Below are 72,089 nucleotides of genomic sequence, written 5' to 3' on the forward strand. Positions count from 1 at the left end.
TATTCGATGAAAAAAATCCAAGTTTTTTCTTCCTCATTATCAAGCCTCTAAACGCGCCCCTTCAAAGCAAAAGTACACACTAAAGGTGAATGCGTGCTCAATTTGCCGCCAGAAAAGGGTGAGGGGGGTAATGACACCGCAGTATGCTCAAATCGGGGACAGAGGATAATTAAGAATGAAAATGAAATGCAAACGTAAAACAGACAACAAAAAATGCAACGATGATGAATTACATTCTCAATCCTCAAAAAAAAAGTAAAAGTTCCTTGCACGAGCTACTTACAGAATTCTCCGACGGAATCAAGAAATACACACTAAGAAAAAAGTCTACAAACTACAAATGTGAACCAGGGCAGATAACAAGAGTTCTTTCGCTGTTTAGAATTGCATAACTAACCCGAGAACCGCCCAAAGTAACTGGAAAATGCAGTCAGCACCAGTGTATATAATTCCTATTATCTGTTGTTTGGGCCATGCTGTCAACAAATTTTATGTGTTCCTTTCAGGAAATCTGACATGAGATTCGAACTAATCGGCACAGATTCCATTTTACTTTAAAAGTCTGAGTTAGATGGTCGCAAAAATAACTTATGTTCGCGAAATAATTCAATGCAGAGAGATATTTTTTGAACACCAAACCATAGAGAGCCGATTTAGACGAATAAGACCTCAGCTCCTAGATAGTCAACCTCTTATATTAATGCGACAAAAATCAAGACATATCTTCCGGAACGATAAGAATCTTAAAAGACGCATGACGCATTCCTATATCTCGAGGGATATGGAGTTTTCTCGCTCTCTTTCTCCCCTCCCTCTAGCCTATCCTTTCTCTTCCCCACCCACGTGGAAAAACAAAATTCGATCACCGTGGGCTACCATAAGGTACGTGCTATAGGCAAACCAACCGGTTGAGGCGGTGACCCTTATGCAATGAAGCAAAGCGGTCCTCTGAACCAGTATGGGCATCATCTAGAATGAACTATTTCGGAGGTAAGACTGTATGCAAAAAAACGGTGGTTTGGGCGAGGAAAGGATTCAGAGGCCACAGACTCCGAGTTTGGATAGGAGGGAAAAGTTTGCATTAAAGTGTGCAAGATACCGATAAAAATGAAGGCGATAGATCTGAAGAGGGAGAGATGGGGAATATGGAGGGTAGGTAGGAAGGTAAAGGTCTTAATTTTTCGATATGAGATTGAGACTAAGAACCTCATATCATCCAAATCATATGTAAAGCAGAATAAAAATTGGGAAAAGACAATTATAGTAAGTGCCTGGGTACGTATCCTTTTAAGGAACTTTTCTTTCCTTGTTATCAAGTAAAAAGTCAATCTAGGATTGGAATTAAACACGGCATGTCGAAATGTATTCAGGCATCCTATTTGGAGAACATTCAAGCTTACATTTACACTTAAAAAAATAAATTACTGCAGAGAAGGAATTTCGCATTTATAATGGAAATGTCGAAACTGCATAACTGCTTCAGAGGAAGAAAAGTTGAAGAAAAAGTGGGAGGGGTGATTCTAGAGAGGGAAGGAGAAGGTAAGAAGAGGGAAAGGAAATGCGAGAGGCTGTGAGGAAGGTGGGAGAAAAGGCGGCGTTGAAACCGAGAGGACTTTGAGGTGTTATCCGTACGCGTATCGAGAGCATTCGGTTTGAAAAATTGTTCCCTCCCTTTTTAAAGGAATCGGGTCAGCGAAAACCTGTCCGCGAGGGAAAGGCTAACGACCCGGCTCCTCCCTTAGCGGAGCCGGCGCGAGGGCCCTCACTCCTTCCGCGGTCTCGCTGCCCGAAGGGGAGCGGTTGTGGGTCAGAGAGCGGGGCGCCGTGCGCTTTCTAACCCCACCCGCAGGACACACACTCCATCACCCCACGCAGCCCCCCTCCTCCCCCCACAGTGCCAACCCACAGCAAACACCCCCCCCTTTTGCCACAGCATCTCGCTCCAGAGAGCCCTGCTTAGAGTTGACCCAAAGAGAGATAGAGATTGTCGGAAGGAGAGGCAGTCCTATCCGCACCCCACCCTACCTTCTTTTGGTCCCACCCTTCCTCCCCCTCCACGTGTTACAACATATGCACCAGAAATCCAACCAACACCTGCAGCACCATAAAGGCCTTACAAATGCTGATTATATGTCAGCGTTCAAGTACAATACATGGGCACAACAATATATAATCATGGGTCATTTGCTGGAAATGCTACGTTCAATCTGGAAGAAATACGTTCATTCTGATGAACAAAAATCACTTAGTAAACTTCCACGCTTAATTTATTCAACTGACCATGGTCCTGGAAGAGAGAGCATTTTCAAGGCCGAAATCATGTTCGGTTGAATAAATTACGTGTGAAAGTTTACTAAGTGGTTTTAATTCTTCAGAATAATCCCAACAGTATAGATTATCACGCAATTTGAAGCACCCAGCAACAAAATATTAGCGAAAGCTAATAATCATCGACTGCACCACTGGCTGGTAACAACAGTTCCTGTCACACGCCCTACACATCGGCTTGAAAAGTAAAACGTAAATCTATGCATAGGACATTTTAGTATATTTACTGTTCATTTACTAAAATGTAAGACACATATAACAAATGTTTAGGTTATGATTCCGCGACATTTGTATCGTTCTATGCGGAGGGTCCTGACTAGATTATTTATGGACTCTCCCGGATATCTAAAGTAGTTCTTTGCTTCTTTTACTAAAGGCTGATTACTCATTTAGTTCACAAAAGTCTTTTCTCCCCCTTTTTTCGTCTTCTAAAGCACTACAGCCTTGGGCGAGCCTTAGCTCCCAGTATGATATGCCTCCATACGCCTCTAGGCAGCACTTCCTCTCCAGTTTTGCATTCCTATCCGTCTCAGGTCATCCTTAGCACTCTGCATCCATTTTTTTGTGGCTCTTCCTTTTTTGCCACATTATTTCCATTTTTCCACCATTGGCATTTGCCTTTGTAATCGTGTTCGCAATATTCTTAGAACTTGAGCCAAATCCAACTAATACTTCTTGACAAAATTCATTACTCTTTAGCCCTGAATCATATTGTTTATTTCATTATTATTTCTTGATCCACTTTCCATTCAACTGTAAAAAAAACTCATTCATTTCATCCCTCATCCTCTCTCACCTAACCCTCTCCTCTGACATGACATTCAAAATCTCATTCTCCCTCTCTCCCTTAATATCTCTCCCTCATCCACTTTTCATGCCCTTTCAGAATTAACTTCACCTCCTTCCTCTTTCCCGAAAGCCTAACCGAAGCTTCTTTCTTTGTCGTCCTCTCTGCCTACATTTTTTTCTCCATCCTCTTTTATTCCTTTTCTCGACTATTAGACACTCGTACTCCATTCTTTTCTTAAGCTCCATGCCCAAATTTCGCGAGTACTTTCCACAGGTATGTCCTGTAGGTCTACCATGGTATCTCTTTCCTCTACCCTCCTCGTTCCCATGAATTATCTTTGTTCCAAAATATTCTTCTCCTAACCCTAACCTTCTAACCCTATCATCACATTCCTAGAAATATTTCCCAAATATGTTATTTTCTCTACCGGTTCCAACGTATGCCTTTCAGCTTCAGCGTTGACTGTATCCTTCCTACTTCTTGAGAAATGCATCTCTCCTTGTACAAATTATTTATATCCGTCCCACTTGGATCCCATAAGTAGCTGTGCTGTGACTTTGGTCCCTTGAACGACATCCTTATCACTGCTTCATTGTCCACGAATCTAATGAAATTACTCCTACTGTAGTATATACTCTCCTTGAAAGTATACCGGTTTCAATCTTTTACCTACGTGTAAATTAAAAAGGTTAGTCGACATCAAAAAATGGTGTCTTAGTCTTCCTACAAATGTCCAGCTTCCTACAAATGTCCATCATTTGGTTAAAAAAACATAAGAGTTAGCATAATTTTCACTTCAAGGAAGTTAGCAGGACGTTATTTTGAGGAATTTGTAAATATTTCAATGCAGTAATAAGATAACAATCAATAGTGCCAAATTAATAACAAATAATATTCATTTAGTATATATTCTACATTAGAAAGTGTAGAGCAAAATATCCTTAAAAAATTAAATTTTCAAAATTAAAACATTCATCAGCTATCTTTAAAAATGTGCATAATATTTCGGAAACAATAATATAATAACAAACAAGAAGACTAACAAAATATTTTTATTTATCTTGCTCCTTAACCAAAAACCAACTGCTTTGTGCGATGTACATGATACATTTCATTTATTGCATTGCAGATGCCAAGGCACAAAGGAATTTGCGGAATATTTTTCTCATTCTGAAAAACATCAAATCGAGAATTCAGTCTTCAATCGATAATTTCATATGATTCATTTTAATGCCATATTCATTCAGGCGGGATTGGGATTCTGGGGGAAATATCAAAAGAATGATCGAAAGCCTCTGCACTTTGCGTCCCTCCCTTAGTATCGTGATCGTAGTTTTAAACAATAAAAATTAAATGCAATATTGTATTATTAACGATAAGGATGTATCCTGCAAGATGTTGTCGATTGGAGATGGAACTGGAGAAAAACCTGGAAAAGCATACCACAAAGAGAGAGTCTGGAGAAAATTAAGACTTTTGTCAATTTTATGAGTCTGCCAGATTTTTTTTCTGGTGGGCTAAAAAGTTGGCAAACATCGCTGGACCATGTACCCCACGACCACCGCCTTCAACGAAGATGGAGCACGTTACATTCGCCCACTTGTCCACGCAATTGCGGGCGTCTCCCGGAACGTATGTGTCGTCGGGAGACGGAAGAAAATTAAAACCCAATGCTGAGTTGAGTTCCGCAAAACTGCTAAAATTTAGATTTTTAACACGCCTCTACCATTACTAATCGAATTAACAGGCGAGGAAAATTAGTGGGGCGCAGAATAAACGATGTAAGAGTACGGAGAACTCGCCTTCGAGAATGCCGCCTTCGAATTGCCCGCAAAAGGCTTGAAGCCGCCGCCTACGCCTGCGTGTGCACTTACATGAAATAATCTGTGTTCGAAATCTTCCCACATGGTTTTCCATGTTTGTCCGCATAAAAGACCACACCCAATCATTCCAGCATACTGGAAATTTTAAAAAATGAATGTACAAATTTTATTTTTATTCTGCATTTTCGTATTCGTTTGTAGTTTTCGCGAAACGTGTGGACGGAGAATCAGCTCAAAATTACGAAACGAAACGGCGCTACACGCAATTCAAGCATGTGGCGAGTATGACAAGAATGAGAAGTGAATGCCCACGCCTATATTTTTTACTATGATCATCAAATCATCCTTGTGTGGTGTTATATTTAATTAGATACTTCATTCTCCCATTCACATTCTGAGATATGCCCCAAATTGAAAACTTCCTTCGCTTGTCATAAAAGTTTGGAATGATAAAGGAATTTTTAGTATGAGGTATTTTGGTGGTCAGGTTGGTTCGATGGCTTGTGGACTGGCCTACCGTTCTGGGGGTCCGAGTTCAAATCCCCAATTTGGCACGATTTTACAGAGGTATCTCGATCCATACTTGGGGTGTCATGTTTAGAGAGCACTTACTATAAATTGGAGTACGCCATGCATCAGATGGGACATTAAATGGCGGGAGAGTCTTTGGGGTATTTCGTTAAGAATAGGCTGATTCCAGTTCCGGGATTCCCTACACCCCTCCCATATTCCCTGAAAATTCTAACTCTGCCATATTACTCACCGTTTCCTAATGGTACAAATAGTCTCAGCCATTGGTTGCATCCCCTAATAACTAATATTACTACAATAAGACATAAGTGTGGATTTTGATAATAACATCACTAAATAAGACAGTTGATTAATAGCAATTATTTAATGCTTTGCAAAGCTATAAGTAGGTACTGACCAAACTAAGCTAAGAAATCCTTTTAGACGTTTAGGTTTGTACGTGTATTAAAGTAGGATTCCTACACTTTAAGTAAACAGTACTCAGCTGTTCAAATTTGTTAGCAGTGAAGTCGCTGTCTGATGTTTAAGCATATAAATATGCATTCATTGTTCCATCCTTTAAGCCAGGACCAATGAAAAACTGTGCAACAGGTTATTACATACAAGAGTGTTACCTTTAGCTCAGTTTTCATTGTGTTTTGTTATTATGTACCCTAAAAACACCACCAGGCACATGATTCAATATACAAAGTTGAAAATTTACAATTTTCAAATATTGCACTTTTTATAAAGACACAATGATAAAGATACATTAAAACGTTCAAAGGTTGAACTTTTTTTTACTACAGCTTCATCATTGCACTTTATATTTTTTATGTAATACTGAAGGGGTTTCATAACAGCAATAGAATCTGTTTACATATTCATAGAGGTATCACCCAAGGTTACTGTCCATTCAGGCTGTTACAATATAAAACCACTCAATATTGAACGCAACCAGTGGAAATCTGAAAAATAGTTTGACTCATACACAAAACAACATGTAGGTACTACATTGTTACATATTTTACCATATGAAGTTGGAACTTGAGTGCATTTCATGGGAAAGTGCCATTGATAGGGGTCATATTAAAGAGAAGAGTTCAGTGACAGCTAAATTCAATGACATCGTGAGTGATTATAATAAGAAAATACTTCCTCGACATAACTAGCTATACCCAAAAAAATAATTTAGGCTCAAGACTTTTAGATTAATGGAGGTGCATAATACTCTTGTATTAATACTAAATATTTGACAGATCTTAAGGTAATGCCTATTCATCAGAAAACGTGTATTTAGTTTGCATTTTTAATGCTGTACCTTATTAATTATCAAAATAATATATTCATCTGACCAAGTTATTGCCTAGATGCAAATACCTGTAAGTATTTTATGCATAACTTGCATGGAATGAAAATAATTAAGCATTCTCTAACATTTAGTAAAATTAAGGACATTACTAGTACAGTAAAGCATCACTTGGATGTGTAAGTCTAATTTTCTTATGATTTGCTAAACGTAATTCAAAAAAATTCTTCCTATTACTTACATTACCCTTAAAAGAAGTCCATCAATCCCAAAAAATTACAAATAATACATTTATATAACAAAAAATGTTTAATTGTGTATTCATTTTTTTAATACAGGAGCAGAGAACTGACTCTACATAAATATCTTCTGGAGCTGTTGAGAAGGCTGTCATCAAGGAGGGAGCATCAGTATAGTCATCCCATCATGCATATCTCATTTGGAGCAGCTAATCAATGGCTCCCCATCAAAAACATATGACTCAACTCAAAGAGGAGAGGCTCAAATGAGCTTCATTCTGTTTCTGAGAAATAACATTCTAGGGTAATATTGGTAAAGATCATTTAAAGTGTGACCAGAAATGAAACAGAATACAGAGATTCCCCTTTGAGATTTGTACAAAGTTTCATCATAGCATAAATATTTCACATAATGAGAGTAGACATACTTTCATTGACATTAAGCATAATGTATATTTTTGAGATAAGAGCAAGTTTGACATTACTATACTAAGGGTCAACATGACATTCAGCTCACAAATTGAACCATGTGTAAATAACATGTAATCAGAAATTTTCTTCCAGATGTTGTGGACAACATGGAATGTGTTCATGTGATTTTTACATTGCATGACCTATGTACATGGGATGTGTCCATGTGATGTTAATCAGTGTTATTTTTAAAAATGGACATTTTTTGCATGATCCTTTATAAGACTGATAACAGCAATTATTTTTAACAGATTTTAAGTGATTTTCTCCAATATTTTTCATTCAATTTGAAATTTTGCATTCCTAACCATTGATTTATAATATCGTGGTTTGACTTTTCTATATTAGAGAAAACCTATTTTGTAAAGAAGTGTCTATGTTGTCAGTTTAAACATTAAACTTACATATTAATAGACAAATTCTACAAAGAAAGCTTAGGACTTACAATTTAGTAAGGATTAATTTCCAATATTTATCATTTCCTGAATGTTGCATTAATGCACATTAAATAAATTAATTCCTTGGAAAACTCAGTTTTAATGAACAAATAAAAATGAAAGTTAAATAAAAAACCACAGGCTAAGAAATATGGCTGAAAAATTAGGTAATATTGATCAAATTATTTTGATGAAGTTTTCTTGGGTCTTCCACTGGGTTAGGGGTTCCATATTGGCCGACGTTTTGATGCTCGACTTATGCATTGAAAGTTGGACAATATGGAACCCATGACCCAGTGGAAGACCCTAGAAAAATTCATTAAGCAAATATGCCAGGAAAGCACCAGATCTTAGTCGATAAAATTATATTTCCAAAATGAAATTTAAGTGGCATAGGTATCTATCTACTAATCCCAAAATCTTGTATTTGTTCCCAATTTTAAAACTACTGTCAAAAATTTTAATAGCACCAGGGAATTCAATAGTTAAAATTAATTTATTTTGAGGTAGGAACCTGATATGAAACATACATAAAGGTATCACTTATCTTTGAGAGTTCCAATAGCAAAGGTACCCTACCCTGGGCCTTCACTGATTTTTAATTAGGAAAGCATGACATAAAAGGTATATGCCCAACAAATTAGTATTAAAGCATTCCACATCATAAACCAATCAGACTATCTTTCTCCCTAAATTCTTATGTGCCTTAAATTTAGCTTTAATCATTTTATAAATCAATTATAATCATTTCTATGTGAGCATGATATGACTACACGGCATATCACAACCAATTATACTATTCAATCAAATGATCAGATCTAAAAAACATATGGACAACTTATTTATCCATTACATATATTATTCCTTCAAAAGGTGTTCACTCTTAGGTTGTCATTTATTCTCAAAAAGAAATATATCTTCCTCCCATTATCAATCAGTCTTATGAAGTCTCTGTCACATTATTAATTTTTTATGTTTGTTAATTAATCCAGTCAACTCTCATTGGCAAAGATCTATCAATAATGTTTTAGTAACAAAGTAAAAGGTAAGACTTTTAGTTACTGAACACAATATATTCATCCCAATGAAATTGAGAGCTTCATCCTACAAGAAAAATGTAGAAGACAAGGCTTTGTTAAATTAGTTATTTATTTTTCCAAACTTATGAATAAAAAAATTGTATCCTTATAAAATTGTGAAATTATATTATACTATGTATTCATAATTTCTCCACATCATATTTTATTAAAGAATGTTTGAAAAAATATCTTGATTTCATTTTTTATGAAAATTGACATTCTAACTGAAGCATTTAATGCTTGTATGCTTATTCAAATTCTTAACTCTTAAAAAATAAGTGCAGGCTATGATATGTCGAAACTACTCATTCCAAAAAATATATAGTGGAAAGGTACATTGGTATTTTTACTTCAGTGATGATGGATTTCCACAAAGTTAAGCCAGAAAGCATCGGATATGCATGCATTGCATATTAACACAGATGATACTACATTTTATGCCTTTGAAAGAGAATGATAGGTACCCAGAGCATTTAAGATTTCAATTTTATATGGTGATAATTTCAATTCTTTCAGGAAGAGAGACAATTATGTGAGGTATGAAGTACTACAAGTAACTCATGAGTAAAACTATTACTGATGCACTATCATGAAGATGATGCCCTTAAACATTAAGCAATGTTTTTGTAAGTAAGTGCATGCAAAGGATTTAATGATAACTACTTCATAAAATATTTCCCATTAGAATCTTGGCCTCTGTGTTTATGGTTTATAAGTTAGCTGAACAATTATTTCATAAATCTTATGATCCATCTTTGGGAGTTTCTTATGTTATCACAAAAATATAAATTGAGGAGAATTTCCTGAAACCATATATCCATCCTAGCCTGCCCTCTCCACTAGATGCTTAGAACTAAGAAAGAATAAATTCAATTAATATAAAGGGGCATACTACATTTTGTTATACCAAAATATATGCACTTCAAATTGATGTTACCATTTCAGACCATTAAGTACATACTTGCATACAAAAATGAGAATAAGTCCGAATTTTCCATGAGAAACCAATTGCTACTATGAAAGGTAGGAAGTGTGTTTAAGGTAAATTTGATTTATAACTGTGGTGATTGGCATTTTTTATTATTGACCCCTCAACTATAACAGAAATGCGAACAAGTCCAATCACCAAATCAATTCAATGTTGTTTTAAGTTTCTTAGAAGAATAACACACGCGAAAACAAATATTTATTTGGGTGTATTATTCTTCTAAGAGGCTTAAAATGTTGAATTAATTGGACATTATTGCATTTATCATGTTCTCTCCTCTTCACCAATGTAATATACCACACATGCATAATAAATTCATTAAAATACCGTCAGAGAAATACGTTTCAAAGATTCAATGACTATGAAAGCAAGTATGAATTCAGGAATTAAGGCATGCTGATGAGTACATTGAAAAATCATGAGAATCGAATTTACTATAGGAATTGCTCTCATAAAACCATTAAATAACATTTTCCGAGTACAAACGTATGTACTCTCTAGTTGAATATATTTTAGGTGTGTATTAACATGATGTTTGGCCAAACACGAATTTAAGCCTCAAATTAACACGTTCGTACAATAATTGAATGCACGAGTGAAAGAGTAATCGATTTTCAGTTTTCAAAATGTCCGCCTTCGCAATGCGCAAGCAAGCAGCAACTTCAGCCATTGTCACTTAAGCCCGATTGACTGAAAACGGAACATGAAATATCAGACACGTTTAATTAGTCGATGTAAAAATTTTGACGCAGCAAAATGCTCCTCTCACCCATTTCTTATGGATTATCATTTGAAATGTCGTTTGGTGAAATATCGAGAAACAACAAAGTCAGACACCTGACATTCGAGCAGCCGTGATTATTAAAAATGTTTATTAGTATGATAGGAAAACCCCTTTGATTCCCAGCGATTTTTATGAACGAGGAGCTGCATAAACAGCGTGATATGGCAATGGCATTGGGTTCGCGCAGTGAGGTGTGGCATTATTTTAATAAATTGGGTTACCATGAAGCACAATGCAAAATCTGCAAGGCAGTTTTGCAAAAGAAGGGAAGCACATCCGCGCTTTGGGGTCACTTGAGAGCTCGGCATGTTTCGGTAAAAACAGCGAGCGAACTGTCTGAAGCTGAAAAATATTCTTGCTCGAACATTCGCGACAGGTAAGATTGATGTAACAGTCAACTCGGTGAAAAAACATAGGAGCCCTTTGCCTTAATTTCTGAAGCAATTACAAGGAAATTTTCTCAGGGGACCGGTATTCCCTGGCGAATTGACAAGCGAATATTATACTTGTACAATAAATAGCTCAAAAATATGGATCTTGAGTTGATCGAGTTATAAGTATCAATTATGTTAGATACCTATGCAAAATTTTAATATCTTCTCGGGATGGTTTTTGTTGTAGGCAGGAAATTCTAACTTATTAAAAAATATAAAATACCGGTCGGTAGGTTGATGAAATCTCACAATGTCGTACTTAATGTTTCAGAAATTAGCGTTATAATTTACTTGAAAAGATTTTTTTGAAATATCACATTATATCCAATTTTGTAAGTGTTGTGGGAGCTGGTTTTGCCTCTTAAACATCGGCAGTCATTCGAAAAATAGTTTGCCATCTTCGGTACTACGCGCAAGTATTTATGCTGTAAGTGAATAGCGCTCTGAAATTTGAGAGGGAAATGACAACTAAAACTTAAAAATATATCATTATAGTGATAGTCCTTTAAAATTCTGAATATTTATATTAATTTCTCTATGTGAATGTATACATGGTTTTTGCGCACTTTTCTACGACCTGTTTATTTGCTAGTGTATGCCTTTATATTTTGTTCCACTCTTTGTCATGATTAATTGCTGAAGAAATATTATTAGGGAGCCACTGACCACAGATGGCACCTGTCCAGAGACATCTGAAGCGAAAATAGAAGGTGAAGGCCGTCTGGAAGATAAAACTTGGGCAGTGGACTTCGAAGCAACCGAAGATCCTAGTCAGGAATCCTTACCGGAAAAATGTCAAGCAAAGTCAATTAGTGACCTTCAGCATATTAAAATGACTGGTAAATTTTTATTCATCGTAGTAGAATACTCTCTAGCTCTTTTGATACCATTTTTATCTCAGATTTAGTTTCTCGTAGTTAATTTTTATGCCCTGCTTTAATTCAACCACTTTCTTTACACTTTGTACATATTAACAAATTTTTCTGTTTGTAGGGGAATTAGAATTGCATATAAATACTATTGCATTGCTTTCTTCAAGAGATAAAACTGAAACAGAATTTATCTTTAACTATTATTTAGCCTTGAAACTGACAATAACATTAAAAGAAATTTTCCGGCGATTTAATTTCCCCTGTTCATCGTTGGTGTCACTTTTAGTTACCCTTAAGGGTTTACTAACGTGAACACATTGAATAACTAGTTCAAATTGAAACACTTTAGGGACTCCTCAGCTATTATCACAATTTATGAATTTTTTATGACTTAATTGCTCATGAATAAATTTTAAACGAGTTTTTATCACCGAAACAAGGACATTTTTGTATTTGCACATAATATCCATCTACTTAAGTGAAGATTGCTAATATTTGTGCACTCATTGTCAATTTGATATTAAAGAATCTGGGAAGATATCTTTCTAAGTAGCCATGTAACAGATTACAATAAATGCTCTATGTTCAATACTCTTAACACTTCTGGTAAGTGAAATTTGACAACATATCCCGAAGATATTTGTTCGAAGTAAGAGGTAATGTTTAAATAATCCTTCAATAATCTATGATACGTAGGGAGGCTGTTCTGTGGTGCATATAGGTTGCAACTTTGGTTAGGAAAACTGTTTATTTCATTTTACACTTATTTCAAGATTCATTCATTTTAGTTGCTTTTCTTAGCTAATAAGTGAATGTCTGTGAAAATTCACATTGTATAAATTATTAATGTCTTCATTAATAACATATTTCTTCATTTTGTTGGTAAACCCATATAAATTTAGGTTGCTTTTTGGTAGTTTTCTCTCCCTCGTGGGCTGTAATCTTGATTTAGGGGAAAGGCCTGCACAAACTGATGACCCCCTACAGCTGTGTTGATGGATACAATAATAATTGTTCCTGTTAAGGTCACCTAAGCCAGATATATCAACGGTTAGGACCGAGACAAATGGCACTCTACTCGGAATCTGTATCCCAGTGAGGTGGTTGAAAAGGTATTTGAACCCTGTGGAGTGACCATTTGAAATGAAAGTAGCACATTAAAAATGACAATTAGGAAGACAACAAGAAACCACCTCAGTTATTCATAATGTGCAAATATTATGGACAGAAATTCGATGATTCTTGCCAACTATGATATGAGAGAAGTCCACTGGGTTGTGTTGTCCGCAGCAGTTTGGCAGCCAAAGCCTTCACAATTGTCATTGGGCAAAATATTTGCCCAGCTGGATTGACAGCAGCAGAAGACAGAGAACTGTTACTCTTACAATAAATTTTGGATGCTAGGAAGTTGTTGAGGATAGAAAATTTAGAAATCACCAGGCCGGTAAGAGAGGGGAAAGTTACGTATTAGTTCTATGCTATGTGAGATGGAAAAACAGCAAGGACAATTGGAGAAACATAAGCAGAGTAGTGTACAGCAGGGAGGAAGAGAGCCAGCCAGGGGTGGTATTCAAAAAGTAAGAAAAAAGTCCTAGTGAGAGAGTGGGCAATAGAATAGTATTATTAGAGATAAAATCCCAACTAAGAGAATTGGTTGTTATTCAGTTTTATATGCTGACAAGCGGTTATAGAAGGGAAGAAGTAGACCGTAAATGATCAACTAATTGAAATGATTGTGAGTTTACCTGAAAGGAAACACTTGACACTGATGAAAGATGGGAATAGGGTGGGCAAAAGGAGAGATGGGAGTGTGGGAGGAGAGTACATGTATAAGTTAGGAAATAGGAATGATTGCATACAGAAAGCAATAGTTGGGCAAAGAGAATGACTAAATAAAACCTGGTTAAACACCACAATAGACATAATTACACATTGACAGCATCAAGGGATATCAGCTAGATTACTTAATGACTGGACATATATGATAGAGATCGTGTAGATTAAGGAACAGCATCATCAGATCTCATAGTTTTTGAGGTGAGGATTCAGATATTAGTAATGTTCCCAGATTTGTCAAAGTCAAAGCTATAAAAAAGGGAAGAAGTCATGCTTAAAAGACCAATATAATAAAGGTAATAGACAAGTAAGTTTAGATATAGAGTAATTACATGAAGTAGATGAGCATAGCTTAGTGCAGTATGCCCAATAGTGAGCTAGAGAAGGTATTGAAGGTAATGAAAATAAACAAGGCTGTAGTAAGACATAACATCCTTTAGAACTGACAAAGGTTTAAGGCATTTTTATAGGATTCTTCTTAGCCTTTGTGAGGGAGGAAGTTGGCATGAAGACTGTGTTACCTTAGTATCAAATCTCAGCCCAAAAAAGGATAAATCCACAGTATATATGGACTATAGGATCTTAAGCTTGATTTAATATGCAGCGTAGAACATAGGATAATAAGCAGATTAATGGAGAAGGGGACAAATGTTACTCTATTTGGGAAGATCAGTTTGATCATGTGATATACTCCAGAAACGCAAGAGTGCTTAATCCCTGGATTCTATAAAATAACCTACTTTGAATACTCTTAATTAGACATGTTTTTTACTATGAATTTCAATCCAAAATCATTAAAAAATTATTTCTGATTATGTGGCCACATCTTTGACCAAGCTCATTTCTAATGAATATATTCTTTTGTACATCACCTATTCATGATCATAGAATGGCTACAAAAATCAGCAGTAACCTTAAACTTTTAGTTTCCCTCTTTTGATTGGATAAATAACACAAATTTCCCCAAAATTTACTCTTGTCACAGTTTTATACTCTGCTCTATTATACTTTCAAGATTGCATGCTAAATCCTTTTTGGACAATTTTTTAAAATAATTTACCATTTGCATTTCTGCTTACTTGAATCTCATATTTCTCTTATTGTATTCTAAATTGTAGTCATTATTAATCTAATAATGAATGCATGTGTTTTATAACTTATTTGACCAGTCATTAGTTCATGATTGTGCTTGATAATTGCTCTCAGTTTTATGCATAGTAAGTGATAAGCTTGTTTTTATGGATCATTGTACTCATTCATCATCATTAGCTATTCATCCAAGGATTGTTTAGAGGTGGCTCCCCAATCTATATAGCTCTGTTAGTCTCTTCATTCTCTTTTTTTCTCATTGTTTCTTTCATCCTTGACCTTCAGTTAGCCATTAATATGTCTAATTAGTTATAAAAATATTTCTGATGCCATTAGTTTTTCTGCATCCAAGATTACAGGTGGTACAATTGTTCATTTCATGCCCCGAGACTAAAAAACCCAAAATTGATACATTACTCTATTATTATATATTTTATTAATATAACCATATGCACTGTTCATTAAGATGGTCTCAGAATTCTCCCAACTTCATTTGCAAATTTTGACTAAAATAATTCCTGAATGATTTGAGGACTTAATTTTAGTAGGATATGTATATAAATCAGCTGTCTTGGGTAGCATCCTGCATTCTTTTCCCATATTTGCTATTACAATCATCATCATCATCAGTATTTCAATTCTAGGATTTGTTAACTGCAGCCCTCCATTCTACTCTATTCAATGTAAATTCCCTCAATCCCTGATATCTTCCCTACTTTATGTCCTTTTTAATATGTCCTATGTATGTGTCTCTTGGTCTTCCTCTTGGAATCTTCCCTTCTAATATTCCTAATCAATCCATTGTGCCTCAATGTGTGTCCAATCCATATATTTCTTCTTTGCCACAGAGTTCTCCATATGGTCCTATCCTCTTCTGCTCTTCAATATACTTCCTCGTTCCATACTTTGTCTGTCCATTTAATCTTCAGTATTTTCCTCCAGCACCATGTTTCAAAGGCTTCTATTCTTTACTGTACCACTTTTCCAATTTTCCAAGTCTCAGAATCATAGAGCACCATGCTTCACGCGAAAGTCTTGATGAATTACTTCCTTGTTTCCAGCCTTAGGTCCTTTGAACATAGGAATTGTCTCTTCTTCATGAATGTGTTCTTAACTTGGTGCTATTTTTCACTTGATGTCGGTTAAACTTCTTCCATCTAATGTTATGCTACTGCCCAGGTAGATGAAGAATATTATAATCTATATTCCTAAGTACAAAAATTAATGTATCTTATATTATGTGTTGCTGGTGATTTTTATTTAGCATTAAAATATTTTGTTGATAGTGTAGTCCAACTTTAAGTCTCTAAAATCTTTTTTATGGGTTGGTGTGCCCTTCTGGCAAGAAATATTTCAAGCTTGACATGATTTTGGTCATTCAAATTAATGCACCTAAATTAAGAAAAAACATTCAAATGAGTACTTAATGCAAGACATTTTAAGTGATTAACAATTAATTATCTTGTTAGGTGTAGCCACTACATCATATGATGTGCAGAATTACCTTATCAAGAGGCTAAATGAAGCTGAAGCAGAAAAAAAATATACCACTATTGATGAAGATGAAAATTTCTGTCGTATTATAGGAGCAACAATGAAGAAGCTAACTCCAATGAAGAATGCAGAGGTGAAAATAAAAATTATGCAATTGCTCTTTGACGCCCAATTTGGAGAGAGCAATGATAAGAGTTAAATTGATCCACATTAGCTGTAATTTTTTCTAATTAATTTTTACGATGGTATGAAGAAGTCTCCTCTTTATGGTAAGCAAGCCTTTTAGAGAAATATTATTTATGGTGCAAACATACACCTCATCTACGATTTGTAAATGTCTCCATATGTAAATATTAGGATTAAACTTAATTTTTTCTAATTAATTTTTACGATGATATGAAGAAGTCTCCTCTTTATGGTAAGCAAACCTTTTAGAGAAATATTATTTATGGTGCAAACATACACCTCATCTACGATTTGTAAACGTCTCCATATGTAAATATTAGGATTAAACTTAATTTTTTTCTAGTATTGAAAAGACTGTTATAATTATTTGTGATATTTTACAGAGTAGTTTTATATTTATGATGCATAAATGTTATATATCTGGCTATGCTTTTTCATTCATAAACTCTGGTTTTCCTTCCTAAAGCCTTTGGTAAGATTATTATTCTTAAATCTGAAAAATGTAATGAAGCAAATATAGGGCACTATGAGGAGTGCATAGAGAGTGATTATTATTTTTATAATTATTTTAGCAAAAATGTGTATTAATGTATAATGCACATGAGATACCTATTGCATTTATTTGACTTCAGTTTTGCATCAGAGGTTTAACTCTTTTAAATTGAAACATTTTCAGTCCAGGTATGTCTGCTTCTGACGTAGAAAACCTTGAAGGTGTTTCTTTGCAATGAGAGCAGGAAAAATCACATGGGTCAGGTGTGGACTGTTTGGAGGGTTTTCAGATTACAGTTCACCGTGATTTTCATGAGGTAATTGCAATTTCACAGTGGGTTTCAAGGGACCAGCCCTCAAAGGGAGCAGCACGTCTCATGCTTTTTTTCAGTTTGCAACACTTGAGTGACACCCTTTGAAATTTTCTGGATTTCTTATAGTGCTCTTAACATTATTTAGTGATCTTTTCTCATATATGACAGAAGTGGAGCTCTGGGTCTACCTTTTGAAATTAATTGCCTTCCTTCTTTAAAATGCATTTCAATCCATCTTCAAGGTGTTCTCTAGGGAGGAACAGACTATCTGTCAGCCTCCTGTAGCATTGGATAGGCCTTGGTTGACAATTTGTTCAGGTAAAAGGAAGAGTTTCAAAGCAGCACACTGCTCTTCGCATCTTTCCTCAAATCATTGGCATGGACGAACTGAGCAAGCTTAACTTGTAATGGCTGCTGTTGAAGAAATTCTTGAGTTAAATCAATGAAACTTGTACCATGTATTCAATATACTTTAAGTTAACAATGATAAAATTGCTCAATATCTCATGAAAAAATAAATTATGACTTCTTATCATAGACTTAATAGATTAATCTAGATGATGTGCAGCAAATAAATATCAGCCTAATAATCTATCCTCCAAACCGACAGCTTGTGCAGTTTAGGGGTGGAGTGATGCAGTACTGCCCACGATATACCTATTGCTTGTACATAATGCAAGCATTCTCTATTGTTTGCATGGTAGCCATCCTTTATGTGGGTGAAGGGAGAGACAACAATGGCACTGAAGTCAAAATCTTTTATCATTTAAACCTGTGATTCAGATAGTTAGGCCATGATAGAAAGGAAAATGCTGGATAAACAACATAAAGGAAGGAAGAGAGTAGAAATTCTAGTTAGCATGAAGGCAGGCAGACGTTACAAAGAAATGAAAAAACAAATACTGTACATCAAACAAGATGATGATCTTGCGATAAATAGAAGTAAATTTAGTAATTAATGTGGCCCTTAAAGACCATCCAAAACCTTCCTTTAATAATTAGAATACCTTTATTAAATGAATTTTGCATTTTTGTTTTAAAAATATATTTTTTTACTTCAGTTTCAAAGTTCATTGCCCCCATCCTTGTTAAACCTGCCTAATAAAGCATCTACCTACCTTCCTATGCTGACAAACCAATCATTTGTCATCTTTTTCATTCATTGACACAGACTGGAGCAATGAAAATTAGTTGGAAGGTAAATTCTCTAAAAAAATTATGCATACCATCTAGATAAGGACTTAAATCACCCCCAATTCTGGCAAGTAGAAATCTTTGATCATTAAAACCTCAGTACTCTGTTCTAAACGATTAAAATCTGGCCAGAAGAGTTAGCTCCACCAAATAATAATGAATTATATATTCTTAACTAATAATAATTAATTTGCTGTTGGTAGTACATGAATTGCATAGTTTCAAAATATAATAAAAGTTATGTCATAGTATGTGAACAAAAAATACTTTTTCCTGAATTCTCCAAATGGTACAAGCAATTGGTGGCCCATGTAAATATACTTTGGCTACTTCACTAATCTAATGGGAGAGCATATCTCAAATTAATATGGAGGCTGAAACTATTGAACCAAACAACCAAACAATTATAAATTTCAATATTACCTACTTTCATAACCATTCCTTCTCCTGTACAACAAGAAGGGGGATCGGGATGGTACCATGGCTAACTTACTGGCTTCTCACTCTCAATAGAACCCGAGTTCGAATCCTGGAGGTGGCAGATCTTTTTCAATGGTATCCCGATCCCTATTTGGGGTGCTTTGAGGAGAGCACTTTGAGTGAGTAAACCATCCATCGGATGGGATATTAAGTGGTGGACCCCTAGCACCATTTGTTAAGAGTAGGATAATGTCAATGCCGCATCTCTCTTCACCCCTCCTCCTTTCCTATCTATCCCCAATGGCACGAATGACCTCAGCTGTCAGTCGCCTCCCCTAAATCTTCTACTACTACAAGAAGCCATTCCCATTGTTATTCCTATAAAAATCTTTTCAGGAAATAGTTTTTGAATTTAGCATGTGAAATTGAATCGATGGTTTCAGGCGTTATTTTATGGAATCTGTTCATTCTTAAGCGGATAAAATAATACTTTGTAATTCCACAGGTTTATTTCACAAACACACGACCCGGGTTTCGACGTACAACGTCATCTGGTAGATGACGTTGTACGTCGAAACCCGGGTCGTGTGTTTGTGAAATAAACCTGTGGAATTACAAAGTATTATTTTATCCGCTTAATGTGAAATTGACATTTTTCTCTCGTAAATACATCAGGCCTCTTCTTTACCCTTTCCATTGATTGATTTGAACTTACCTTAGTTAGTAACCTGTGAAGTAATTTTGATTCATTTAGAGTTGCAAGGAAAGTTGAAAAAATATTAGGTCCGCCAAAGATCTTGCAATGGAGCATCACTTCAAACAAAGCTGAATAAATCCTTGTAAATTCCAAGAAACCGCAGGAGATGCCGCAACAGTAACTTTTAATGGAGTCATCCACTAAATGTGCATTACAATGCAAAAACTTCAGCATAAAAATCATTTGCATTGAGTGGGATTCGAACCCGGATCCCTCAATGTCCAGCCGAGTGCTTTAGCCAGTCAAGCTACAAAAGCATCGTTTTACACTATGAGAGTTAGGGGGCTTTAAAGGAACAAGATGCTGTGATGAAATACCTAACATACAATGCCACAGGCATTCATAGTCAGGTACAATTCACCCCAGTCCATGAGGTTTAAGACAACTTTAAACACTAGGGGCATTTTAATTAAATCCTTATACTTTGAAATTCTTTCTCATGACTTAATGTAAACCTGGATATTTCAATTCTTACATAACGTTCAACAAAAATTTTTGGAACAGCCCACCAAAAATATGAATATGATTGAAAATAACAGCTACCTCATTTGTAGTTGGAATATTGTGGTATTTCTCATGTACAACATTTTCTGAACTGAAGTTTTAGTTCTAAAGTTTCCTGGGGAGTGAATACCTTACATGAACATTTGTTGTCTCAGGCGTAACTTTGTGGAATTTGCATAACATATTGAAATGTAATGAAATAATTGACTTTGTAATTCCACACACTTTTGTGGTGGAAATTCCACACACAAAAGTGTGTGGAATTACAAAGTCAATTATTTCATTACATTTCAATATGTTACATGAACATAATCAATAATTTCTATGAATCTTTTACCTTGGAAATGTTTTTGCTTAATATGTAAACAAAGGCAAGGACACATTACTTTTGGAAGAGATATTTAACAATCTTGATTTTAATTAGAGACTGATATTTACTTTTTTATTCACTAGAGACCAAATACTGCTATAATTGTTTGTCCTCTGCATTAACATAATTACACCAGCAAAGGGGCTGGCATTATCTGAAGAGTGCTGAGTTAATTCAATTAACCAAATTAAAATAATTGCAATTTGACTGCAATACCTGATCTATGTCATCTGTACATGCAAGTGGAGGGCCTTAAATGTGGTTAACTTGAAAATATTTCAAAGAACCCTGTGGATATGTTATACAGTCAATTACAAGCCTTGAATTTTAAAACAAACAGCACTGTATTTTATGAAACAAAAAGGACACGTAAAAAAGACATGAGGATCTATTTGGGGGCAGCAGAGGTCATTTTTGACATCAGGGATAGGTGAGTAATTTAGTTGGGGTAATTAATGTTTTGTTAGGGTGTTCCAAAAATGAAGGTAAGGTGGTGAGAAACCTGGGAATGGCATTTCATACTATTAATGATAGGCACCAAGGGGTCCATAACTTAATATACTATCCAACAGATGGACTCAAATTGAAGTGCTCTCTAAATAGCACCCCAAGGAAAGGACTGGGTTGTCACAGAATAATCCTGCCACCTCCAGGGCTTGGACCTAGAACCTACAGGCAGGAAGCCAGTGCATAAGCCACTGCCCCATCCATATCACTAAGAAAACCTGAATATTTATAGAAGGTCAACCACTGGAGTGCCCTTGCTAAAGAATTTTTATGATAAATTTCCCAGTAGCTTGTCCACAACATTAAAATCGGGTGAGTGAAACCACTCCCATGCTTCAAATAACTGATATGCAGAATCAGAGAGAAAACTGTGCTTTTCAATTAATTTTCAACCTCGTATGATAAATATAAATGTTTATCTTTAACAAATGAAACAAAATTGTATGTCCCATGTTCACTATTGGTTCATATCTTTCAACAAACCATTCACGCACATGAAGAACACTCAAAAGTAAAAATCAACACACATATACAAATATTAAGAAACTTTTCCAATTCTGTCTCTGGGCACCAATAGCCTTGCAGTACCATCCATCACTACAGTTTCATCTGGAATTGAAACGATTTTGTATTTAACATTAACTTCTCTCCTTCTGAAATTCATCACTTCAACTTCAACTGACACCTGCCCTCCGACCGGGAGCGGTGCCGCAAATTTAAAAACCTGTGACACTACAACAGTTCCTGGGCCAGGAAGTCGAGTTCCAATGACACCTGACACAATACCATTCAACAGTGCTCCATGGACAATGGGTACTTTTTTCAATTGATTAGTGTTATCTTTCCTACCATCACATTTTTCACTCTTAGTGTCCAAGTTTCCAGCTTCAAAGTGTATAGGATTCCAGTCTCCTGTCGCCTGAGCAAAACACTTAACCATATCTGAAGTTATTGCCATGCTTACAACAGCTTTTTCTCCTACAAACAATGATGGCACAGGCCCAGTTGCAAATGTTCTGTGCCCAGTTTCAGGGAACATTCTTTGCCATATGTGCCCACTGCAAAATCCATCAATTGAGAGTGAACAATCTGATGAATAATTGTGTGCTCTGAAGACACGGCAAGGGAAAAATAAACTGGATACAGTAAGTTGATTTGTTGCACACTTAAGCCACTTTGAACAAAGCCGTAAGTTGCTTTGGACAAGCATCATGAATCTTCACATATGGTGGCAATTACTGAAATTAGATATGACAGAGAAAATAAGATTACTATTATCTTAAATTTATTGTAATAGTAATAACATAAGGAATATTATTATATTACTTCTCATACCTGATATGCAAATAATTTGTATTTATCACTAATACTTGAGGTCAATGGCATTTACTCTCAAGACATTTAAGCCATAATGTTGAAGCTATTTTTAATTTAGGAGTAAAATGGATAATTTCCAGAAAAAGATACTGACTTTCAAATTTTACATCTGTTCCTGCATGTGATATCAGCACATCCAGAAGTTTACTTACTTCTGACAAATTACCAAGTCACGTTTAGCTATTATAATACATACATAGGGCATTTGTATAAAATTCAAATATGATGTTGATAAAACATGATTGAGTTCCTTAAAAAAATTACATTATTTCCACCATCACAGAACAGTTCCCATCCTTAAAGAAGGCATCCTCTAAGTAGTTTTCTTGTATATCAATTGAAAAAGTATCCAAATTTCAAAGAATAAAATTAATATTAATTGCTGTAGAAGTTATTAGGAGCCACCAAATGACTTTACCTTAAGAAAGTTTTTTATGCAATAACATCATCAATAGCAATATGCTATCCTCGTATATTTATGCTATCAGAAAGCAGGAACAGAAAAAGGAATAAGAAAGAAAAGAAAAATGGGCACCTTTGAGATATTGCTCAGAATATGGTCACACAAATGGCACTCAGAACTACTTTAGTAAATATTTCAGGGTTGTCCATGCACAAAAATGTCAATCACTTGTAAGCCTAAGGATATATTTTAACACTAGCTATAAAAATTTTGTGCACAAGTTGAAAATGCCAACTATGAATATGTGATCCAAAAACAAACTTAGAATGCCACTTAGAAGCAATTAGGAAGATGTTGAAGAGGTACGTAATTAGAAAAATTGGTCGAACATGACCCAAAACAATCAAATTACAATTTAATTCTAAGAGCATTGGAATGTCTTAGGATTTATCTTTGACTAAAAGTCAATGGTTGTGAGATCAATACATGCAAAATAGGGAACTTTAACTCCACACTGCCATAAAATTGTTTAATACCAATACATACCTATATTGACTAATTCTACAAGGAAATTCATTTGGAAGGGATTTCCTTTCTGCCTATTTTATATTTATTTTTCCTATCATCTCCGTCTATCTCAAAAGCCTCTTCCCAATTTTACAATCCTCACTTTCAATTATATTTAGCCTACCCATTTTTTGAGTACTGTACTATTTTCAATTTCTTGTGATTATTCTGATCCCATATGTATCACATCGATTCTCTTACAAAGGAGCAAACTAAAAGCTTCATTGCCAAACAAAATTCTTCTTATATCTATTACTTTGACCATATTGTCCCAAAACACTTGCAAGAAGAGAAAACTTCCACCTGCTCTAGTTTATGCTCTTTAATTTTAATGCATAACTTAGCTTTACTATATCTTGAAAACCTCATTACTTTTATTTCATAAACATATTCTCATCCTACACCCATCACACTGACTTTCTATTGAACTTAGCTATTATTTTAACCTTTTGGCTGGCTGGCTAACAAACACTTGATCATCTGTAAATCTGATTTGATTAGTCCACTCCCCCCAACTTTCACTCCTGCCTGCAGCCCTTACTATGTCTATCTTACCATTTTCTTCAAACATATTTTGAAATGAACAGATAACAATGAACAGCCATGTCATCCCCTTCCCATCAAAGCCCATCATGACTCCCCCTCTGCTATTCAAACTTGTTCAGTCAGAAACATGTATAGGTTTTATTCTTCTGCCCCTCCAGTTCTCTCCTTTTCCTGCAAAACGTTCATTAATTATGCCCAACTTACTCTTCTATAAACCTTCCCAAAATTCAAAAAGCATAGAAATACATTCTGATCATACTGTGTTTTGCTTTCTACCAATGACCTTATTACTGCTAAGGAATTATGCATGTCCCCAGCTCCCCCCCCCCCTTTCTGAACCCAAACTGATTGTCTCCTAACATGAGTAATATTTACTCTCTTCTCCATCCTTTTATGATGAACCCAAGTACCTTTGCGGCATGCAAAATCAAATGCATGGCCCTAGAGTCATAACACATCACATCTTTTCCTATTTTGGTATGGAACTAATACTGAGCTCATGAGGTCCTATGGACAAATTACATCTTATATATGTTTTTCTCAACTCTTAAGCAGTCCTGCAGGGATGTATCCATCTCAAAAGCCTGTTTCCTTAATGCCCTTTTCTATCTCAAAGTCATGTATTCCTGGTTTAACACAATCTTCAAAGACAAAAATTCTCTTTCTCTAAACCATGCTAACATAAATAACATATACTAATATACATACCTGTATATATACTACCATGTCTACCATTTACAATATATTCCTCTATGCATTCTTTCAATCCCGTCAGAATCACGAAGGCTTGGATTATATTTTTCTGATTTCATCTCTAATGGTGTAAATGGATTTTCCTTTCTTAAACCAGACCTTTCCTCCATCTTTCTGAGAAGCATACCCACATGCCAAGTCTGGTTTACTCTCCAAACCATCCCACTGCTAGTTCCACCATATTCCTATTACTTTCCCCCATAATTTTCTTTAGCTTCCAGCAATTCCTTTTCCTCAGTTCTGTGTTACGCTTCTTCCATTTATTCTCCTAGACCGTCTTCCTAATCACATCTTTTATAATCCACAATTTCCTAACCCTTTTCTTATTGTATCATTAGCAGTTTTTTACTCTTGTTGGAGATATTCCCATTTCAATTACAGCACTTTTACCTTCATCATTCGTCAGCATTTTATCAAGTACTTTGTGCTATTCCTTCCTTTTCACCCTAGTCAAATCTTCTACATTCCATTTTGCTATACTAGCCAAATATACCATTACACTTCATGACCACCAAACGGAGATCTTAATCTGTTCCCCATAACAGTGAACTGATTAAACTTTTTAAATTTATGCCTACCATTTATATGATTTGATATGTCCTGGTATTTTCAAGATTTTCATAAAACATACATGGCAACTATATACCAAAATAAGCCATATGCCCACCATTAAATATGTTGGATCTACATATATGTATATATAGTTTTTTTATCACCTTCATATTTGGTTGTTATCATGACACATTTAAACAAGTACAATAAAAGTAGAAAGCATCCTTTTAAAGGAATGGTCCACAAAAATTCTGCCTTGAGAACTACCATACCTAATAAAATCCCAAATTAGTTCAATTGGTAGTTTTGGATGTGGAAGGCATGGATTCCATATTAATGCCAGAGTCTAGTTGACTTAGTTGCTCAGGGGAACAATAATCCTCAAGAAATATTACAGCCAAATTCCTTATACGTGGATTCTGACTTTTGGAAAGTCTTAGCATGGAGTCGATGATTGCTGGACTTGTGATTTCTGCAAGAATAAAACAAAATTGCCATCAATATCAATTCCTAATCATAAAGCTATCAGCATCAATGCTTAGTGACAAGTTATTCACGAATAGAAATATTTTCCAAAATTACCTAACTCAAATATGTTCATAAAATCACATTTCACCATTTCCAGAAGAGTATACCATCATCTGACGTATCAACATATTATTGATATCGCATTAATGCCATTCGATTCCTACCTGATTTTGACTTAGGAGTAGTGAGATACTGCAAAGTAGTTATTGCATTAAGCAGAGTTTCAATGTTCTTTGTCGACAAGCAGGTTGTTACTATTCGTACTCCACCACAACCAAGTATATACTCCTTATTTTCAGGATCTAAAATTAATCATAAACAATGATTTTGTGACCTCAGCAGATTCCCGAAATATTTCAAATTAGAACGAAAGAACAATATATTTAATTTACCTAAGCATAGATTGCATAACCCAGCAAGGGCGTAGTGAATTAAATTTTCAGTCCCTTCAGTTATTTGGTCTAAAAATAAATCTATTACCATCAGGTCTCTTAAATATTTGTAGTTAATTGGATCATATGCAAAATTCGCTAGATTTGCCAGAACTTGCTCTTTGGCTTCTGTAAAGAAAATCATAAAACAAAAATTGTGATCCCAAGCATTCCAGGGAGGTCTTGAAAAGAAAAATATAAAGCATTATACATAACATCTTTTACCTTCCGAATCACTATCTTGAAATTCATTTACCAACTCTTGAAGAAATTGTCGCCGCGGCACACCATTTTTTCCAGTACGATGAATTAAATCTTCTTCTGTGCTAAACATTATTTACAGACATATTCCATGCCGGAAATAATTACGAAATGTAAATTTCTCACTGTGGCTTGCGGCCAAGAATAAAGTCAAAATTAAATCGAAAAGTACATAGCAATTACTTTTGAGCTAAGCAAATAGAAATATTCTTTGGTGAAATATTAAGATAAAATCATACTGTTCGTACCATGCAGCACAATAATGCAAAATTAACGGGAAAACTCTTTCTTGTTTTCAAATTGCCTTTCAAATCATCCTACCTGCCTGTAATGCGCATCCATACGCATCTCTACCGTGATTTTAATGAAGTTCAGTATTGTACCGTATTTCATAAATGGCTACCGAAAGGACGGCAAACATTTGCTCAATAACTGTACTGCTTTTATTGCCGACTGACGTCGGATTTTTTCCCAGTGATGAAGATACGTAGCAGATAACTATCCGTCTTCCACGATTTGTATTATGAAGCCTTCGGTGAGTCAATTTATGTATGTATTTATATTCTTGTCTGCTAGAGAGGGAAATGCAGTTTTTCATTGCTACTGGCAGCACGGTATAAATGGCGGGGTTTTGGAAAAGCGAACTAATTACATTATTGTTTTACTGGTGTTTTTAAGGTCAAAAAAGCTGTGCATTTGATATTGATGGGCATGACCTAAAATTAGGGTAATAATTTTCAATTGTTTTTTTCGTTTATTTTCACTTTTTTACTCAACGCCACTTAAAGATCATCCTGGCAGTTAATAAGTTTAATCTGCATTACTTTTCTCTTTCCTAATCTTAGTGAAGAAACGTTTATTAAAAGTTTTCATTAAAATACCCAATAATAGACGTATACTGCTATAGTATAGTCATACTTGACGTTTGGAAACAACGTCTTAATTGCTAGGCTTGTCGGTGTGCTTTTGGCCAATTGTTTCTAACTATCGCTATTCATGGGGTACTTACTTTGGTAAGAATCTATCAGATACCGATATTGAATGCCAGGTTTTACAATTTCATCGCCAGTACAGCAATTTGATTTTTGATAAAACATTTTTCCAAAAACGCAACTGACCTAATCGAAATCTTTTGAAATCTCCTTTTCTGGAATTTCTCCATGTTAAAGGAGGAAAGTTATATCTTGAAATCGCCATGATCTGATTCGTAGCCACAATACTGAAAGAATTATTGATTTCCAGGTCTTTTAATATTTAAATAATCTTCCCTAATATCATTACCCCACCAATAATAGTAGAATTATGGGAAATTTATGATAAAATATCTAGAACGACATGACCGAACATTTTTCCAGGTCAAGTATGATTTTGCTCCATTTGTAAAATGAGCTCATCAGTCATCAGTGTTTTACTGATATGGATGGAGAGAAATGGGCACCATTTTGATCAGAACCCAGGATATTATTCCTTAGGAGACTTACCCCCTTTGGGTGTATCTGTCGGTCAATACATATCCTCAGTAGCAAATTTTGTCTATAATTCTACCCTACAATAACCATACCGTCCATATACACGAATTTGGTCACTATTCATTCAAGTTCTCTCTAAAGGCATTTCTGAAATAGTCACTGGTAGCCACTTGTGCAATATACAACTCTCCCTTTCAACCATATCATTAAGCATGTTTATGTTATTTGAATTCACATGCATTGACTAAAATATTCTTCTGTAAGAACGTGGACATACGTTTTTAAATTGAAATTCATTATCTGTAAAATATTTCATGATAGAATCTTTGAGACTTAAAATCATAATGTAGAATTCCAAAGAAACTGCGGGAGATGCCGCAACAGTAACTTTTAACGGAGTCATCCGCTAATGTGCATTTTAATGCAACAATTTCAGAGCGTAAAAATCATTCGCCTTGACTGGGACTCGAACCCAGATCCCTCAATATCCGGTCGAGTGCTTTAGCCACTTAAGCTACCGAGGCGTCCTCTTAAACTCTGAAATTTTGGGGCTTTTAAAGGAACTAGAATTTGCTTTTTACGCTCTGAAATTGTTGCATTAAAATGCACATTAGCGGATGACTCCGTTAAAAGTTACTGTTGCGGCATCTCCCGCAGTTTCTTTGGAATTTGTCAAAGGGAAAACACCATACGTGTTTAAAGTTGGCTTTTAACCTCGTGGACAGTGGCGCCTCGCGCACGACTACGAATGCATGTGACATTGTATGTACGGCATTTCGTCATAACATCTAGTTCCTTTAAAAGCCCCAAAATTTCAGAGTTTAAGAGGACGCCTCGGTAGCTTAAGTGGCTAAAGCACTCGACCGGATATTGAGGGATCTGGGTTCGAGTCCCAGTCAAGGCGAATGATTTTTACGCTCTGAAATTGTTGCATTAAAATGCACATTAGCGGATGACTCCGTTAAAAGTTACTGTTGCGGCATCTCCCGCAGTTTCTTTGGAATTTGTCAAAGGGAAAACACCATACGTGTTTAAAGTTGGCTTTTAACCTCGTGGACAGTGGCGCCTCGCGCACGACTACGAATGCATGTGACATTGTATGTACGGCATTTCGTCATAACATCTAGTTCCTTTAAAAGCCCCAAAATTTCAGAGTTTAAGAGGACGCCTCGGTAGCTTAAGTGGCTAAAGCACTCGACCGGATATTGAGGGATCTGGGTTCGAGTCCCAGTCAAGGCGAATGATTTTTACGCTCTGAAATTGTTGCATTAAAATGCACATTAGCGGATGACTCCGTTAAAAGTTACTGTTGCGGCATCTCCCGCAGTTTCTTTGGAATTTGTCAAAGGGAAAACACCATACGTGTTTAAAGTTGGCTTTTAACCTCGTGGACAGTGGCGCCTCGCGCACGACTACGAATGCATGTGACATTGTATGTACGGCATTTCGTCATAACATCTAGTTCCTTTAAAAGCCCCAAAATTTCAGAGTTTAAGAGGACGCCTCGGTAGCTTAAGTGGCTAAAGCACTCGACCGGATATTGAGGGATCTGGGTTCGAGTCCCAGTCAAGGCGAATGATTTTTACGCTCTGAAATTGTTGCATTAAAATGCACATTAGCGGATGACTCCGTTAAAAGTTACTGTTGCGGCATCTCCCGCAGTTTCTTTGGAATTTGTCAAAGGGAAAACACCATACGTGTTTAAAGTTGGCTTTTAACCTCGTGGACAGTGGCGCCTCGCGCACGACTACGAATGCATGTGACATTGTATGTACGGCATTTCGTCATAACATCTAGTTCCTTTAAAAGCCCCAAAATTTCAGAGTTTAAGAGGACGCCTCGGTAGCTTAAGTGGCTAAAGCACTCGACCGGATATTGAGGGATCTGGGTTCGAGTCCCAGTCAAGGCGAATGATTTTTACGCTCTGAAATTGTTGCATTAAAATGCACATTAGCGGATGACTCCGTTAAAAGTTACTGTTGCGGCATCTCCCGCAGTTTCTTTGGAATTTGTCAAAGGGAAAACACCATACGTGTTTAAAGTTGGCTTTTAACCTCGTGGACAGTGGCGCCTCGCGCACGACTACGAATGCATGTGACATTGTATGTACGGCATTTCGTCATAACATCTAGTTCCTTTAAAAGCCCCAAAATTTCAGAGTTTAAGAGGACGCCTCGGTAGCTTAAGTGGCTAAAGCACTCGACCGGATATTGAGGGATCTGGGTTCGAGTCCCAGTCAAGGCGAATGATTTTTACGCTCTGAAATTGTTGCATTATCATAATGTAGTTTTAAATTTTACATCTATCATTCCAACTAATGAGAAGATTAATTGTTATTGTCTTTTGTGTAACAAAATATCTTAACTTGATTGATGGTAATGGCTGAGTTCAGCTAACATCCTCAAAGTTTTAAATAGTGATAGTCTTAACTACATGATTAGGCACCATAATTCCCAAAATGCACCCTATATTGTTTCATTTCACCCATATTTATCCCATAAGTGCCTACAAATGAAGACTTTTAGTAGAAAATCAGATATTGTGCCAGAAATGAACCTATGGCCTAAGGGTTGGAGCATAATAAATTATGGAGCAAGAAAATTACCAGTGCCTAGTATATGGAATGAAGAACATAATGTACTTTTCCACTGTTCTCAATTTATTGTAAAAAATAATATTTTTTTATTATTACTTTTAGTACCAAAATAAAGAACATTGGAAAAATACATTTTGTTCTTCATTCCATGAACATGAACTTTCACAAAGTTGAGCCAGAAGTCATCCAATACAGTGCCTAATATGTCTATTCTATCAACCTTTTTGTGTGGTTGAAATTAATTTTCATTGCACAGTCCATTAGGAGTTAATGTATGGCTTATTCCATAAATTAACTTTTAATAGGTATGCTAGATGCTAGGAAGCCTATTCATACTAGAAAGAGCTGCCTTTAACACAGAACTTGCGGCTACTTACTACATATATACCTTACTTTGCTTGACAGAGGGCAACATCACTAAACAATGGCATTATTTTCTTCAAAACTACAAAGAAGAGTCAAGAAAGAACAAGTCCCAAATAATGATTTGGTTTTCTTTTATGAAATTTCAGAAACATTTAGGCCTTCATTTAGCACACTATGAGTTCTTGCAATCAGGGTCATAAGATGAGAATTATAGGTCTGATGACAATTTTCCTATTCTCTCTATATGTAGTGGATGCTCTATATCCTGGCTAGAGGAGCCGCCGCAGAATTACAAATCAAGTTCTTTGTGTTTTCAACGTAGAACATTTGAAGCCTACATAATTTAAATCTTGTATTTGATATAAAAAATTACTGAGTTAATAATATCTTAAAATTATCAATATCTGAAATAGAATCCTATTTTATACGAACTCATTTTCAAGAATTGTTTTTCCATTCATATTCTGTGAATTCTAAGAAATAATCCCCGCAAAAGTGAGTCCAAGGTTGGTTTGAAAAGGTGTGGGTTGAGTTCAGCTGGTACCAATGTTTGGAGAATTCATATATTCAGGGTAGTGTAGGCCAATTTCTTTCCCTGTACCAAGGTTTGTTCTAACAACCAAGTTCTGATACCACGAATATTGTATCATTTGGATTTTAGATGCAATTGTCTGATGGGATTATCAGGAAATTGGACTGAGTATTCCACAGTCAGTGTTCTTTATCATGGTAGGCGTGATGTTGTGGAAGATATCTATTTTGAAGGATAAATAACTTGACTTTCAAATTAAAATTACTTCTAAATGCACTTCAGCTTCACAAAGGTTTGTGATACTCAATAATGGTTCAATGAAGCTCAAAAATATTGTTAAATAAAGTTCATTTCAAAGTTGAAAAGTGATGTATTTGCCCTTCAAAATTTATGTCACTAACTGCATACTCCTTTGATTAACATTCCACACAAACTTTATTATTATTAGGAATATTTTTCTTTCCTTGCAGTAGTTGCGCATTAATCAAATTTTACATTTGAATTAATACAGGCCCTCAAACGGGGCTTTTAAAAATACCTTGGATATCTGCAGATGTTGTCCAAATGAGCTGTTAATATTGTTTTTACATTTAATGCATAATAGATCAGTAGGCAAAAGTGTTTTATTATGATTGCATACATAAGAATACAGTTTTAATTCTAGCACTATGAACTGGTTCCTGATTTATCTTCTTTTATTTTTGTTGTAATGCAGATCTACACAATCTGTAATTCTGAAATCTTGTAAATCTTGAAAATTCCAAACTGGTATGATTATGACTAGAATATGATTTGGAATTCTGGCATTGCAAAGATAGGACACTTACTTTGCTAACTAACACGAAAACACAAGTTGGTGGAAGGGTTACTTCCATGTCACCACCAAAAATGTGGACCGAGGAGGAGATACGTATATAATGGCAACAGAAAAATTCCACAGCACAGTAAATGCCTTTACTGGATCCCATAGTATTCCAAATAAAATCACTTGTTAACAATGAATACTTTACTTCTTTGACTTTTTGACAATGAAAACTAGTGTTTGCTTATCCTTGTTCATACTATTGGCATTAAATGAAATTCGTGTAGCGCCCGTGGGAAATGGTGTGGGGCTGAGGATAGATGAGGAAGAGAGTATGTGCTGGGACAGAAGCCTCTCCAATGCCAGCCGCGGTGTTTTATGTGCCATTATATCTATGAAGGCATCAAAATATGCCAACATGAATTAAATTTCCCTCCCATACCATAGCGGTACCAAAACTAGTTAATTGCTCTAGATAAGGTTATTTTAACTAGCAAAATTGTCATTTTGATGACATCTGATGGAAAGCTATGGTGGGTCATAGCAGACTGATACATAGGTGTTTTCTCATCAAATGGATCCTTTTTATCATACTAATTCTAATGGCTCACAAATTAAAAAAGATATTCCTCCTTACCAAACAGGTATTTTTTTATTTCAAAAATGTCAAAAACTGTTGCTAGAATATGACCTCAGAATTGTTAGATGCTATGTGGTCCTTAAGGTTCGATCTATCCGTGTTACCATTCAATTGCTTGAAGAGCAAGGGACTATGGACCTCATTTCATCATAGAATGGTGAGGGGCTTAATTTGTGGTCCTCCCTTAGGAATTTAGACTCAATGTTTACATGATGGATGTGGTTTGAAATCTAGATTCCCTTTTAGATATACTTGAAACAAAAGGTGAATTAATAAGAAATGTAATATTGCTTTAGTATGCCTTCCCTTTTTCAAATATTGTTGTCTGTAGATAATCGTACATTGTCACATGTGTATACATAACAGAGTAAGTCATCAAGGCTATTGCGATGCATACAATGGCCGAGTGCTAATCCATTGAAGCACCACAAATAAAATTGATCTTAGACATGGTAACCATGTGGAATCATTGGTCAGTGAATAAAGAGGATCAATCACAAAGATCAATGAGTTCTTCCTTAGAGTTGTAACAAAAGTCAATATGTTTGGTACTGCTTGTATTCTTTGGAAAATAGATCCTCAGAAAAAGGGAGACAGCTTAGCAGCAAGAGGGTGCAGTAAAGTGAAAAATCAATGCTAAACTGGGCATTTTGTTAGTCACTCTCAATCCTTTGAAATTGATACCATACAAACAAACCTAGAGGCTATTTTGCATGCCTATATTAGTGCTTATCTACAGAATATGAAGTAGTCCATCATTTTTATTCTTTATTGCATAGTACTCTGCAAGCCACTGCTAGGGTGTATGGCAGGGGGTGATTAAACTCCAGACTACTTAATGACTGCTTTACATTTGCACGCAACAATTGCAAGTACTTTGTACACAATGCTTTTTGTGGCATTTTTGACCCAGATGCATTATTTTTGTCAATGCAGTGGCAAGGGATTTTTCCCTTTAAATTAAAATCCCAATTTTCTAATTCCTCAATCATTGTCTTCTGCTCTGCCTTGTTTTGGCTGTAGTTATTAGGGGAGACAGGCCCGAAAGCCAAGGCTTTTTGCATCATGAGGGATACATAAGTAATTTTTTTAGGTGTAGATTTCAGGGAAGGGTGAGGAGAAACCCGGCATCGATATGAGCTTAACCCTCATGAAAGATACCAAGGAGCCCACAGTTTACCGTCTCAACCAAACAGGCAGCACACTCTACTTGAAGTTCTTTCCACATGACACCCTTAAGATGGATTAGGGAATCACTGCAAAATTTAACCACCACGCTGCCAGTATATGTGATCAGGTACTCTTTGTGGGATGTCATTACAAAAGCTACCGCACCAACTTGTATTCCTAATTCATTATCCATCAAGCTACTCTCAGATAACTATTTCATGGTATGAGCTCATTTCAAATATTGCCTGTTACATACCCAGGTAAAAGTTAGTTTAAAATAACAATGATTGTAACCATCAAAATCTAACCACTGAATTGCTTCAGAATCCTCACATTGTTCAATGAGGTTAGATCATAACTGCATGAGGCAATGTGTGACCATAGTTCATGTATTATTGACAATTGATGACATTAATGTAACTACTTCTCTTATAATTAATTTACAAATATACTCGTAACGGGAATATGCAGTTTTTAAACGCTTAAAGTTATAATTATTTTTTTATTACTATAAAATTTATTTTGGGCTAGTTTTGAGGCGCCATTAAAAAAATGCGATTTTGACTTTTTTCCACATTTTATTTTATATCACTTAGACAAACGTGAGTAGGTGCTGTTAAGTTAACATTTCTACAATTATTTATTAATTTCGCATGTAATATCAGTTTTTTCATGAAAACATATATTTCTGCGGCATTAATCCATAGTCCTCCTGGTGATAGTTCTCCAAAGCTACATGAGCATGCACAAATTCTTTAATGTTCAATGTCAATTTCTGTGAAAACTAACATTGTAAAACTCTGTTTCATCATGATCATTTGCCAGAGTACATTTAGGGTTACAAGTATGGGAAATTCCATCAAAATGACGTGTACTTGGCATCTCGATGCAACCTTTCTAATCTATGAGTCATCGCCCTCATTCCTAATAAATTACTAGTCTCATTTGCAATATACGTTAATACAAAAAGCGGTGGTCGTGGACACTGGATTGGTCGACCGGGCAGAGGTAACTCGGCTTTGAGAGGTCCTTCCCGAGCTTAAGCCTGTGAGCGAGTATTCATTTTTGTGTTGACCTTTTGCCACCGTTAAATCCATAAGTTGGTAACTGTTAACGTTTTTTGTTTATGAGTAAAAGGGTTGGCAAGACTTTCAGTGCTCCTTGCCAAATTTAAACCTGTAAATATCCTAAACTTGTAATATTTACTTTGTGCATGTTTAGGTGCATAATTAATTAATATATGTATATTTATGTATATGTGGATTTATATATTAATTTTTTTAGATGTGTGCATAATGTATGCCCGTCTGTCTATGTGTATTTAAGTGTATGCGGGTATGTATTGCGTATGCATGTATTTATGAATTTAGTGTCTATTATAATATGTATAAGACGATGAAATGAAATGAAAGTAGGGACCATTTGGTCTCAATTTCGCCCAAATAAATACCTCTATCTATCTACCCACCTACGCCACAATCCGTCGCGTGATTTTCAGTTTTCCTCACTTGCGAATAAATTCGGTATTTATTTTTTTATGAATATTCCCTTGTAAATTCTAGTTTCATTTCGCGTAAAACGCATTGCTTCCACTGAATATAAAAAAAACTTAGTGTCCATTTACACTGTCATGTTTAGTGTAAACGGTTATAAATTGTTTTCACCTAATCATACTAAGTTTCACCAGGCGATGGATAAACCTTTGTCGTTTTATGTTGCTACCGTTGAGAAGACGCATAAATAAAATTAATATTGATAGAACCGAAGGGCTTGAGCGTATTTTGCGTATTTTTGTCCAAAAACGTGAAAATTTCCTTTTATTATGTGAAATGTATGAGGATTTAAACCATATGTTGATAAAACAAAGAGGCTGCTTGTGATGAAAATAAAATTAGAACATTATGAAGTATGTCTATTCCAAAAATTTGGCTTCTGCGAAATATATAATTTTCTATGAGAAAAAGTGACTCGCGACGTTCCCTTGGCAGAGTAAGCAAAGACACTTCATGAGAGAGGGTACCATACACCCTTGTACCATCACTTCTTGGACCATTGTATCACCGTGAGGTCACCGCTAGTTGGGGCAAAGAGATGATTTTTAATTTATTCTCGCAAACTGAAAATAATCCAACCCAACCAATCCGTTCGAGCGTGAGAACGCTAACTTGTCTCGAAAGCTCATTTATGAAACCTCCCCTGCATTTCGCACCATACCTCGGGGCATTACGGTAACGCATTTGAGCTTTTAGAGGGCGACATCGTCGAGGAAATCCCTAAATTGCGTTAAAATATCCTCAGCTTTATAAAATTCTTGGAGCGTCTCCCTTTAAAATGCAATGGTACGAACTTATAAAAAAATTGTTTCCCTTCCAGGGAGAAGGAAACTGCGGTGGTCCCATTCCCTTGGGAGGTGAGCTACCCTTCCATTTGAATAGGGGACCCTGGGGGGGGGTGGAGTTGTGGGAGAGGGGATGAGATACTGAGGCGCCGGGGGAGAAGTTTATTGTTGGGGACGCTCTCATCTGCATTTCTGCCCCCGGCAGTCGTCGTCGCCCCCAGGAGTACGAATTTCATAAATGTCACGTGACTTCAGTTCTCCTCCCCTCCCCAGCGAATGTCGTCTCCCACAGGGTGTAACACCAGGACTCGAGGAATATTTTTTTAAAATTAAGACCCCGCATAAATGCATGCCTCTTACGAGTGGTATAATCTGGCAGTCGCAGGTGAAGTTTGCCCAGCGGCGTCGCGTTCGCCTTCTCACGAAATCGCCCGCCGTTATTTTTTTTAAATTCTAATCGTGCTTTAGTGGAGGTACATCATTCCATTGGAGTTACGGTTTTTCTTTCTGTCCGCAAAACATTTCCCCCCACCCCAAGGGATTTGCATAGAGTTGAAAATTAAGGTCGTTGGATTCTTCCCGTGCCAAGATGCCTTGCGAATGATGAGGTCTCAGGCGTGATATGGTGGAAGCGTAACATATTAAAACCACAGGTATTGCAATTTTCCACTAGATATTTTATTTCAACACTACCGGTTTCGATGTTTTCACATCATCATCAGGTGTGCCACACCTGATGATGATGTGAAAACATCGAAACCGGTAGTGTTGAAATAAAATATCTAGTGGAAAATTGCAATACCTGTGGTTTTAAGATGCCTTGCCCCCTGATAAGATTCCCATTGCATGTTGGTGGAATGGAACCATTCAGAAAAACCGGAAACTGTTGCCCAGGTCTTTTTTATTTTCATTTTTCAATATTAGTTTTTCTAGTCTGGTGGGTAATGGGCCTACATGTCATATCAAAGGTCGCGAGTTCAAGTACCGAGAGACCAAAATTGCCTCGAGTTCCCAGAGGTAAACTGATCAGTACGTGTTGGTCAAATTTCCCAGAAGAAAAAAAAATTTTACATGGTCAGCCCAGAATATCGTTCCTGTTTTAATACCACCAGTATTAATGAGTTACTCCTTTTCATTTATCCTGTGAACAATGTCTTCATCAATATTTTTCGGGCCCAGATTTTGTTTCTTTTTACTTAAAAAGCAATTTTCATGATAAAAATCCTAAATACTTCTTTGGAATGCTTCATATTAAACTGCTACTTTTTAATGAAATAGAAGATAGCATTTTTTCGACATTATACGTTATATGGACATAGCTCGGGGAAGCCTTGTTCTAACTTGATTTTGGAATTGCTGAATAGGAATAATGATAAAAATGCAGGATTGCCTAATTTGAGTTCATTCAATTAGTGTAATGAACGAATGGTTGCACAAAAAGTACGTTACTGGGTAATGTTTCTCTCCAAAGTTATTTCAAAACTGACCACTAAGTCGACAGTGGACTTTGAGAAGAGGAGAAGAATGATTAAATACAGGAAACAAATAAAAAGGACTTTTCACATCGGGTTTCACTAACATTTATTTGCCGACGATGCAATGGTTTACAGAGGTATCTGTAGTCTTGAGGACACAGCAGCTTTATCAGATGACCTACATGCTACACAACGCTGGTGCGACACTTGACAATTAGAATAAAATTTAAAAATGTGCATAGTGATGAATTTTTGGAAAAAGACCTATTGCCTCCCGAGCGTCTATTTCATCAGGAGTACCGAAATATAAATTGTAGACTCGAGTAATAATAATGCGTTTCCATCACTCACAACTTCTCCTGGGGAATGTGTGGACTAGCTAACAAAAAATTAAGATTTATTAGAAGAGTATTGGTGAAGAATTAGAAAAGGTATTAGAAGAGTAACTGTGATAAAAAGGGTACAGCTAAATGTTATCATACACTCGTTAGGACTCATTTAGAATATACTGCTAGTGTATGGGATTTTACATGAATTTTTGATGAATTCCCGAATTTGATCGCGTGTAGCGTAGAGGAGCTAGATTTGTCATACGTCGTTATGACAAACTGAGTAGCGTATCAATATTATTAGAGGGGCTAAGTTGGTAGTCACTCACGGAGTGAAGATTAAATTACAGATTAAATCTCTTGCAAAAAATTGGAAGCATGTCCCTTTTGCAATGATTGAAAATGCATTATTAGCCCAATCGTACTAAGGTAGGAGAGATCATATAAATGACATTTGAGAGATTAAGTGTAGAGCAGTAAGATATAAGATGTCATTTTTCCCGAGTTTACATGTTTTAGGTCACGTGTTTGATGTGTAATTAACTGTTGCATTCCGTATACTTTTCAGATATTTGATGGAAAGGAGAGGGGAAAGAATTAAGTATTACGATTTCTGAGATGCTTCGTAAACCGGTGTACTGCCTGATTCCTTCTCTGATTGCAATTATAGGTGACCTAAAGACGACGGACAATTGGTAAAAAAACACATTTGGATACGCTCCAAGAAAGCTTCCTCCTACAGATACAGCATTTACCATAACTGGAGGATTAGAATACGGATCTACGTGTTCTTATTAACAAACTCTTGAATCATAGTAGCTATCATTGAGCTTCCTGGTGATTATGAGAAAATGATGCAGTCGCAGCTTGCTGTGAAATGGGAATCCCATGGGTTTTCTCGTGATGAATACGAATCTTATGCATCTATAAAACTTGGTGCCTACCTTAGTGGATTTCATTGCAACAATTTCAGAGTGTAACAATCATTCGCCTTGATCGGGATTCGAACCCGGATCCCTCGATGTCCGGCCGAGTGCTTTAGCCAGTTTAGCTATGATTCCATTTAATTTTATTCCGTCTAGTATGTTACGCAGCTAGTGTTTACATTATACATAACGTCAGCTTACAGATTATTGTTACAGCATATTATTTTTCCTTACATAAATATATGTATACATATTAGTACATACACATAAACATAAATATGCATATACACACATACATAGACATACATTCATATACTTGCATAAACAATTTTGATCATGAGTAATACTCAGGAAGGAAATAATGAAAGCAGGTTTCAAAAATTATAGAAGAAAAATTTGGATTAGCAACGGAACATTATATATGGTGGGAATTATCGATAGGTTTGAAGCACAGTCATTCTGCAAAACAACTTTTAAACCACTGGCGAAGTGTGTCCTGCACCGGGGGCGGCCACATCCGTTCCAGAAATGCTTGCATACCTTTTGCCGAATGTTTATTCGTAGTTCTTAATTTTATGTATTCCACGATTAGGGTGGTCAGAATGAAAGATTTGAAGCTCGGAAAGAGCCGAAAGTTCAGGGTGATCAGATTTATGTCTGTAATGGCAACACCACTGAGTACGTCCCAGGTTTAATGCATATATTTTTTTCAGGGCTTCCCATTCTCTGAGTTTATCGTCGTTGTCAAGAATCACATGCGCGACGTTGTCTATTCGACCGCATGATGGACAAAGGGGCGAATCGGCTAGTTGTAGGTGGTGCCTCACTTCCCTTGTCATGACCGTGTTCGCGATTACGTTGAACATTCGACTTAGTGCCTCATTGTTCGCCATGCTGGTCGCCCAGTTTTTCCAAGACAACGTCTTTTTTGAAGTATTTTGTCGCTGCTCGCCAAGCGCTATGAGATACAGGAGGCGTCCTCTTAAACTCGGAAATTTTGAGGGCTTTAAAGGAACAAGATGTTGTGACGAAATACCGTACACATAATGTCACAGGCGTTCGTAGGCGTGTGCGACCCGCCACAGTCCACGAGGTCAAAGCCAACTTTAAACACTTAGGCTGTTTTTACCTTTGACGAATTCCAAGAAACTGCGGGAGATGCTAAAAAAAGAGTAACTTTTAAAGGAGTCATCCGCTAATATGCATTTCGATACAACAATTTCAGAGTTTAAAAATCTCCCGCAGTTTATTGGAATTTGTCAAAGGTAAAAACAGCCTAAGTGTTTAAAAATTGGCTTTAACTTCGTGGACTGTGTCGTGTCGCGCACGACTACTGATGCCTGTGACATTGTATGAACGGTATTTCGTCACAATATTTTGTTCATATAAAGCCCCCTAAATTTCCGAGTTTTAGAGGACGCATTGATAGCTTAATTGGTCAAAGCACTTGGATATCGAAGGATCCGGGTTCGAATTGTGGTCAAGGTGAATGATTTTTATATGGAATTTACCTTACATGTTGTTTTAAGTGTGTATAGTCATTATTTTAAATATCTGCTTCGTCGTTATATCAATCTCTTCGTAATATTTGGAATGCTGATTTTCTGGCACGTACCCAATTGGCGCGACGAGCCTATAAATCGTTTTTCCTATGCTAAATACCCCAATCTTTTTCCAAGAACGTGGAAATATATGCTGTAAGTGCGCACCACTCATCACGACGGACCAGAGCGCTAGGCGTGGGAAACGAGGCGCGATTACAAAAATAGTGACACATGGAGCTGGCGCAAGTCCAGGTTTTTCGGACATATAGGAAGACTAAATTAATCTCTCGAAGTCTGACTCGAAAGCGTCGGGAATCTCCTGAAAAGTGAGTAGGAGGGGGGGCGGAGAGACCGGGGTGCCCCCGTAATGTGAAATTGGCGAAGTGAGCATTATGCGACTGTTCGAAGAAATATTAGCCCATCGGCACATAACTCGGAAATAGAATGGGAAAAGTTTTTTCCTGCCCCGACGAAAAGAGACCGGCGTTTTTGGGAGAAAAAATAAACTTCCCGGGGGACACAATTCCACCGTGGGGATTTCCTCACTTCGGAGTTCAGCAGCCTTCCGGATATATATCTGGACACCCCCCCCCACAACCTTCTAAGCCGCCCTCCTCTCCACTTGGGAACTGATTCAGGTCGCACGATAAGGAAATCGCTTGTACAAGTCTGCATCTGGGGACGAACGAGGCCTTCGGGCTTCATAATGCTCGGGGAATCCCTATGCGAACTTGGGTCATGTTTCCCCCTCATTCTTCCGCGGGAAGAAAAGGCTCTCGAGTTCAAATCCGAGGGACGCATTGAAAGTAGAAAAAAAACAGGGCGCAGACCTTCTTACGAGTTACGAAATCTGGTTCTATTCTGGGTGCTCATCTTCTTTAACGGCACAAAGATGCATTTTTCGTGGGTATACTATTGCGGACTTTTCCGGGAAAACTGATCTGATGTTACAGAATTACTCTCCTGAAATGTATGCTGTTCAGTCCCCTTAGGAATTCAAATGAGAATGGTTTATTTGTGCCTGGTCTGAATCTTGTGCGAAAAAAATCATATTTGTGGTAGTTTTAAATTTTTTCATTATTGAAACAAATTTCATTTTTTTCTTCATTATTATAAATTACCATGATTAATTAGAATAAGAAAAGGTTAGAGTCGTTGGAAGTCATCAAGGTTACCCGAGGGATGAGACAAAAATCAAATGTATTGCCGCATGATGATAAAATTGGATTTACTGAAAATTTTGTAGCATATCTCAATTTGGAAACAAATAATTTGCTTATCGATTCATGTAAAGGTTCGCTATAGATAATTCGTACATTTTCGCACCATTTTATACCGTTTCAAGGAATAAAAAAAGTATAAAACCAGATTTTAATCTGCATTCTGCTCGCATTAATTTTTCTATAAAAAGTGGCGCGTTCCGCGAATGAATGAATTTATTTAAATTGCGTGGCACTGGACGACTCACCAGTATTCACGATGAGCGTTTTCTCGTCAATATTTATTCCTTTTCACGTCCGTATTCATGGGTGACCTGAAAATGTACATCCAGTATAAATCCAGCAATAATAAAATTGTGAGATGTAGGGACATTTTAAGTGCCAAGAATTTTTTATACGAACGAAATTGACATGCAAAGTGAAGTTGATTCAATTATTATCAGAGAGGAGAGAGAGAGCTATGGGTCCGAATACATTTCATTTAATCTCAATGCAAATTGAAGTTCAGGGAAATGCTATAAAAAAAACCTAGTAAAATCAATTACTGGGACGATTCAAATGAGTTTTACACTCAGCCATTCAAGTCATCGAGGGAAAAATTATAGTTCCATGTATTGTGCAATATTGTCCCAGAATAATTTTTCCTATACCGACGTGTATGATCGACCAAATAAAATAGAAAGAGATAAAAATGTTCAATAAATTTCCATGCATAATATCCCGCTAACTCCCATCGGAAATGACCCAGGATGAGTTACGTCACTAATATTTAATAATAGTATTATGTAACATTCACTGAGGGAGGTGTGGATTGGTACAATTCCTTGTATTAAAAACGAATTCTTTAAAATGTCTCACTATTGACATAAAAACAAATGCAATTTAAAAAGACGAAAGGTTTCGATGGCGAACATCTTCGTCTGGTGCCAAAAATTGCTTCAGGACCAGTATATTTTGGGAAGGTCATAGGTGAAGGTTAAAGGGCATATGACTCAGAGGGAAGGGGAGTCAGATGTTTTCGAGTGGGGTGGGTTACCTCTGGATGCAGTGAGGTAATGGGGAACGGAGAAACATGGGGTGGTTGGCAGCTGCTCATTGACCACATTGTGGTCTGGGTTAATGATTTATCAGAGAATTTCAATTAGCCCCAGGTCATTAAATTTTATTCCCTCCCTTTTGAGATGCTAAATTTCTGGGATAATTGTGGCGGTGCAAGGTATTTATGAGATAATGCTTGGCGAATAGGAATGTGTGTATTCCCGATGTAGTTTTCTTTGATTCTGGTATGATAATCAATGTCCCATTTGTCTCACATAAACGGCAACACAATCTTCATGTATTAACTTACAGCTATCCAATGTAAACATTTAAGAAAATATCCTTCAACTTTCTTCCATGATCAACTCCTCATCCCCTTGACATGAAGCAATTTATTACTCTAAATAATGACGATATTCATCGAAACCGTTCGCTTAATTTTTTGAAAGCGTATTTGTTTTCTGGAAATATTAGAAAATTTTAAGCCAATCCGTTTTTTTTACAAGGTGGAGATTTCAATATTTAACTCAAGAAAGGATGATAACAATTTAAGTCTTTCTATGAACATTTTTGGGATACTGAATCTCTTGCAATTGAGAGATGTGCGAGAGGAGGGGGAGGGAGATTTGAATATTTCATTTCAGTGTTAACGTCATTTTGTTATCAATAATAAATACTTTCTTTCAACTTGGGTATCCGATACATATACTGCCAAATAATTAAATTTCTAAAATATCTACCAATGTCTCTCGTAATTATAATATCTAATACTATCCTGGTGAAGGATTGAGTGCGTTGCGTCTATTATTTCTACCGGAATTCCACCTGGGCAATCTGTCGATATAGAATGTTAACCGAGTGACCTTTATAATCATTTGCAAACCATCTATTAATGGTAGATTTGCATGCCCTCTAACTACGATTACATATCATACCCCCTTCTCTTTTGCCCTCTTATTATTTCCTTCGTCAGTTCTTTATACCTTCTATCTGTCTTCGAACCGTCTAAAAACGTATTCCCTTCATTCTTACTCCATCTTTCCTCAACCATGTCTCAGCATCGCATTTGTATGAATATCTCTTTCAATCACTTTCTTTTACTCACTCTTTTGTCTTTGATTTTGAGACATCAACTTCCTCACTTCTCCCAATCTATTCAAAATGATGTCTTGTTAATCCTCATTTCTGTCAGAATTACGTTCTCCGATACTCTCCAAAAGTACATCTGAAAAGTCTCGAAATCCACGCTCGTGCTCTTGGTGTTGGTGAGGGCATGAGTAATTTTTGTCAGCGACTCTTCTTACCTTCCGTTGATTCACGCGTAAAATTTCAACCAATCCACCGGAATGGGTGCACCTCGCCCCGCAGCCAATATGGGCTGGCACTCAACGATACCACAAGTCCCTTCCGTGTGGGGTCAGCCCACAATTATGCTCTCATCTGTAATTGTGGACTCTCCGGGCTTCCAGAATTGCCGAAAGTTCCTGTCCACTCCTGGGTTTGCTTCCGGACTATGCTGTGGAAATCATCATCTTCCAGACTTCGTCTCTCTCTCTCTCTCTCTCTCTCTCTCTCTCTCTCTCTCTCTCTTTAGCGGTCTTTCTCTTTTTGGGGGGTTTCGCGCGGTTACCTTCACTTCTAACCACCCGCGAACTAAGTCCTTTTGCCCTCATGGGTCTCTCTCGTTCTTCTACTCCATTTCCCAATGCTTTAAAGTAGGTTGGAGAAAATAATGGGACCTGGGAAGCGGATGATAAAAAGCGTTTTAATGGATTCCCTTTTGATCTCCTCCACTTTGGGCTCTCCCCTCTCTTGACTCTCCAGGATCGGTCCTTTTCGACAGATGGACACAGGATGAAATGGTGTTCGCTTTTGTTCATAATTTCATCCATAATAGGTGTCTACTCCTCAAGATAAAGATAATGGGGCAGGAATGAGAGAAAATTTGCCGGTTCACCCGAGGCCTCTTCATCAGAAAATTTTGTACGTACTTGTTCGCGCCCCAAGTATGTATTTAATGCGTAGCTTTCGGGTCCTTATGTTTTGGGTGAAAAGGCGCCCATTATTTTCAGATTTTTCCCCACAACATTTTTATGGGGAGCAGATAATTATTCACGGAGGAATGTGACAACAATCGGCGTCAATCCATTTAGTGTGGAGCGAAAAGATCCCAAGGAGACGCCTTACAATTCAACGCGAAGCTGGCTGGAGCTGTACATCTTGTCTTTCAGTATTCTTGATTTATTATTATTGTTATTGTACAGCTCAAGGTTGGTTTTGATGTGCTTAAACTATTCAACAGTACATTTTTTACCATTTTTCTTTATCTGATTTTTTTGTTAATTTCAGCGATGAAATGTGGGGTCCTTCATTCTACGCCCAACTACCAAATAATAATCTTGCCTCTCCTAACAAAGCAAAACCCAATACCCGACTCTACAAGTCCCTCTTCATCTCCGTATACTGCCTACCTCCTTTAATTCCGTCCAACATCCATATCCTATTCCTGTCCCTTCCACGTTTGCCTAATATTCTCCCCTCGATCACACTCTTCAACATCCCAATGCCAATCAATGTTCTTTGTGTCAATTTTTTTCTGTCTCCTTATGATTTCTCCCATAACCCTCTCTCCTCCCCCACCCTGCCTAGTACCTCCTCATTTGTTTTCCTTTCTGTTCACTTGACCTTCTCCACACCTACATATCATAAGCCTCCAATCTACGCCTATCATCGTGCTTCAATGACCATATTTCCGCGTGACACATAACTACGCTCCATATCAAAGTTTTGACGAGCCATTCCTTAACGTCCTCACTCAACATCCCGGCCATCAATTCTCTCCTTCTTGTGAAAGCTTCTTTGCCTAATGCAATTCTTCTCCTTACTTCCCTACGACTTTGACCATTTTAGCCCAAAACACTTCCGAGATACGTAAACCGGTCCACCTGCTCAAGTTTTTGCCCTCCTATTTTTGTTATGCTTAGTCTTTCTCTTTCTGGGAAACCGCATTATCTTTGTTTTATTATATTGACTTTCATCCGATATCTATCGCACTGAATTACCAATTGACTGAGCGATGCTTGCAACCCCTTGGCTGACTGACAAACTAAAGCTTGTTCATTGACAATCCTAACTGATTTGACGTATTCCCCGCCGACTTTCATTCATACTGTATCTTCAGTTCTACCCATGCCTCTCTAATCATTTCTATCACCTATACGTTTAACAGCACAGGCGATAATGGTCAACCCTGCCCAATTCCTCTTCATAAAACTGCCCAGCCGGACTCTCCGTCCCCCACTCTCACCTGAGCGGTCTAAGACCCACAGGTTGCGGATTAGCCTCACATCCCTCCAATCTACTCCTATTTTCTACAATATATTCATTAGGTTTTCCCAAGTCACTGTATCAAAAGCCTTTCAAAAATGTACGAAACAGGCAAATACGCCCTGATTGTATTCTATGATCCTCCCTTGCAGATTATGCTTTCAATTTTTACTTACTTTAAACCCCCGTTGAATCCACGGGAAATGAAGAAATACCTTTGAAATTTCTTTAAAGCAAATTAATATGGAAATAAGGCTAGGTAATTTGAGCTGCATTAAAATAAATAATGATCCTTTTATACTCTACACCTTGTGTGCCCTTTTTTGTGGTAATCTACTGGCTAAGAGTGGGATTGGGATAAGAAAATTGCCTTATTGCCATGAGGTTTGTGTTACATTTTGAAAATCTTACCGGAATAATGAATTTGAAAATACCGGGAATTATCAAGCAGGGAGCATTGGATTTGTTCTTATTCATTGCTATGATCGGCCTAAGGGAAAATATTTGACACCTTTCAGCGTAATCTGTATATCTTCCGAAGTCGATTCATCCTGCTTGGACGCTTCTTGTGCGAGCGGCGACTATGGCAAGAAGAATCCTTCGAGTGTCGGGACGACTCGCTTTGAACTCGACACTCTCGACCATTACGCCTTCCTCCATTGACCTTCATAATGGTACACCCGAAACTCAGCGCAAGGAGCACTCTGCGAATAGTTTGACCAGACTTACACCATTTTGGTCCATAATATCCTATTTATAATTAATAGCAGTATTATATTGGATTAAGGTAGCTTTTGATGGACCATGACACTGAACACTACTATAACCACTATAACCTATCATTCAATAAGTCCCGGGACTTTTTGAACGGGATATTTACCCGACTTTTTATTTATCGATGTTTACATCGACTGCGTTGAAAAGTAGAAGTCCCGGAACTTATTGAACGATGGGTTATTCGTAAACCCTAACTTAAGTATATAGCAAAATAAATTCCGGAACCCCATGCTACGTATCACAATAACTCATTCTTTGGCTCTGCATACTTTCTGCCTCCCTTCATTCCATCAAAACTGTCTTTTCCTCGTCTACCTCTACCTCTTTCCAGCATTCTTACATCTATTAACACATTCAGCATGGCTCCCTCCATCCTTAATGGCATTAATATTATAAAATAAATTTATAATTACCCCTTTGTTTTAATTCCTGAAATGGGAATATAAATACCAATTTAAAGTATGTCGGGAATTAAATTTATCGGAGCGTTGTGCACTAACTGAATATTTACGGAAAATGGCCTTCACTGAAACTAGTATGGTCAGAAGTACCCAATACGTCTATAACGACAATTTAGCAAGATTCGTGAAATTCATAATGCCTTTGGGCACATAAACTTTCGAAACTCTCTATTGAAAATACCCGTTACTAACTTGTTGAGTTATTATTTGGGTCAATATATGGTTTTTTTTTAATTTTTCATACTTCACATTTAATTGTGCGTTCATCCCCACCAATCCAAATAATAGACTCCCAAACTAAGTCTTAAATCCGACAACCGCTGTGACCCATTATTAAAGTGACTCTTCAACATGCGTTTTAATTGTTGCGATTCCTCGAGACTTGGAAGATTGTAACGATCTAATTGTCGATAATTTTAAACCTGGGAAGGTCCAACCAAGACAATCGAACGACAATCGACCGCGCACCCTGGGCTCCCCTTGTCTCTGTCCCCTCCTTTCATTCGCCCAGCGACCACCCCCCTTCACCTCCACTGTCCTCTATCGCCTTCCCTGATTCTTGCTCGGCACTGCAGGGCTTCTGCCACGGAACTTTTTGATAAATGGCTATCCCGAGAAATATATCACACATTGTTTCTACCGTAAGCCTCGAATTCTTCCTCGAGCCAATTCATTTTTTATCTTTTGCCTCCGGTAAATTTTTGACTGCTGTATAAAACTTTTTTTTATTCGATAGATCGTGGTGAATAGTCGCTCAAAACACAGAAAATCAACTCTCGAAATAGTTTTGTACTTTTGGTGGGGCTGCAGCACCACCATCATTACCTTTCTAAAAAGTATTTTTGGAGAAGGGGGTGGTTGGTGGTTGAGCAGCGCCACTGACAATTCTAAAGATCTTGTATGTGTATGTATACATACATATATATATATATATATATATATATATATATATATATATATATATATATATATATATAAATCAATAAATATATATATATATATTTTTTTTTTGTGTGTGCGTATACACACACTTGAATGGCATGAAAGAGCACAAAAATATGCCTAGAAAACACGAAGGACAGCTCGTCAAAACTTTGCCATGGAGCGTCATTTGTACGGCACGGAAACGTGGTCATCGAAACAAGATTGTTGGCTTAGATTGTAGAATTTTGAAATGTGGGTGTGGAGAAATAGAAAAGGTGAAATGTACAGAAAGTAAAACGAACGAGGGAGAACGAGGTCTGGTGTGAGTGAAGAGGGGATTGTTGGGAGAAATGCAAAGAAGGCACGAATGGTGGAGTCTGAGCATTTTCATAAGCGAAGGAATGCTGAAGACTGTGATAGAGGGGAGAACGTTAGGCAAACTAGGAAGGGGTTGGATTTTGGCTGGAATGAAGAGAGGGAGGAAGTATGCGGACTTGAGGGGGGGTATATTTTAGTGTCGGATGTCCTTGTGCGTTTTTGTTTGGAGACGAAAGTAAATGGGTTGTTTACCGTTGTGGTTGTGCCCATTTGGATCCCATAGAATACCAATCAAAAAATATATACATGGATATGCATGTATGCATATGTATGCGAGTATACGAGGTCTGTTCAAAAAGTATCGCGACTTTTGTGTTTTTTCAAAAATTATTTATTTGTTCATGAATATCTATTTTCTTGTATACATGTATTTTTAAATATATAATAACATAGAGCAGTTGGTTGGTGCTGTCGTGAGGCACACAAGACAACAAAAAACGAAGTGGTAATAATGTTGTTGTTTCAGTACCGCAATTTCTTGGCACGTGTTGCCTCCACCAATGCCTGAGACAAAACCGAAAATGTTTCAAATTGCAATGACTGCCGTTTAACCAATACTGGGGTTTAATTAATGATTTTTTTTCCACGTCCACCTTATATGCACATTTAACTATATAACTTAGTATTTATTTTTCCAGAATAATTTATGGGAATGAATATTTTATGATCACTCTTTATTGAAATCCTCATTTTATATATAATAGAAGGTCTGAGGGATAACGTGGCTCTAGAGAATTAGTTTTGTGGGGTCTAAGGCGTTTGATGATTTTGTCACTTTCGTGGCCTATCAATTTCAATGCTGTGGATCTTTTTTTTCCTTTCAGATCAGTATTTGGTCCCTTTGTTAACTTTGCTTCTCCTCAAACTTAACCCCCTTAGAGTCCGCTGTGCTCATCAGTCTTTTCTACTTTAATTAGATGTATTCTTTGTGTTACTTAAACTCTTTCGTCTCTCCAGTTTAATTAGTGGTTAGAAAATCTAGGATGAATTCAAGTTTTAATCATTAGGGATGAATATCCTCGAATATATACCTTGATCTGCTTGAACTAATTTCCTTCCCAATTACATAACAGTATTGTATGTCATTAATATTGGGCAACCAGGAACTGGAATGCAGCAACCACATCTTAATAATAGTTGTGGTAAACTTGGTTCGTTCGATCTAGAAGTTCGCGAGTCATTAAAAATTCCCTTGTATAGTATTCATTTTCTTCCTTTCTACTCCTATCTCTTCCCAGCAACGGGAAAATTCCGCCGGGAGAAATAAGGGGTTTCCACGGTGACCTTCGCTAAAAGACGATAAATTCGCCCAAAAATCACGTTTTTTAAGTTTTTGTATTCATTTTTTTGGACGGAGGAGAACAAAATTTGAAAAAAATTAAACGTTTTAATCTTTTACACGGGCTACAGTTTCTTTTTCTTTTAACTCAGTTCGTTCATTTTGTAATTAGTGAAAAAAATATACTACCTGATCATAAATAGTTTTCTGATCCCGTTCCAATTAGTACATAATCCAATTTAGCTAATTTGTAAGTTTTTGTGAATACGTTGTGATAGATATCCCCGATAGAGATTGTCTTAAAAGTGCTTAAAAATGAAGTGTATTGTGGAAGGGCCTAAACGAACTGATCCCTTATCTTTTCTGACGTACCTTTTACTAATGCCCGCGCCACCGTAAATTACGAATAAAATTATTAGCGTAAGGTTTTTAGGCTGGTGGATTTTGCGTTTTTTATCTTTCCTTAAGTGTTGGCCAATACCGATGAGCTGATAATGGGTTGGATATTTGTGCGATATTGTAGATATTCAATCCTAGCTATGCCATTTCGGATATTAAGAATTTTACTTGAGATAACCTAATTAATAAAAATATCAAGTCAAAATACGGAGTTTCCAAGCACCGCAGTTTTTTTCGAGAATTTGTCGACTAAACCGAGAAATAATTATTTTCAAGACCAAAAGATAGGAGTTGTTGAATAAAATAACATTAAAACGACACTTCAACAAGCGGAAGAGAGAAAATATAATAAATTAAATGCATTACAATAAATAAAATGCATGCTTAAAAATAAATTTTCACATCACATACATTCAATCAAAATATATTACGTGTCTCAATGAGATTGTTGTAAAAATTCAAATTTATTCAATAGTCTAAAATATGCGACTGAATCATCGGGACTGCTGCATAGTAATAATTAAAATTGCTCACTCCAAGTACAAACCAAACGGGAAACGAACACTGCCGGACGGCTTCCTGTGTAAGGTGTAAGTTTGATAGACGCCGACGTTACGCGTCGTGTCAGTGGTGGGAACTATTGCCGAGAATATCTGTAACAGGGATTTCTTACCTGAGATGTGATTAAAACGCATAGCATGGGCAAATAATAATACAAGTGGCGGAGCGTGCATCTAATCCCCTCTTGATCGGCCTTTATTTCTACAAAACGAAAGGGGAGTCGTCGTGAAGTGTGGTGCAATTCAGCGAGAAGGCGGAGGATAGGAGTCCCGAATAATTCAATTATTTTCCCTCCATTGTGCTCCGCGTGCGCCGAGAAATTCCTTCTCTCGAGAAAGAGAAGAGGGTGGGAGGAGGGGTCAGGCGGCGGGGAAATGTACGTGAAGGAAATGCGAATTCGACCTTTTATGGAAAGCTAGAGTGATGGAGATAAAAAGAAGAATGAGGCCAAGTTTGTGTTTGTATATATATGGATATATATACATCTGTATGTGTGTATATATATATATATATATATATATATATATATATATATATATACACACATACAGATATAATATGTAATATATATATATATATATATATATATATATATATATATGTGTGTGTGTGTGTGTGTGTATGTATAAGTGTGTGTATTCATATATATATATATATATATATATATATATATATATATGTATTTTAGTATATACACACAAAATACGTACACACACACACTCTTACATATTAGATACCTGTGGAAGGGGAGAAGTAGACAAAGAAACGGTGGGGATATGAAATCGAAAAATATTCCGTTGCGAGTTTTTGAGGCTGGGCTTGAAGTGAAGGGGTCGAGGAGGATAGGATGGATATAGGGGAATGGTAGTAAAGAGAGTAGTGGCGAGAAGAGGCAGGTGAGAGGGAAGGGTGGAGGGGGAGGCCTGGAGACTTCCCTGGATACAGGAGAGAGGGGGAGGGATGGTGTGGTAAAGATCGATATGCAGGCGGGTGGAGGAGGGCGAGGTAGGAAAGACTGGGGGGGAGGAGGGTAGGGGTTTAGGTGGGGGAGTGAAGGCTCCCGGGTATGGGGCTGAGGACGCAGGAATAGTAAGCAAAGAAAGGGTATGGAGGGAACAGGGGAAGGGTTTTTTTATTCCCTGTAAGAAGGTGGGGGAGGAGGACTCAAACTTTCTGCGATTCCTTACCCGAGGAAAGTTGCCTGGGAAGGCGGGGATGGGAAAGGCGCGAGAGTGCGGATTCCTCCTCCGCCTTCCTCTCTAAGCCCGGCTCCATCATCCCTCCCCTATAGTTTTTAACCCCTCCGGCCGACTCGCAGCCCCTACTTACGGCTCATGAACTTCCCCTCCCCGCCTCCGCTACCACAGCCGTCGAACTGTGGGAGGGTACCATATCAGGAGTGCCCTCCAAAAGCCGCTACCGCTACAGGTTGCAGTCCAAAGGACACTAGTAAGGTACCAACAGGCTGAGGAGGGAATGGGGGGAGTACGTGAGAGGGGGTCGGGGGGACAAAAGGGGGAGAGTAAGGGAGAGGGTGGGGTTGAAGAAAAGATGACAACTTTTTTGCGACGAGTGGCGGTATTTTTCGCGTTTCTTTTTTTTTTAAAGATCCCATTTCACGTTTTATTAGTCGTTACGTACTTTTTCTCCGTCTAATTTCGGAAACTTACTCGGAAAGTGTTCTCTGCTCCAAGGAGGCAGCGAGATGGTGCGGAGTGGGTTTTCACGTGCGTCGTTGGAGGAAGGGGAGGGTTGGTTTGTGAGGAGTAAGATGGCGATGAAGGAAGATGCTCATTTCTCATGCCTGCGCGTCCTCCCATGTTTTTCTCCTCTTTCTCTCCATTCGTCCTCATTCCCTCGCGGAGGCGGGATGCTCACTGCTCCCCCAGGAGTGTTGTTGCGAAGGGTGTCCCGCTAGAAAGAAAAGTTTTTCCCATGGTGTGCTTGGGATATTTCGTACTCTCGGGAGAGAAATATAACCCCAAAGCGTCCCGTGTAAAGTCACCGTAATTAATCTAATAATATCGGGTCCCATAACATAGATCATTTACTTTGACATTACAGACAAATTATTCTGTGTAGGTAATTTTTAAGCTTCTATGTTTCATCACGTTTTTTCGTGGAAAATACGGTCGGCATAAGAGTAAAGAAACCGTGCGTTGTTTATACCGGGATACAAAATGTCCACATAATCTAATGTTATTCTACTATTTTACTGTCATAATAAAAAAATAGTATAAAAAGAGACTAGTCGCAGGCGAATGGTGCACTTACCCACAAGAAAATTAGAATCGAGCAACTAAAGCTTGGAAAGAAGGAAACGATTTAAACGAAGATATTGTATATTTTCTGTACTCTTACGGTGGTGAAGTTTGTTTTTCATTCTTGTAAGTCGAAGAGTTCATTTTACAAATAGTCATGTATAGTTTATAGAGTTTATTTCGCATATTCTAAGGCATGGAATATTCCCGATGAGAATCACGAAGAAATAATTGCTTATAAGACTGCAGAATATGTATAATAAAAGAATACTTCAAACAAACTATGATGTATGTAAATTTAAGCTATCTTAATGAAATAAAGCGGTTATAGGAGTGGAAATCTGTACTGTAGTATTGATAAGATTAACTGTTGTTGGTGATGGTTATAAGAAAAACCCATTTACGAAGACCTAAAAATGGTCTTCCGCAGTCCCTTTTATTTGATCCTTCCTTTTTAATGTAAGATTTTGACGCGTACGATTGTTATATCCATCCGCGTAATTGCTTAATGCATAGCTGTGAAAAAAGTTGGACTTAGGACGCAACTAAGTATAATATAGAACCCAAGTGAATAGGTGGCCCACGCAAATGGCGCAAGGCGGATGCTGTAAAATTCCTTTAGTTTCGAATGACCTTTAAAATCCATTACATAGGGTCGCGCCATTGGCATTTTTTCTGGTGAAAAACGCGTCATCTTACCCATATCCCAGCGCCTATTACTTTGGTCCATGTTCTTCACGTGGAGAGAAATCTGATGCTAGTTCTCTTTTACCCTCAGCACAACATTAAAAGATAAGGGAAATTCATTTGGAACGATAGTGGAGCTTCAATTCGACCCGTGAATTCCATTCCTTGGCGAAAGAAAATTAAACGAGTATTGATTGCATGGTTTTTGATATGAAGGTCCTCCTCTGCACTCAAAACATGACGGGCAGCCATCTGATTGCGAAAGGAGCTTGAGTGAACGTAGTTCATCGCAATATTTCTTCCGCGAGGAAACGCTCACCTTCGTCATTCCTCGTTAAGGCGAAAGCATCTGAAGGTAAGTTTCTCAGATGTAGTGGTTTTCCTTGTCTTTGAAGATCGATTTTAATCTAAAATATGACGCATGGAATTGAGGAATATTTAAGCTTCTCAAGATGCTCCTTTAGGGATGGTGTTTCCAAAGAACTGATGAAGTTCATCCGGAGGTGACGAGGGGTCGCCCGCTTGTTTGTTCAGGTGTGTTTCTCTGCCGGTTAGTTTTCAAATTCGTTAGATTGAAAAAATCGGTAGAAAAATGTCTCGCTTTGCTTATCGGAACCCCCGTCGTCATTATCATAAAAGGTCAGTCCTCCTCCAAGATCACCAGGCCATCGAGTTTCCTGCAATTCTCTTAATTCCATCGTACCCTCTTTAGCTGAAGCTTTCAATCACTTCCCTCTCATAATTAACTCCCAACTCTAGTCATTGCATACCTTCCATCTGGTTTGCAGTATAACGTTGTCACCGAACCGAAAAGTAGTTATTTTTACTCTATTACTTGTGAATTTTTTATTACGTTGTCTATACAATTTAAAGTAGGTTGTGGGTGGACACAAACTTAACAACCATAATGTCTTTAGCCTCCCTCTAAACACAACCTAAGTCTGAAACGCAATAAGCCCTTGTGCAATTCCACCTAAACCCTATCTCCCTTTATTCCATCCAACGTGCCTATCCTTTCCCTCTGCCTCCATTGCCTAACGTTCTCCTCACAGTCTTCAACAGTCTTCAACATTCCGTCGCCTATCAAAATGCTCTGCATTCACCTTTACTGCCTCCTATGGATTCCTACGTGCCTTTCCCCCACCATACCTGCCTAGTATATCTATGTTTGTTTTCCTTTCATTCCATTTTACCTTTTCCATTTTTCTGCACACCCACATCTCAAAATCCTCCAATCTATACCTATCATCTTCCGTCGATGGTCATGTTTCCGCGCTTTACAAAACCACGATCCATATCAGAGTTTTACGAACTTCTTCCTAACATCCTTACTCAGGATTCCAGTCATCAATTTCTTCCTCCATGTTAGCTTCCTTGCTTAATGTAATGCGATTCTTCACCTTGTGTCCGTACTACTTTGACCATATTGGTCCGAAACAGTTCCGAGATATGCAAAATGTTCACCTGCTCTAGTGTGGCCTCCAATTTTCACTTATTACTTACCCTTTCGCATTCTGAAAAACTTCATAACCTTTCTTATGACGATTTTGAGGAGTTAAGTTAAAACATTAAATTGAAGAGCCAAAACTTGAGCAGATGGAAGAGTTTGCCTATCTTGGAGTTATTTTCATTATATTCTTCTTCTCTTCGATCGCCTATGGTGGTCCGTGCGCCCCTTGGGATCCCGATAATCTCTTGACTTCTCATGAGGTGTCCTCGGGGCCGAAACACCAGAGTTGACACAACACCCATGCCCGAGGCGGTACTCTAACCCACGACCTTTGGGTTTACTGGCGAGCGCATAACCCGACTAACCCGGCCTGACTGACGACTTCCTTTGCAGTCTCTTCGAAACACTTTTTCATATAGTCTCTCTGTTCGATTTTCTTCATTGGTTGGCAGCTTTACATTCACATCTCCTCGTATATTCTTCTATTGTTACTATCATCCGTGTCTTGAGGCATAGAAAGGTTAAGTGTTAGATAATGATCTCCCTAATAACTCGATAGAGTTATTTCAATTTTTTATCTAGGTATTTTACCTTTTGACAGAAAATCGTCTTTGTTTACGCTATTCTTCTTACTATCTCCTCTTGCTTTTTCTGTAATGGATAGTCAAGCTTCCAATGAGGCAAAGTTTTCCATTGGTTTAATTCTTGGCATTGTTTAAATGTTTTCTTCAGACTTGATATCAACTGGAATCATGAACAGAATAAATGTCCTTTAATGAAACGTCTCCTTCTCATATTAACTTCGTTATTAATTAAGCAGATTAAAGGCTGGAGTTTACACAGAAAGAGATGCTAAAGACGAAGAAAAGCAAATACAAGAATAAAGAGGCAAAAAACTAATGCCTTTTCCATAATATGAAGAAAAAAGTTGAGCAGTCAAGAAACTTAAGTGGTGTTTAAAACATGGCGATGTTCGGACCAGGCGCTTTTGATAATGGATTTTGAAATGGCACTAATACATTATTTTAAGTCTGTTGATTGATAATTAGGGAAGACTAATCGAAAAGGTTTTCGATCACTGTTGAGGTTGTTCTAGACTTTACCAGTGATTCATTACTGGAATTTATTTTTATAATCATGCTTCACGGCTTGATTGAACCTTGAAAATCCCTATTGACGACTTGTACAGCTTTGGTCGTTGTGAAAAAATGGTGTGCTCTAGTAATTTCCGCTTCATCCGCAAGGTCGTGTTCCTTACTGTATCAAAAGTATCATTACTGCCCCATGTTTTCATTGATGGGTGGGTTTCAATAAATATTTTAATGATATAAAGCATAAAACGGAAGGTATAAGGGAAATAGAAAGGCTCGTACTTCGTCGCATGATTTTCAATTATCTAAGAAACTATATTTCTTGTGATATTACAGAAAATTATCTGTTAAGATGCTTATGAAATGATTCTCTTGTGCGACAACCTATTATCCCCAGAAATGTCTTCCGTGAGATATAAATTATGATTTAAACCAGGTCTATTCAGGACATTCGAGGTTAATGTGCCCTAAAAATTTCTAAAGCTAAGCATTAGCTTAAAATTGTAGCTTAAATCAAAATAAAAAGCAATACTCCGCTGTAAGAGTGTTAGTCACCGTTATTATTTCACCGAAAATTGGTTTGCTGCAGGCCTCAATTCTTCTCTATTCAGTATTACTTTCCTCATCCTCTCATAGCCTGTATGTTGGACACTCTTCTTAATTTGCCCTATGTACTTTCAACCTGGATTTCCTCGCGGGATCTTCCCTTCAATTTTCCTCCTATAATGTTTCTTTCTTACCCATTTCGCCTCAAGCTGTGCACAATCCATCTAGTATTTTTTTCTCTCAGAGTTCTTCAAATGGCTCTATCCTCTTCTGCTCTACTACTCCCTCGATCCTCACTTGTCTGTTAATTTAATCTTCAGTATTCCCCGACTGCACCATATTCCAAATTCTTCTATTCTTCGCTGGTCCAATATTCCAAGTCTATGATCCGTACAGTTACATGCTCCAGACGAACAGTTTGATGGACTGTTGCCTTTTTTGCAACCTCAGGTTCTTCGAACATATAGTTGTCTCTTCTTCATGAATGCCGTCTTAGCTTGAGCTATTATTTACTTGATATCAGTCGAATTTCTTCTATCTTAAGTTGTACTGCTACCCAGATAGACGAAGGATTCTACTTGTTTTACTTTAAATCATCGAATTATGATACCTGCCTTCAGAATCTCTTTCCGGACATTAAGGACTAATATTTTTTCCATGATGGTGTTCGTATTTTATTTCTATAGTTTTATCTCTTCCGTAGTATCTTCAACTCCTGCGAACCGGAGCACGTTGATTTCTTCGCCGTTCATCCTTAGATGCATAATTCATCCTTGTATAACTCCTTTATTTTGGCTTCTATTTTCTTCTCTATATTTTGCATTTTTCTCTGCTTTTCATTTTAATGGTTTTTATCTCGTTCTTTCAGAGGCGAGGGATTGTTCTTATGATTTCTTAGTCCATTTCGAGCGCTTTTGGTATCTTCAACATCTTGTTTCATTCGACGTTGTCGAAGGCCTTTTCCAAGTCCAGGACTGTCGTATGGCTTGTTTGCGTTTATTATTTTTATGACCAGTATCCTCCAGCTGAGATTTGCCTCTCTTAATCCTCGGTTTTTCCTGAATCCGAGTTGGTTTCGCATAAGACTTGATTCTTATCCTTCCCTCTCATCTTCAGCTAATTGTTTAGGTAAGTATTTTCGATGCGTAAGACACCAGGCTCAATGTTCTGCGTTGTTCGAATTTATTTGGTCTTGGTTTTTTCGGAATTGCCATCGTCACACTTCTAATAGTCCTATTTTTGCTTTCCACTCTCGTAGTTAGCTTTGATTTTCCCGAGGAGGCTGTCCCTTGCTTTGAACCCAAGTGCCTTGATTATTTCACCATTTATTTTGTCAACTCCTGATGCCTCTTTTCTCTTCAGGTCTTTCTTGGCTCCATCGACTTTACTTCTCAGTATTTCCGGGCCCCGTTTTTCTTCTTCTATCAAGATTTCTTCTTTTATTAAGTTACCTTCAAATGGTTTAGGCCCTTGGTAAATTTCTTCAATGTGTTCCTGCCGTCTGTTTATCTTCGATTAGTATATGTCAATTTATATTTTGGATTTTCTGAGGTATTGTTTTCTTTCTCTGAAATTGTCTCTTCACCAGTTTATCAGCCGTTCCGCTTCTTCCCTTCTTTACGTGGCCATTGATTTCCTAGTGGCAGTTTTCTTTCTATACACTCTTCCTTAAACTTATTGCCCTCTCGTTGGACTTGGTTTCGTAACTTCTTATACAGGGTTTTCTTCGTTTCATTTCTTGGATTCTTGTTATTTTTCTTCTTGCCTCTATGAGTTCTCTTATTTGAGCTTATTTGAGTCTTCCATAGCCGCTTGGATTTTGCCGCCTTACCCAAGAATTGCTCATCTTCTTTATTAACTATTTAAAACGTTAATTTCTTTCATTGTCTTTCTATATTAGTCTCATTTATTCCTTCTGGTTTTCTGTCGATTGTTGCAATGGACTTTTCTCTTGCTTGCTTGTCTCCCAGTGTCCTCTGGTTTTCTGTTTATTTTTCTTCATCTTCTGGTATCGCAGTCGGCTACTATGACCACCATGTTGTGATCGCTGTTTATTTATATACCGGGGTAGTACTGACATTGTTTAACTTGGTTGTTGTATCTTGTTCTGACCGGAATTTATTCAATATGCTATCTTGCCCTGTCTTCCGGCATCTTCCTCTGAGATGTTGTTCGAAGAGTTTCTTTGCGGCTACTAATTTGAATCGTTAAAGAATCCTATCAGTCTTTCTACCGCGGCGTTTTGTTTTCCCAAGCCGTACTGTCCGACGCTTCATCCCTCTAGGCCCTCTTCCACCACGTGGTTCCAGTCTCCCATCAGATTAGGTTCTCCTTCCCATTTACTGCTACTAGAACCACTGAATTTTTCGTTTGCTTCTTCTATTTCCTCTTTTCTGATGGCAGGTCGTTGGCAAATAAACCTACACCAGCACTGTGTCCGTAGGCTCTCCATTTTAGCTTCATTACAATCGGAATATTCTTTTTGTATTGTCATACGATTTGACTCCTCTTGTCCATTTCGTCTTGGGTATGATGCGCTCTTCTGCCATCTTCTGTTAGTCTTATGAATGTACGTATTACTCTATATACGTTGCTTCAGGAGTCATCGGCCCCGACTAAATTAATCTCGCCCATTTCCAGGATGTCCATCTCCAGTCTGACCATCTCCACCTCGGTAGTTTCCAGCTATCTGCATTCCCCAAATTGACCTAACGTTTCCTATCTTTATCCTGCATTTGCCCGCTCTGACTGATATTCCCCATCTAGTTGTCTTAACCCAGTGATCCGATGGGTAGCCTCCGGAATATTGTAACGGAGGAATGCCATCACGTTATATTTTAATGCAAGGCTGCATCTATTGTATCAGCATAGTAGGGAACTTGTTGTGGCATTTTTCTTTCCACAAGAGCGTTAATGATATTATTATATTGTTATTTAAGGAGACATTTTCCTCTCTGTACACCTTATTATGAAGAATTTCTCTTTCAATACCTAATACCATTAGTAATTAAACAATCTTATTGTATTAGAAAAAAACTGGCGCACTAATTATCTTTCTTTACCGGTATTCAGGTATCATTTATATGGATACAAGAACAAAATAGTACATTTTACTTAAAGTTTATAATAGTGGGTTATCGTAGTCATAAATATGGCAATCAGTGTAGGACTAAATGAGACGTTCTAACATTCCTCGTCATAATATCCATGAAATGGAAACTCATTTACCGATACATGTCTTTAAAAATTCTAGTATTAGTAAATTTCATAGCGTGTTGGGTTTTGCCATTTCCCCATGGATTTCATAAAAGAGGCAATAGGAGACGACTGCGGATAGTTTTGTCGAATGAATGAGTATTTGAAATTTATTTAATTACGTTATATAGTTTTTCAAGACTTCCATGAATTAATAAGTTGCTGGCAAAAAGTTTGTAGCTACATTATCTTCATTGTTGGGGAAATAGTAGGTAGGGAAGAACAGGTGATCTAAGTATGTGAATTATTTATTCTGTCATGCGTTGTTGATAGCTCTTTTAGATGTGTAAAAGTATCTGCGGTGAATTAAAAAAATATTGAATCATTGCGGAAAATTTTTATTTCAGCTGTAAAAAAAGCAACCATGAATGATGGAAAAAGTCTTTCGACGTATTGTCATCGTTCGGTTTATGGTAAACCTTCATACGGGAAATGCAAGTTGTTGAATTGGGTACAACATAATTAATTTGTATTTTCATTGATTCTACGGAGGAGAGACGCCTTATAGAGACTAATTTTATGAAATATCAAAAGCAATAGATAGTCGTCTAAAGTTAGAAGTAAAAAAGAAAAGGTTCAGAAGCACGATATTATTTTACTTTTACGAATCAGAACTACTGGAAAAAGTAATAAAATTAACCGAGTTAAATTTGCCTTCATGGAAAGGCTTTAATCTTTATAGTGAAAATGAGTTATTTTTTTCAATTTGTCATGATGGTATGGGAAATTGGCGGGACCCATTTATCAGCACTTAGGTATGTACGCATGAATATACTACAGTTATAAGATATTTGTACTGATGTTGTTGGTAAAATTGTAGGAAATTACAAATTTTATTTTCGCTAGGAATATCAAAACTAGATCTGGTACTCGAATTCTGGTACCAGATCTTCCTTGGAAACCATAACCGGCACAGGGAAAGGAACCGGCCCCCCTACCCTGATGTGTGAATTTCAAATGCCGTCGGGCTTAGTGCTGGGTGAGCTCTACCATCACCTACCAAAACGACCTTCGGTTTGATTACTGTGTTTATGGTTTTTTTTGTGGTTTATCAAAACTAGTGTTGTTTTCAAGTGTGAGGCTACATTAAAAGCAAATACATCACGGACGGTATCTTTTTTGATAATGAATAGGCATTATCACTCCAGATATTTTCTCACCTCGTCCTCATGCGATTTCCTGGCGATATTTTTTAAAGGAGAATATTCCGTTCATTTAAGCATTTTCATATGTGTTCAACACTATGCCTATTAAAATATGTCCAGCAATTATTATGGTAGGTACTCGTAGTTTATCCCTCAAAAACTTTATGTTACCAGGTCGTTCTTGAACATGTTAAAGGTGAAAGTTGACTGTCGATTTATTGGGAAGTTAACTCAGCTTAACCCTTCAACTTGAACTTGCCCTTAAGCGTGAAATTACCTCATCCGATTTCCGCTGTTCCTCCATCTCCGCGGTTACTGGCTGTGAGTTCCTTGTCCTTAACGCTTCGAAGAATAAGTAAATGATCTGGCACAGATGCTTTAATCGGAGTGCCGAAGACCCTTTTGGCGAGCAATATTCGATAATCTCAATCTTTCGATCCTCCCAATTTTCATAGGGATACGCCTTATTACTCCACGCGAAATCAATTATAATCCAATTTCATCCGTCAGGAAAAAATATTACACAGGTCTCGATCAAAGTTTACATTTTTGACACTGATCGCTTTCGCGGAGATCCCTTACGGTTTCCCGACTTATTTTTGGAGGTTTAATTTCTTTTCCCCACTGTGGCATTTCGTATGTCAGACGTGCGGGCGAGGAGGAGGAGGTGAGGCCGAGGGGGAGGGAGAGAGGGAGGGGGTGGGAGTGGAAAGAGGATTTCACAATCTCCGCAACGAGTAATTTCGGGAAAGTGAAAAAAAAATATTCATAAAGAAGGTAAACAGCGGGGGTTTTTCGAATAAAAATGTGAAAACCCATCGCATTTTATCTGGCTTCCCTCCCCACTCTCCCCCCCTCTTACGACTCGTTCCCGGGGACTCTCCCAATAAAAAAAAGCGACCAATTTATGTTCCACGTAACGTTCCTCATTTCAGCCCTTATAAAACGTGCTAAGATTGCCTTTGGGGGATCTTTAGGGATCTTCGAACGGGCGTACGTCCGCTTTGGCCATTTCACGATTCTTTTTTCTTCCCCACCAATGTCCTGTCCACATTGTGGGTATTCTCCTGGTGGTCACATGTTTTCCACGAGCGTGTCATGACCGAGCTACGAGCTTCCATGTTTACTTTTTTTTTCACCCGCGCGCGTCCAAAAAGTTGCTCGTTTCTTTATCGTCCTAAACGAACGCCTGTTTCCCTTCCTCGTCTCCAGGATCCTGGGCCGAAATCAATTACTGTTTGTGAGAAGATCATGAAACTCTGTGCCGTTAGTCTACGGGTATTTTACTCAGCGTGTTATCGTGCTCTGACATAATCATGTGTGTTTTTTCGTGGGCATTAAAAACATTTCTGATAAAAGTTCCTCCTGGAAAAGTTTTCATTTGTATTTACGTGTCGTTGTCAAGGCCAGTTAGTTGGGAAAGTTTTAACGGCAAGTGACATAAAATGTAACCAAGTGAGACGGAGTAAGTCTGTTTCTATGTCGTCCATTCATTTCAGATTTTCGTGCAAGCGTCGTGAATCCATTTAATTACCCGCCATTATTAATCGCAATATTTTTCCTTTTTTTTTGTGTGAGTGGTCATGTCTTATAAATTAAGAATCGTGTCTGATGCCTCGAAATAAATGATTGCAATATAATATTATAAGTTTTTCGAAAATATTCCGGTAGTGCAAAATTATGCATGCGAAAAAAAACGGACATACAGATGTACAACTTATGTACTAATTAAAAATAAGTTTAAGACACAGTAATGTGTAAAATCATGACACGGTAAAAATAAAGCGATAGTATGCTTTTTATCTTGCCATAACTTGAAAGCGGTAATGGATGGATCCAATTCTAAATATGAAAAATTAATTTTGCCGTCCTTCGAAGAAGGGTAATATGGCATATATTATGTACACATTCACGTACGAATTTGTACGTTAAAAAAAAGATTAATATAAGGAAAGAGGAAGCTATTATTTACGGAAAAATAACGATTCAAGCATGTGACGAACAACTTACCTGTAGCATGCGCATAATCCGCTGATATTATGGACTAGAATTTATTATACAATACATATGCACATGCATAGATTCACGTGAAAATACGTGCAAATGCTCGCATATGGTTGCAATATTGGTGTAATGATGGGGAAGGACAGGTAACGATTAAGAGATGAAGACAAGATTGATGATAAAAGTGGAAAAATGACGATTTCTGGACTAAAATAAGTATTCCTGAGAAAGAAATTGAAACACAGACCTTCGGTATTACAGATCGAGGCCACTAAAATAAGTTGTAGAGAAAGGAAGAGAGGAACTGAAGTTTTAATTGTGGTAAATGAAGAGTGGAATTTGCTGGGGAAAATCCGTAGCGGGCAGAAACAGTGAGTGGGTGGAGGAAATATGTAAAGATAGCGGTTATTTTGAAGTCCGTTTTAGAAGGGGTAGAGATTGGAAGAGAGTAGGCTTTTAGACGGAATGAAGACAGGCTGAAGTTGTTTAGAAACGGAGGAGGAGGAAAAGCAATAGGATTTTATCTTAATACGTAGATAAAAGTCATTATGAACCGTCCAAAATTTAAATGAGAGCTAATTTTTATCTATAAATTGTCGAAGACATTTCACTTGAGTGAATTCTGAATGCCGGGTAATATGTTCTTGGAAATGTTGGAATATTAAAATTTAATATTCATTGGTCCCCCGCTGCAAGGAAATAGTGTGCTTTTTCTTTTCCTGCTCTGGCACTATTGATTTTCTCTGCGTACCTGACTCTGTATGAGATCCAGTTGTTGATTGATCCATGGGATGTTTATTTTGAATCAAATGGATCCATTATTAGAACGAAACAGTTGCCGTCGAAATTAAAAAGAGGATTGCATATGAAATTCTTCTGATATTTGAAGAAACTCGTCTTGATTAATACACATTACTATTTATTCGATGTTGATTCTTCTTTGGAATACAAATTATGGGGATCGAGAAGGTGAGATGGCTATCGTACTGGCTTCCCACCCAGAGGGCCCGGGTTCAAATACCGGCGGTGTTGAATATTTTTCAGAGGTATCTCAAACCTACTTAAGGTACCTACTTATGGTGCTTAGTGGAGGGCACTTGGAGTGAGTACGCCGTCCGTCGGATGGGACGTTAAGCTGCGGACCCCTTGGCGCCTTTCGTTGAGTTGGCCAATGCCGACGACGGGCTTCTCTCCACCCTTCATCCTTTCCTATCCATCCCCTATGGCGCAAATGACCTCAGCTGTCGGTAGCCTCCCCTAAATACTACATATTATATCTTGGCGCCACTTTAAAATTTCTGTTAAGACTAATTGGTACTGTTAATGGACTTGATAAAAAAATCCTTAACTCCAAGTGCTTCTACTTTGGAATTGATGGGATCTGTGTGGTTTATTTGTGCTCAAATGCATTATGAAGGGCGATTATTCAACAGTCCCAGCTGCTCTTAATTCCTCTGTTATTGATTCGTTATTTTATTTCTCTAGGGGTTTGATGATAGTTTTCTCTTGGTGCTGTATCAGAATCATTCCCAATGTGCCGTATGAGTCTCCTATTTTCTTATCAACACAGTAATATACTTAGTATTATTTCAATTAGAGGTAGTGGGCTGGATTCATATTGAAATCGTGAACTTTGCTCTTTTTCCCAAGTGCGGAATCAATCTTTGTTGGCGTTAAATTATATTTCCGACGATTTCATATGAGTGGTAGTATTTTTAATATAAATATTTAAAAAATACCTATTAATTGGAAATGTCTTTCTAGTATCCACAATTAACTCAAATATAGAGAAATTTGCCACTTATATTACCAGCAATATTTTTAGTTAGTCTTATATGTACATTTTCAATCAAATGAAATATTTAGTATAAATTGTGTTTTATATTTAAAAATCAAATAAAATATTTAAACATTCCATTCTAAACTTGGTGATAAAAATAAATCCTTAACCATTTAAGCTCTGGTGTTCAGGTTTGGTGGCTTAGCATGGATGGTATTTAAGAGAAACGTCCTCTTCATTGAATCCTATATTAAAATTGAACGGTGAATCAGGACGAAATGGAAGTATCTCTGTGAAATTCACGTCCGCGGTTGGTAATTGCAAGGGATCAGGAGGGGTTCAGCCAACTGAAAAGAGGAAATTTCACAAGCGCATGGTGATCCATTCGAGCAAGCCTTCACACCTCAGGGCATCTGGGAAAACCCATCTGTATGAAAAATTCCCGACGAAACGTTTGGTAGTTAACGAAACAAACCCTTATTCACCGAGCTTCTTAAAAGACCTGGCCATAAAATGCATAGTTAATCAGAATGACACGAGTCTTCAGTCTTTCCTTTCGCAGTTATGAAAAAAATAGTCTTCGAGATGGTCACTTTGTAATCAGTCTATTCGTTTACTGTAAGGTTAGAATCAATGAAGAACATTCATAACGAAAACTTACACTTCATTCGTCCGTAAGACTCAACTAATAACTTTTATTTGTTAACTCGCCGACGTCATTGCCCAAGGTCGTCTCCATATGCTTTGTTTATCTGTAGTGTGTCAATCACCTGAATGTAGTAGGATGTAGTCCGATCTCGGAGTACCGTTTTGGATGCGCCTGAAGTAATTATTTTGCCTCAAACGTCTTTGAATTAAAGATGTGAAGATAATAATTCAATAACGCTAGTTTTACGTCGCAGTTTGTTTATTTCTCAATATTTAATGAATTCATCATTCTCGCTTAGGATAGAAAATAACCCGGGTGATTTGAAAATTCAATTACCAAAGAAGACCGATCACCATAATGGAGAATCCAAATTTTTTTGTAAATGATTCAGGAATTAACTTAAATGATATTACGATCGTTAAGAAAAGTGTTGTAGCCTTGTGGGTACGGATACTGACGGAAGAACAAGGGTTCGACTTTAGTTGACTTTGTACACCCTCAGCTTCACCTGAGCTGTCCCGAGGAGCAAACCTCCCGAAAGAGCTTCTTCGTAGGCGATGTAGAAGAATGAATGAATGAAAGAGAGACGTACGAGAATTTTATGTGCCAAAATTTTAAGCCCAAGGTAAGCACTACCCTCCTCTTTAAACCAACCTTCAACGTGAATAAAGTCCGTGAATGAAAATTTCCTTTCACCTCATGTCCTATATTCATCATAAAAAGTGTTGTAGGTTGTGATTGTAACTACATTTTCTGCGAAAAATCAAAATTATACTCAGCAGTTTAATTTTCTTGCAAGATTTCAAAAAAACTCCTAGAAACGCTTATGAACGATAAATCGAGGGATCAGTATCTGTGGGACGTTAATGTTAATATAACTTCCGTGTACCTACGGTGAAGCACGTAAGTTTAATTTGTTTTGAATCCCGCTAATCAATCAAATGACTACGCGTTTATTTTAAGGCGAATAAAGCTAAAGATTTTGTTATTCAAAGGTTTCGTATAAAGACGTTGTGAGATAATATGGCAGCAGTGAATATTTACATGGCGATTGAATTTCTATAGAAAATCCAGGTTAATATTAATTTTAGCTTCTTCTAAACAATTGGTAGGCACTTCTTTCAATGACAATGAGTTCTATAAACACATTGGCGTAGAATCTAGACGAAACTTTATCGAAAATTCTCCCATCCGAAGTTAAGTAAAGGGAAAATATCAAAGGTGAAACACTGTCATGCGAACGCTCGAAGGCGTCTCTCTCACTGAGTATCCTTCAAATTTTTTACTGTAGCTCTGAAATATACCTTGTTCCACTCATAATTTAGAATACTAGATTTTATTAACATTTTTTTTTATTTTCAATTATCAAATTATTTGTAGTTTCGCAATAAAATTCTCGTTTGGATGAGCGCGTTCAAATTTACCATATTTTAAATTAGGTAATCACAGGAAATCGCGGTTATAGCTATCGAATGAAATAGAAAGAATAAAATTATTTTTCATAGAAGGAGTAAACATCGTATGAAAATAAATTATTGATAAGTCGATATGTATTTGCTCGTAGATCTAAATCAATGTATCGATTACTCAAATGTGGTTAAGCTTGAGTGTAAAGATTAGACAACTATTGATAATGCAGCGATTGGCAAAATAAAAATACCTACTGAAAAAAACCTGAGAGCCTATGTATTTATAAATAGACAATACTTGACATGATCTTTGAAACAAAAGCTTACAGATTTCACTGAATGTTTTTCTTTTATCCCGGTGAAATAATAGGCGTTGCTTCTTCCGCTTAGAAAGGTTTTATTATTTATTAGAATACAATTTGACAATCATCCAGGTGGAAAGGTACAGTTAAGCCAACCAATAATTAGAATAAAATCCAAGGTAATAGCCAAATCAAAACATCAGAAAGAAAAAGTAATTCAGTTCAGGTGCTTGGTCATTCTCTTCTTGAAGCTCCTTACGCTTACAGGAAAAGGTTTAAAAATATCTCCAGGTAATTTGTTCCAATCACTAATTCCCTTATTTAGAGAGTGCTCACTTGTGTCACTCCTTTGAGTGTGCTATTTTAATTTGTGTGTTTTATCTCCTCTTATTTTGTAGCATCCAGATTGAGTTTTTACTTTGACGCCTCCCCATGCTTCATTCCCCATGTACAATTCAAACATTTTCCCCAACCTTCCAATTTTTCATCTCTCGTTTAATTGGGAATAATAGCTATTAGGACTTTTAGGAACGATAAAGGACAAATATTTTGATTATATGTATTTTAGCTATAAAGCTTTCGTAATGATTATTTTAATGTTTGCTTCATCGTTTGAGTAATATTGCACACAAACAAACAGAAACACCATCCATATTTATGTATCAGCCATACAAAAGCACACCTAATTTTCTTTCGATATGACAGCAACAGTTTCGAATACAAAAACATTTTATCTTAGTAAAAGCTATGCATGAAGGGCATTTCTAGTGCCTAATCACATTATAATTTTAATTTAGTTTTTTTGCCTATTTTTATGTTCTATATGAATGCTAAAATAAAAGAAAAACATGCCCGTACCTCATTACCGCGGCGTGTTTTGTATCATTGTGATAATAAACGTGAAGTAATATTGATAATATAAATGTAATAATAATTGCAGAAAATTATAAATGCTGACATAATGCGTTCAAGAACATGCATTCGGCACAGCGAATTCATGATAATGAGTTGGGGACTAAGGGAAACTATTGTCTGATATTTTCTTGCAATAAACATCACTTATCCTACTTTGACTCGTTTTGCTGTCGATTCTTTAAGTGACCATATGTGCAACTACTCACAGTCGTTAAGGGGATCGCTTTTTCTATGTCGTGGTTATCTAAACGATGAACTGTAAGAGTGCATATGCCGGCTACGATGAATATTTTTGGTACTGGAATAAAAAGTGTGGTTCTTAAGAAAAGATTATTAAAAACTTGGTTTTGTGCAACTCGGAAACTTGGTCGTTGAAGCAAAATTAAGGGGTTTTGAGATGAGGTCGTGCAGATTAACGAGACCTGAAAATTTCAGTATTTGGAGGTGGAGACCAAATGAGAGGGATAGAGAGAGATGTGGAAACTATGGCAGCCGGCAACTAAGTTACTTATGCTACTAAAGTCAACAATTGGAGAGAATATGCCACATTCGAAAAAAAACTAGGTGAAACGTGACCTGCTTGGCGTTGAATACCACCCAAAATGAATATTTGAAGTGTAAGGCCCGTTGTATCCTTTCCGCTGGCTTCAAAAACATGAAAAGAAGTCCCTTCTGGGTTAGTTTTAAAAACATTGCGGCATTATGCCCTGGATAAAATGTTCATCTCGCATTTCGTATTGATGAAATTGGTTTTTACTGCGAGAGACTGGGAGTTTGAGAGGGGAAAGTAGCTCCATAAGTTGTTATTGAGTACCAGCAATTTCGGATGTCGTTTCCACGTAGAAACGGGGGGTCTTGCGCCCTTTCTCCTCCCTGAGAAAAGGGCTCTGCTGTGAAAACTCCGGCACTTTATCTAAAATAAACGCGCGGTGGGTTTCAAAGGTTCCAGGAAACCCGTTATTAAACGACGCTCCTTACATATTAAAACCTTAACTGCCCACCTGAGCGTTCCTCTGCTCATTGCTGATTGCTATTCAAAGCCGTCACGTGTGCGGCAGAAAGGGGGGGGGCGAGAAATAAAATGCGAAAGATTAAGATTGACTTCGAGGGGATCCCCAACTTTGCTACCAGGTGGGGTGGGACAAGGCTCTCTCATCGAGCGACCAACTTTTGACGTCGTGGCTGACCTACGACGTGCATCACCACCACGCCCACGCCCATTTTTCCCACCACCTAACCCCCCCTAATGTTTCTTACCTATTCCCGGAATTAAAAAAATAAAACAGGCGAGGCGTACTAGGAATACATGTCCACTTCCAAGAAGATCCAGACTTCCACAGCAGATGAATGGAGGGAAAGGAATTTTTCGTGAATGAACTGTAAAAAGTTTTAACACACGTGGGAGAGAATACGTCGGGTTTGAAAAATCGTGTCCGGAACTATGCTTCTTCTTCTTCATTTCACTTAAAGCCTACGTATTTTTCCGGAAAGTGTAAAGGTACATCAAATCATCACGAATGAACTCTTCCAGGGAATTCTAATTTTAAAATACATTGTGAAGTTCTTTTGGGGGAAAATAAAGTACGGATGGACCTCTTGCCGTGACGCCGGAACGTTGAAGCTACATCTGGGGATGACGGTAACATTTTCTTCTGAAGAGGCATGCCTTCAAATGTCTTGCTTGCTCAAGTTAATGATCTTATTTTGAATCTAACCGTTTCGCAAAGTCATTAAAATACCCTATCTGTGTTAAGAAACTCTGGTTGAATTCTTACGGAGTAGCGTATGTTTTTTTTCATGTTATGCTATTAGTTTGATCAGGAGACTTGGCATTCGGGATTAAAAACAACGACAATCGCATTCCCTTAGTCCACTTTTATTCAATCTTATTACGAACTAAGTAAAAAATAGCTTAAAATACGAGAGCAGCTGTAGATAACTTCATAATCAAATTAGTATATTGCGTTACCTGGGGAGAGATGGAAGGAATGCTTATGACGATAATGAATCGTTAAATAAGAGGCTGAAGGCCTCTAAGAAGAAGAAAAAGCCTGGTTTACAATCTCGTATTTTTTAAAATCTCGTATGGTTTGAATAAATATTAAAATGTGTTTTTTTCCAGTGCCAGATGATTAAGTATCGATTTGGACATTTGCCGTATGTTTGAATAAACATTCTGACCACTACTCTCCTAGTTTATTCCGCATTCAGTAGGTTTCATTTTTTTTTAAGAGAAAGGCTAGATCGGATGGAATGTCAAATGCAGGTGATTTTTGACCCTTAAACAGAGTAAATGTTTTTTGTGGCGCAATATTCTTTGTCTTAATTTTAATTGGATTAAACTGGTTTATCTAGATTTCGTGTACGGTTACTGAGGCATCAAATAAAACTGTTTTCAAACGAAGGGAACTGATTAAAAGTTGACCTCACGTAGTTTCATTCGCACAAACCCTTCTCTAGATGCGGACATAACTATTACTGATTCGAAATTAGGTACTAGAATTTCCTTTCAATTTTTTTAAAGAACTTTCAATCTTTCGCAGTGGAATAATTGAGAAAGTACCTCGACTAGCTTGTAATGAGATGTGTACTCGATTGCCACTTTTTAGCAAAGAACTACCCTGACCTTAACCCTAATTTGATATTTGTTTAATTTTTGCTGAATGCACTGAAAAACTGGAGGTAGGAATGAAAGTGAGCGGGGAATTCGTAAAATCAGTTAGGTTTGCTGATGACCAAGCTTTAGTTTGACAGTCTGCCTAGGGGTTGCAAGCATTTCTAAGTGAATTAGAAATTCATTGCAACAGGTATGGGATGAGAATCAATATTAATGAAACAAAGGTTATGCAATTTTCTATAAAGAAAATGGCTAAGCTAAACATTCAAATAGGAGGGCAAAAACTAGAGCAGGTAGAACACTTTACGTATCTTGGAAGTGTTTTGGACCAACACGGTCAAAGTAGTAGGGACGTTGAGTAAGGATGTTAAGAAAAGACTCGTAAAAACTTTGATATGGAGCGTGGCTATGTACGGCGGGGAAACGTGGTCATTGAAGCAGGAGGATAGACGTAGATTGGACGCTTTTGAAATGTGGGTGAGGCAAAGAATGGAAAAGGTGAAATGGACAGAGAAGAAAACAAACGAGGAAGTACTTGGTATGGTGGGCGAAGAGAGGGGGTTGTTGGGAGCAATCCTATGGAGGCAGAAAAAGTGGATAAAGGGGGTATTTACCGGCAGTGGGATGTTGAAGACTGTGATAGAGGGGAGAATGTTGGGCAAAAGAGGAAAGGGAAGGAGCAGGATAGGGATGTTGGACGGAATGAAGGGAGGAAGAAAGTACTCAGAGAGGAAGAGGGACCTGATGTAGAGTAGGATGTTGTGTTTTGCTAGGAGTCACAA

The 72,089-nt window shown here is 37.2% G+C and overlaps 3 protein-coding genes across 6 annotated transcripts; 1 reads left to right on the forward strand and 2 right to left on the reverse strand.

Annotated features, from left to right (window-relative positions):
- Positions 1–10,713: 10,713 nt before the first annotated feature.
- On the forward strand, positions 10,714–17,088 carry LOC139700828 (uncharacterized). 4 transcript variants are annotated; one of them, XM_071599257.1, is made up of 3 exons: positions 10,714–11,134; positions 11,835–12,031; positions 16,576–17,088. In XM_071599257.1, the coding sequence occupies exons 1-3, from the start codon at positions 10,890–10,892 to the stop codon at positions 16,680–16,682; spliced, it is 549 nt and encodes a 182-aa protein (XP_071455358.1). In that variant the 5' UTR covers positions 10,714–10,889; the 3' UTR covers positions 16,683–17,088. The 4 variants fall into 4 exon arrangements, with proteins under 4 accessions (XP_071455358.1, XP_071455356.1, XP_071455357.1 ...); XM_071599255.1 differs by having other exon boundaries at positions 10,715–11,134; positions 16,459–17,088; XM_071599256.1 differs by having other exon boundaries at positions 10,723–11,134; positions 11,847–12,031; positions 16,459–17,088.
- Positions 17,089–21,765: 4,677 nt separating this feature from the next.
- On the reverse strand, positions 21,766–22,266 carry LOC139701102 ((R)-specific enoyl-CoA hydratase-like). Its single transcript, XM_071599677.1, has one exon. It carries the CDS (start codon positions 22,264–22,266, stop codon positions 21,766–21,768), a length of 501 nt encoding a protein of 166 aa, XP_071455778.1.
- LOC139700829 (armadillo repeat-containing protein 7-like) lies at positions 22,175–26,845 on the reverse strand. Its single transcript, XM_071599259.1, has 5 exons — positions 26,610–26,845; positions 26,346–26,513; positions 26,118–26,255; positions 25,698–25,897; positions 22,175–22,465 (listed from the first exon to the last, which is right to left on the reverse strand). Exons 1-4 carry the CDS (start codon positions 26,716–26,718, stop codon positions 25,719–25,721), a joined length of 594 nt encoding a protein of 197 aa, XP_071455360.1. The 5' UTR covers positions 26,719–26,845; the 3' UTR covers positions 22,175–22,465; positions 25,698–25,718.
- Positions 26,846–72,089: the final 45,244 nt, after the last annotated feature.

This window comes from Hetaerina americana, unplaced genomic scaffold (genome assembly GCF_022747635.1).
Source record: "Hetaerina americana unplaced genomic scaffold, ioHetAmer1.1.p SCAF_11, whole genome shotgun sequence".
Lineage (NCBI taxonomy): Eukaryota > Metazoa > Arthropoda > Insecta > Odonata > Calopterygidae > Hetaerina > Hetaerina americana.

What these genes read in the sequence shown, in the direction of transcription:
- LOC139701102 (XM_071599677.1), bottom strand. Translation starts at nt 22,266, where the DNA reads ATGTTCCCTGAAACTGGGCACAGAACATTTGCAACTGGGCCTGTGCCA.
- LOC139700829 (XM_071599259.1), bottom strand. Translation starts at nt 26,718, where the DNA reads ATGTTTAGCACAGAAGAAGATTTAATTCATCGTACTGGAAAAAATGGT. An exon ending in TCAAGATAGTGATTCGGAAG is followed by an intron (nt 26,514 to 26,609) that starts GTAAAAGATGTT and finishes TTTTCTTTACAG; the next exon opens with AAGCCAAAGAGCAAGTTCTG. An exon ending in GTTATGCAATCTATGCTTAG is followed by an intron (nt 26,256 to 26,345) that starts GTAAATTAAATA and finishes GATTAATTTTAG; the next exon opens with ATCCTGAAAATAAGGAGTAT.
- LOC139700828 (XM_071599255.1), top strand. Translation starts at nt 10,890, where the DNA reads ATGAACGAGGAGCTGCATAAACAGCGTGATATGGCAATGGCATTGGGT. An exon ending in TGCTCGAACATTCGCGACAG is followed by an intron (nt 11,135 to 11,834) that starts GTAAGATTGATG and finishes TAATTGCTGAAG; the next exon opens with AAATATTATTAGGGAGCCAC. An exon ending in TCAGCATATTAAAATGACTG is followed by an intron (nt 12,032 to 16,458) that starts GTAAATTTTTAT and finishes TTATCTTGTTAG; the next exon opens with GTGTAGCCACTACATCATAT.